General features: G+C 43.2%; 2 protein-coding genes across 3 annotated transcripts; one reads left to right on the top strand and one right to left on the bottom strand.

The window, feature by feature from the left end:
• Positions 1 to 27876: 27876 nt before the first annotated feature.
• Positions 27877 to 31737, bottom strand: LOC149463593 (lysozyme C-1-like). The gene is made up of 4 exons (XM_089675366.1): positions 31491 to 31737; positions 29743 to 29901; positions 28971 to 29049; positions 27877 to 28070 (listed from the first exon to the last, which is right to left on the bottom strand). Exons 1-4 carry the CDS (start codon positions 31735 to 31737, stop codon positions 28004 to 28006), a joined length of 552 nt encoding a protein of 183 aa, XP_089531492.1. The 3' UTR covers positions 27877 to 28003.
• A 13751-nt stretch (positions 31738 to 45488) lies between these two features.
• LOC149463592 (immunoglobulin lambda-1 light chain-like) lies at positions 45489 to 70008 on the top strand. 2 transcript variants are annotated; one of them, XM_089675364.1, is made up of 4 exons: positions 45489 to 45574; positions 49500 to 49608; positions 53102 to 53455; positions 69460 to 70008. In XM_089675364.1, exons 2-4 carry the CDS (start codon positions 49560 to 49562, stop codon positions 69783 to 69785), a joined length of 729 nt encoding a protein of 242 aa, XP_089531490.1. In that variant the 5' UTR covers positions 45489 to 45574; positions 49500 to 49559; the 3' UTR covers positions 69786 to 70008. The 2 variants fall into 2 exon arrangements, with proteins under 2 accessions (XP_089531490.1, XP_089531491.1); XM_089675365.1 differs by having other exon boundaries at positions 45494 to 45574; positions 49490 to 49608.
• The last annotated feature ends 2081 nt before the right edge of the window (positions 70009 to 72089 follow it).

The raw sequence follows: 72089 nt of genomic DNA, 5'->3' as shown, positions 1-72089 counted from the left end.
TTAAACACACCAGCAGTGTGAGGAGACCTGAAAGTGGCACATGTTTGAGGCATGATTCATGGCGGATTTAGTCAGTTGTGTCAGGAACTGGTGGTTTGAAATCCAGACTAATCCACGCCTGATTCATTTTCACAAACGTGAGTCTCTCCACACTTTGGGTGGACAGTCGTGTCCTCCGCGGAGTTACAATACCTCCTGCCGCACTAAACACGCGCTCCGATGCCACGCTACTGGCCGGGCATGACAGCCTTTCAAGGGCAAATTCAGCTAGTTGGGGCCAAAGGTCAAGTTTCGTTGCCCAGTAGTCAAGGGGATTGTCTACCTCGGTTGGCAGGGTGCTGTCCAAGTAGGCCCAAGCCTGTTGTTTGAGCTCCTGCTCCAGGTCCACCTGATGCTGCTGCTGCTGCTGCGGCTGGTTAGTAGTTTCCTCACTGCGCTGGTGAAGAAAGCTACTCATCATCGACTGCAGACTGAGGCAGCCACTGCTGGTGGAGCTGCCACTGCTCCTACCACCCCACCCCTCCCCTGCTGCCATGCCAGCGGAACGCGAGCGCACAGGGCCCACAGTGTCTGAGGATGGACGTTGGCGCACAAAGGCAGAGACCAACTGACTACATAGGTGGTTTTTATAGTACGTAATTTTGGCCTCCCTCTCAGCAGGTGTGAAAAAGGCCACCATTTTGGACCGGTAGCGAGGGTCCAACAAGGTGGACAGCCAAAAGTCATCCCTCTGTCTGATGGTTATTATTCGGCTGTCGCTACGCAAGCAACCGAGCATGCTATGGGCCATTTGTGCCAAGGAATGCGAGGGACTCCCTGCCTCCATCTCCACAGCATACTGCCACGGTGCGTCTGGGTCCTCTGTCTCCTCCTCCTCCTCCTCTACCAGATGCTCCTGCTCCTCCACTCCTGTCCGCTGAGTGGAAAAACCACCCATTTCACTCAATAATTCCTGAGCACAAATGTCCTCCTCTACCTCCTCCTCTTCTTCCTGTCCTGCCCCCACAGGGGTCATGTGGCGTTGAGATCTGTGCGCCACGTCTACCGCACCCTGACCAGCCATTGTTAACAGCATTTGTTCCAGGACGTGCAACAGAGGAATGACGTCGTTCATCCCATAGTCCTGCCGACTCACGAATAGCGTGGCCTCCTCAAAGGGCCTGAGCAAGCGGCAGGTGTCACGCATGAGCTGCCAATGGCTGACATCTAAGTTACACAGGGGAGTACCTTTATCCGCTTGTAACATCAGGAAATCGGTGATGGCCTTTCGCTGCTCGTAAAGGCGGTCTAACATGTGTAGGGTTGAATTCCACCTTGTTGCAACGTCGCAGATCAGGCGATGCTGTGGAATTCCGTTCTGCCGCTGCAGCTCAATGAGGGTGTTCTTTGCGGTGTAGGAATGGCTGAAATGCATGCACAGTTTACGTGACATTTTAAGGATGTCTTGCAGTGGGATGGTGGATTTTAGGAACCGCTTGACAACCAGATTGAACACGTGAGCCATGCATGGCGCATGGCACAACCTTCCTTGACGCAGAGCAGACACCATGTTCTTTCCGTTGTCAGTCAACATGGTTCCGATTTTTAGTTTGCGCGGAGACAGCCATCTGTCGATTTCTCTGTTCATTACACTCAGCAGTTCCTCCCCTGTGTGACTACGTTCGCCAAGGCATACCAGGTGCAGCACAGCGTGACACCGTTGCGCCCTGCACATGTGATATGCCGGTCGGGTAATGGGACTTGGCACGGGGGTGGCGGCTGAGGACACGGCGGAAAAAGAGGTGGTAGAGGCGGACATGCTTGCTGGACCAAGGACGTGCAAACGTGGAGGCAAAAGCGTCGTGACCTGTCCAAGTTGCTGGTGCGGCTGTGCCGGCACCACGTTCACCCAGTGGGCCGTAAATGACATGTACTGTCCCTGACCGTAGTTACAGCTCCACACGTCGGCGCTGCCGTGCACTTTGGCAGAGACCGACATGCTCAAAGACTGGCCCACCATCTCTTCTACATGTGAATGCAGGGCTGGCACTGCCTTTTGGGCAAAGAAATGACGGCTTGGCACTCTCCACCGCGGCGCGGCACAAGCCATCATTTCTCGGAAAGGTGCTGAGTCCACCAGTTGGAAAGGGAGGGACTGCAGCACCAGCAACTTGGACAGGAGGACGTTCAGCTTTTGCACCGTCGGGTGCGTGCTCGCAAACTGTTGTCTCTTGGATACGGATTCCAAGAAAGACTGTTGACGGAATCCGAGAAGAGGAGTAGCAGGAGAAGGAGCATCTGAACGAGCGGAAGATGCCAACGAGCGACAACTCCCCTCAGCAGAGGTGTTGGAGCCTTGACTGGCTGATAGAGGGCGATTGACGACGTCGGGTGACGGAGCAAGTAACGGAGCGGGTGATGGAGCGGGGGCTGGGGCAGGCAGAACCGCCGTATGTTTATCACGGTTTTCCCAGGCCACCGAATGGTGACGCTGCATATGCTGACGCAACGCTGTAGTCCCAACATGGGCCCCCTGGCCACGCTTGCATTTCTGGCCACATAGTCGACATACGGCTACGTTTACTTCCTCGGGCGGCTTGAGGAAAAATTGCCACACCACCGAGTAGGAAACTTTGCCCCCGCTACTCTTCACTGGCTGACTGCTACTTCCTCCGTGCGCACCGGCACCACTACTGGCCGTGGTGGTAGGCTGCAGTGGAGCTGGTGCTCTACTCCGTGGACGTTTGGCTCCACTGACACTGATGCGACCCTGCTGCTGTCTCCTGGGCAACCCACCGACTGTTTTGCTCGCTGCCAAGCTGCCACCCTCTTCTCCTGATGATGCGGAAGAAATTGCCTGATGACGACGAGGCTGCCAAGTGCGATCAACCTCCTCATCATCAAGTAGGGTCTCCGCCTCACTACTAGCCCCCTCGGCTGCGTCTGGGTCAGGAGACAGACCTGTCTCTAGACCGGCTACCGAGCCACTCTCCTCGCCAGTACTTGTTCGCTTGGCTGCTGAAAAGGCCGATGTCTCCCCCCGTTCCTGACCGCCCTCTGTTAGCTCTTCCTCACTGTACAGTGGGGCTGAGCCCACAGCATGCGATACTTCGCTTGGTGAGGGAACAGCAAAGGACAGGGGCAGGTAGAGGACACGTGATTTCTGTGGGCTTGCTCCCGGGCCATGCCAACTAACGGTTGTGTCTGACGTACCCACCGACCGTTGGCTGTAGGTGTCAGAGGTGACCTGGGAAGAGGAAGACGACCGAGCCAACCAATCAATGACGGCAGGGTTGTCGGTGGAGACACGACCGCTGGATGACACCGGGAGCACTGGCCTCTGGCTGCGAATACTGCTGCCTCGACCCCTTCCTCTGCTGCCACGTCTGCTCGCTCCTAAAACATTGCCTCCTCTGCCACTCCTCTGCATGTTGTCTGACATACTATTTAATTCAACGATTAGGTGTCCCTGAGTAACAATTCTCTGGCACTCAGTAACAATTCTGTCTGTCCCTGAGTATGAATTCTGTGGCCCTGAGTAACAATTCTGTGTCTGTGCGAGTAACAATTCTGTGTCTGTGCGAGTAACAATTCTGTGTCTGTGCAAGTAACAATTTTGTGTCTGTGCGAGTAACAATTCTCTGGCACTCAGTAACAATTCTGTCTGTCCCTGAGTAACAATTCTCTGGCACTCAGTAACAATTCTGTCTGTCCCTGAGTAACAATTCTCTGGCACTCAGTAACAATTCTGTCTGTCCCTGAGTATGAATTCTGTGGCCCTGAGTAACAATTCTGTGTCTGTGCGAGTAACAATTCTGTGTCTGTGCAAGTAACAATTTTGTGTCTGTGCGAGTAACAATTCTCTGGCACTCAGTAACAATTCTGTCTGTCCCTGAGTAACAATTCTCTGGCACTCAGTAACAATTCTGTCTGTCCCTGAGTATGAATTCTGTGGCCCTGAGTAACAATTCTGTGTCTGTGCGAGTAACAATTCTGTGTCTGTGCAAGTAACAATTTTGTGTCTGTGCGAGTAACAATTCTCTGGCACTCAGTAACAATTCTGTCTGTCCCTGAGTAACAATTCTCTGGCACTCAGTAACAATTCTGTCTGTCCCTGAGTAACAATTCTCTGGCACTCAGTAACAATTCTGTCTGTCCCTGAGTAACAATTCTCTGGCACTGAGTAACAATTCTGTGTCTGTGCGAGTAACAATTCTGTGTCTGTGCAAGTAACAATTTTGTGTCTGTGCGAGTAACAATTCTCTGGCACTCAGTAACAATTCTGTCTGTCCCTGAGTAACAATTCTCTGGCACTCAGTAACAATTCTGTCTGTCCCTGAGTAACAATTCTCTGGCACTCAGTAACAATTCTGTCTGTCCCTGAGTATGAATTCTGTGGCCCTGAGTAACAATTCTGTGTCTGTGCGAGTAACAATTCTGTGTCTGTGCAAGTAACAATTTTGTGTCTGTGCGAGTAACAATTCTCTGGCACTCAGTAACAATTCTGTCTGTCCCTGAGTAACAATTCTCTGGCACTCAGTAACAATTCTGTCTGTCCCTGAGTAACAATTCTCTGGCACTCAGTAACAATTCTGTCTGTCCCTGAGTAACAATTCTCTGGCACTCAGTAACAATTCTGTCTGTCCCTGAGTAACAATTCTCTGGCACTCAGTAACAATTCTGTCTGTCCCTGAGTATGAATTCTGTGGCCCTGAGTAACAATTCTGTGTCTGTGCGAGTAACAATTCTGTGTCTGTGCAAGTAACAATTTTGTGTCTGTGCGAGTAACAATTCTCTGGCACTCAGTAACAATTCTGTCTGTCCCTGAGTAACAATTCTCTGGCACTCAGTAACAATTCTGTCTGTCCCTGAGTAACAATTCTCTGGCACTCAGTAACAATTCTGTCTGTCCCTGAGTATGAATTCTGTGGCCCTGAGTAACAATTCTGTGTCTGTGCGAGTAACAATTCTGTGTCTGTGCAAGTAACAATTTTGTGTCTGTGCGAGTAACAATTCTCTGGCACTCAGTAACAATTCTGTCTGTCCCTGAGTAACAATTCTCTGGCACTCAGTAACAATTCTGTCTGTCCCTGAGTAACAATTCTCTGGCACTCAGTAACAATTCTGTCTGTCCCTGAGTAACAATTCTCTGGCACTCAGTAACAATTCTGTCTGTCCCTGAGTAACAATTCTCTGGCACTCAGTAACAATTCTGTCTGTCCCTGAGTATGAATTCTGTGGCCCTGAGTAACAATTCTGTGTCTGTGCGAGTAACAATTCTGTGTCTGTGCAAGTAACAATTTTGTGTCTGTGCGAGTAACAATTCTCTGGCACTCAGTAACAATTCTGTCTGTCCCTGAGTAACAATTCTCTGGCACTCAGTAACAATTCTGTCTGTCCCTGAGTAACAATTCTCTGGCACTCAGTAACAATTCTGTCTGTCCCTGAGTATGAATTCTGTGGCCCTGAGTAACAATTCTGTGTCTGTGCGAGTAACAATTCTGTGTCTGTGCAAGTAACAATTTTGTGTCTGTGCGAGTAACAATTCTCTGGCACTCAGTAACAATTCTGTCTGTCCCTGAGTAACAATTCTCTGGCACTCAGTAACAATTCTGTCTGTCCCTGAGTAACAATTCTCTGGCACTCAGTAACAATTCTGTCTGTCCCTGAGTATGAATTCTGTGGCCCTGAGTAACAATTCTGTGTCTGTGCGAGTAACAATTCTGTGTCTGTGCAAGTAACAATTTTGTGTCTGTGCGAGTAACAATTCTCTGGCACTCAGTAACAATTCTGTCTGTCCCTGAGTAACAATTCTCTGGCACTCAGTAACAATTCTGTCTGTCCCTAAGTAACAATTCTCTGGCACTCAGTAACAATTATGTCTGTCCCTGAGTATGAATTCTGTGGCCCTGAGTAACAATTATGTGTCTGTGCGAGTAACAATTCTGTGTCTGTGCAAGTAACAATTTTGTGTCTGTGCGAGTAACAATTCTCTGGCACTCAGTAACAATTCTGTCTGTCCCTGAGTAACAATTCTCTGGCACTCAGTAACAATTCTGTCTGTCCCTGAGTAACAATTCTCTGGCACTCAGTAACAATTCTGTCTGTCCCTGAGTATGAATTCTGTGGCCCTGAGTAATAATTCTGTGTCTGTGCGAGTAACAATTCTGTGTCTGTGCAAGTAACAATTTTGTGTCTGTGCGAGTAACAATTCTCTGGCACTCAGTAACAATTCTGTCTGTCCCTGAGTAACAATTCTCTGGCACTCAGTAACAATTCTGTCTGTCCCTGAGTAACAATTCTCTGGCACTCAGTAACAATTCTGTCTGTCCCTGAGTATGAATTCTGTGGCCCTGAGTAACAATTCTGTGTCTGTGCGAGTAACAATTCTGTGTCTGTGCAAGTAACAATTTTGTGTCTGTGCGAGTAACAATTCTCTGGCACTCAGTAACAATTCTGTCTGTCCCTGAGTAACAATTCTCTGGCACTCAGTAACAATTCTGTCTGTCCCTGAGTAACAATTCTCTGGCACTCAGTAACAATTCTGTCTGTCCCTGAGTAACAATTCTCTGGCACTCAGTAACAATTCTGTCTGTCCCTGAGTATGAATTCTGTGGCCCTGAGTAACAATTCTGTCTGTGCGAGTAACAATTCTGTGTCTGTGCAATAACAATTTTGTGTCTGTGCGAGTAACAATTCTCTGGCACTCAGTAACAATTCTGTCTGTCCCTGAGTAACAATTCTCTGGCACTCAGTAACAATTCTGTCTGTCCCTGAGTAACAATTCTCTGGCACTCAGTAACAATTCTGTCTGTCCCTGAGTAACAATTCTCTGGCACTCAGTAACAATTCTGTCTGTCCCTGAGTAACAATTCTGTCTGTCCCTGAGAATGAATTCTGTGGCCCTGAGTAAGAATTCTCTGGCACTCAGTAACAATTCTGTCTGTCCCTGAGTAACAATTCTCTGGCACTCAGTAACAATTCTGTCTGTCCCTGAGTAAAAATTCTGTGGCCCTAATAACGTTTCTGTGGCCCTAAGTAACAATTCTCTGGCACTGAGTGAAAATTCTGTCTGTCCCTGAGTATGAATTCTGTGGCCCTAACTAGCGTTTCTTTGTCCCTAAATAACGATTCTGTGGCCCTCATTAACAAGTCTGTGTCCCTGAGTAATGGTTCTCTGTCCCTAAGTAACTTCTCTCTGTCCCCAATTCTCGTTTCTGTGGCCCTAACTCTGTCCCTGTCCCTAGTACAGAGCGGTCTGCCTCTGTTCAATGACTGCAGGCAAATGAAGATTTCCAAAATGGCCGCTATATATACCTCGACCATTACACAGTGCTGGCTGGCTGGCTGCTGATTGGCTGATGCGATCACATGTCGTTGAGGAATGCATTATGGGGCAGCGCGCCTTGTCTGCGCGCCTTCCCCGACATCCCCGCTCCGTCGCCGCACATGTCAGCCGCCATTTTCGGAAAAATTTCGATTCGCGCGTCCGAATTAGGCTGTTTTTCGGATTCGGCACGAATCGAAATTTTTCCGATATTCGACTCGAATTCCACTTCGGATACTTCGATTCGCTCATCTCTAGCTGCAACAGCACAGAATACGCCTTCTGGAGTGGCCCAGTCAGAGTCCGGACCTCAACCCGATTGAAATGCTGTGGCATGACCTTAAAAGAGCGATTCACACCAGACATCCCAAGAATATTGCTACACTGAAACAGTTTTGTAAAGAGGAGTGGTCCAAAATTACACCAGATCGTTGTGCAGGTCTGATCTGCAACTACAGGAAACGTTTGGTTGAGGTTATTGCTGCCAAAGGAGGGTCAACCAGTTATTAAATCCAAAGGTTCACATACTTTTTCCTCCCTGTACTGTGAATGTTTACATGTTATGTGCAATTAAACCATGGCAACATCTAATGTTTGTGTAGTATTATGTTCAGCAGACTGTGATCTTCTATTGTTGTGACTTAGATGATGTTCAGAGCACATTTTATGCCCAATTCATGCAAAACTCCACGTAATCCCAAGGGGTTCACATACTTTTTCTTGCAACTGTAGACGAGGTAATCATTCGCCTCTTTTGTTCTGCCAGCATATCCCTTGTCTAATGGCAAATGGTTAATAGACCACACTGTTGAGGAAAAGTGGTAGTTAGAGAGTTGTATTATACCATTTTACACTGCTGGGGTGCTTGTAATTGTCAGCTTTTATTCCTTTATTCAAAACCTTTATCCCATCCAACATAGAGGAAGTATAGAGTCAAAATGTATAGCCGGCAACTCGTCATACAAAGCAAAGGAATTTATTAACCACTTGCCCTCCGGAGGATTTACCCCCCTCCTGACCAGGCCATTTTTTGCGATGGAGCTGCGTTATTTTAACTGAGAAGTGCGCGGTCATGCAACGCTGCACCCAAATTAAATTTATGTCCTTTTTACCACAAATAGAGCTTTTTTTCAGTGGTATTTGATCATCTGTGCATTTTTTAATTGTATGCGCTATAAACAAAAAAACACTGACAATTTTGAGAAAAAAAAACAATATTTTTGACTTTTTGCTATTAAACACATCCTGTAAAAAAATTTTTTAAAAAAAGCTTATTTCGTAAATTTAGGCCAAAATGTATTCTGCTACGTCTTTGCCAAAAAACATCCCAACACGTGTAAATTAATTGGTTTGCATGAAAGTCATAGCGTTTACAAATGGCGGTATAGATACTGGAAATTTTTTGTTTTTCACTAGTAATGGTGGCAATCAGTGACTTATAGTGGGACTGCGGGACTTCGATGGGCATTCTGACACTGGAGGGAACTGGTTTGGTGTCACTGACATCCCCAGTGACACCAATACAGTGATCAGTGCTGATAAAAAGCACTGACACTGAACTAATGGCACTGGGCAGGAAAGGGTTAACATCTGGGGCGATCAAAGCATTAACGATGTGCTGTGTGCTGTTTCACTATGTTGGCTGTGTGTGTACTTCACTGTAAGCACACTGCTTTGCATGGCACTGCTATGCACAGCCATGCAAAGCAGTGTGCAGGAGCTGATAGGGGAGAGATCTGTGTTGTTTATACACAAGTCTCTCCCGCGATCACCGGGTGCTGGTGATTAATCACCGGCCAGGACCCGGTGACTGACAGCTGAGGACGCAAATAGCGGCATGGTTATGGCGCGTGTGACCCCTACCCGGAACGGCAAAATCACATATATATATACACATGATTTTGCGCACCTGGAACCGGTTAATGCAGGTGGAGTACAGATATACAGTGTCTTACATGTTTCAGCTACAAAGCCACAATCATAGTGATGGCTATGACTAGGGATTTTTTTCTCAGAGAAAAGTTGCAGGAACTCACCCTCCCTCCATTAAGCCATGCCTATCTCCACCCCCTGCCCACCCCTAGAACCTCCCCCAGGACCGCCTCTTGGCCCCCTTTGGAGAATAGGTAACCAAGAATAATTTGGGGGGGGCTATAGAAGTTACTTGTATGAAATGTGTTAATAAAAAGCAATTTAGTAAAATGCACAAAACATTAGAAATAACTAGCACCAAAGTAAGCTTAGAGGCACTTTCAGCTGATTTCAACAGACTCATATCCAGCATAGAGACAGGCCCATATCCAGCAAAGAGACAGGCCTATATCCTGCAAGAGATAGCTCCATATGCAGCAAGAGACACTCGTCATATCCAGCAAGAGACAGGCCTATATCAAGCAAAGAGACATCCCCATACCCAGCAAAGAAACAGGCCCATACCCAGCAAAAAGACAACTTCATATCTAGCAAAGAGACAGGCCCATATCCAACAAATAGACAGGTCCATATTTACCAAAGAGACATTCCCATATCCAGTAAAGAAGCCAGGCCCATATCCAGGAAGAGATATCCCCATATTCATCAAAGAGACAGGCCTATGTCCAGCAAAGGGACATCCCCATATCTAGCAAAGAGACAGGCCCAAATTCATCAAAGAGACATCCCCATATCCAGCCAAGAGCCAGGCCCATATCCAGCAAGAGATATCCCCAAATTCAGCAAAAAAATCAGGCTCATATCCAGCAAAGAGACAGGCCTATATCCAGCAAAGAGGCACCCCCCATATCCAGCAAGAGGCACCCCCCATATCCAGCAAGAAACATCCCCGATATCCAGCAAGAGACACCCCCCATATCCAGCAAGAGACATCCCCCATATCTAGCAAAGAGACAGGTCCATATCCAGCAAAGAGACAAACCCATATCCAGCAAAGAGACAAACCCATATCCAGCAAAGAAACAACCCTATATCCAGCAAAGAGATAGGCCCATATCCAGTAAAGAGACAAGCCCATATCCAGCAAGAGACATCCAGCAAATAGATAGCTAGAAAAAGAACAGAAAAAAAAAGCCCTGGCTATGACTCTGGCTTTGTAGCTGAAACGCATAAGCTGCTGTATATCTGTACTCCACCTTCATTGATATACACTGCTCAAACAAATGAAAGGAACACTTTGAAAACACATCACAACTCAATAGGGAAACATTTCATGCTGGATATCTATACTGATATGGACTGGGTAATTTGTTAGGAACATAAGGATGCTCCATCGTTTGATGGAAATGAAAATTATCAATCTACAGAGGACTGAATTCAAGGACACCCTGAAAATAAAAGTGAAAAAATCTGCAGATAAGTGGAGCTGCCACTTTTGAGTGGAACTCAAATGCTTTAAGTCTCTCAGCACAAAGCAGCATCTGATCCACTTCCTGTGCCCTCTCATCTCTGGTTAAATGGACTTTTCTGACAGTCCTGTCAGTGATCCTCTTCCTTCCTGAGTGTCCCCCAGTCCCAGTCTTCTTCTAACTCGCTATCTGGGACCACTCATTACAGTTGGCTTCCAGGGGCATAAACTCCGCCTGCAGTCTGGGTGACCCGGGTTTTCTGTGCACAAACCAGACTGTAGACCCACATTGTAAGTATGCCCAATCGCTGGTTGTCAGCTTTATCAGTGGTTCCCCACAGTGTCCGCACTTGATCCATGCACTGACCATGGCAGTAGGCCTCCTGCAGCCGAGACATATAGGGTACAGCTTCTCCGTACCTTCAATCAACACTAGGGTGAACCCTCCTCAGTGTTCAAAGTGTACTCTGGTGTCCACCAGAGTCACTTCAGGCTTTCACAATAGCATAGGGTACATCTGTACACCATCCTCTATCTTGCACCTCTCTGTCTCACGTGTTGGGTGTGCTGGGTGGGTTTTAAGGTGCAGCCCCGCCCTGCACTGGGACTTGTTGTCACCAGCAGCATTGATGGCAAACCTGTTTCCGCACTAGCTGTAACCCCTTCACAGCCGGATCATATTGCACAAGTTCACAGGGCATTGTTTCCTGACAGTAAAGCACGAACATTTCACATTTGGTGGAATGAACAGAGCTTGTAGAAACATGGCTATTAGCTCCAGCCACTGTTGGGTAACTGATTGATGTAGGTGAAAACAATGGCCCACTATAGTTGCTACGGGCAACGATTTGTAGAATCAAAGACCAGTCCTTAACTTCTGCCGTTGTTGGGTGACTAGGAGGTATTTGTAATCCACATAAAGGTGATGGCCCGATTTGGTTGTTATGAGTGGCAGCACGCATAGCGACAGTACAGTTCTCAGTGAAATTAGAAGGCTGGAGATTAGCACAGACTTTATTTTTTATTATAAATATTTTATTAATTTTCAGTATTTCACTTTACATCAATATCATCATAATATTCAAAAAGAACAATTACCTTACATACCTGTATCCCAGAAACGCTCCCCCTGTTCCCTACTCTCCCACCCTTCACCATATTCACTCCCAGTTCTTTTCCCTTTGGCTACCCGTTCCTGCTCCTTCCTAGGCACTCTCAGAATACCCTTCTTCTTCTTCCTTTCTCATCTACTGTATTCTCTATTTCTCCTACTTCAGCGAATTTATTTGCTCTTTTAATCTCATCCCATTTCTCCCACTTTCCTCTAAATCTCTCCATTCTGTCTTCTTCCATATGGTAGAGTTCCTCCATCCTGTACACATAGTCTACCCTAGTTATCCAATCTGTTATTTTTGGTACCTCCTGTTCCTACTAAAATTTAGGTATAATTCGCTTTGCTGCATTTATTAGATGGAATATCATCAAGTTCTTATATTTTTCTACTGTAGTCTCGGTTTCATGGAATAAGCATGTGCCTGGATCTTTCGGGACATTAAACCCAGTTATCTCCTGTATTTGGTAAATTATTTCTCCCCAATACTCCTGGATTTTGGAACATTCCCACCATATATGTGCTGTTGTACCCTTCGTCCCACATCCCTTCCAACACAAAGGTGATTTATCTATTTGTTGCTTATGTTCCACACTCGGTGTGATATACCACCTAGCTAAACATTTGTAGTTCAGTTCCACCACCTTCATATCTACAGCCCCATGTGCTAATCTAAATATTTTCCTTTTCTGTTGCTAGTCAAATGATATTCCAAGTTCCCTTTCCCATTTCTCCATATACGGAGGGGGAGTAGCTTCTGTTATTACAGTAAGGATTTTATAGATCCGAAAAGTACCATGTTTCCATATTTTGTTTACATTGAACAATTGTTCAAATGGATTCAGATCCATCATTAATCTGGTGGTGGTGGATACAGTATAGACTTTAACTCCAGCCACCTGTTAAGCAGCAGGAAGACATTCAAACTTCACACAGGCCCAGCATGGTTACCATGTGCGACAGCATAAATAACGGCATACTTTTGCAAAATACACAGTTCCAGAAAACAGGAAGCACAACACGTCTCCTCTCTGGCTCGTTTCCACTAATTTTTTTAGGGCTTTGGCAACCACCTTCCGATTCCTTTCTGGAGGTTGCTATGGGCAACTGCCATGCAGGTTGTCTCAAGGGAATCCCGGATGAGAAGTCCCCACATGTGGCGCTCACCCCCGAAAAAGCCGTTGAGTATCTTGTCCCCTTTTTCCTGCACAGCCAGGCAACACACAACTTCCACTCAGTCAGTAACCAGTCCATGACCTTTTTTTTTGCTGTTTTATTAGGGGACAAACAACTTGGATAGGGTTTAGGGGTATATGGGATGCCCAACTTGACTTGCAGTAATAACTCTGAAGACAAACTTCCTAATTCTGTACAAATAGTTAATATCCTGAACTTTCTACTCCAGCCAGAGTGGCACATTCTCTTCATAAATCAATAGCACAATCTTTGTGAGGAGCATCTGATCCCTCTAAGTGAAACCTCTTCAGACTCCAGCTAGGAAATGCCCTTCCACCTGGCGGTTCTTGAAGAGTATCCCGGGGAAGAGATTCCAAATAGACATGCAGCACTGTCCCAGAGAGGAATGGGTAAGTATTGCACCTAGCAGCCCTCTCTCCTGTAGTCCCCAGGGGTGTATAGGTACTCACACTGTCCTTGTATCCTGTAGCCTTGGGTAAACTGAGTTCAGGCCAGAGTCAGTTTCTTTCCTCGCTTGCAGGCTGTCCTTCCCTGATAGACTGTAAGGCAGTAGAGCTCCCTCGGTAAGCTTCCCTTCCTTCCTCCAGCCTGGAGGCCACCCTCCTTCTCCAGGGTCCACTCCTAGGCTACACAGCAGCACCTTCAGAAATCCATCTTCCACCCAACTCTCCAGCTGGCCAGGCTCTCTCTTATTTATGGGCTGGTCTTCCCATGCTGCCAGGACCTCCTGCCTGGGATTGGTCAGATTCCCATGAATATGCAGTTCCAGGTCTCCACCCCTCCACCCACTAGCTTCTAGAAGTTTCCATAGACCTCCAGAACCAAGGGAGGCAATAGAGGACCAAACTGCTGAGTCATTCAACCTAACCTGGACTTGACCCCTGCTCAGACATGCTCACTAAAATTACTGAATGAGCCATTAAATTTTCCTAACTCTCTAGCACCACTAGATAGTACTATATATATCAGAATTAGTGTTCCTGATTGCCACCATTCCAGTTACAATGTCCCTGATTACTGCCGCATCAGCTACAGTGTCCCTGATCACCACCACACCAGTCCCACTGTCCCTAATCACCACCACACCAGTCCCAGTGTTCCTGATCATCGCCACACCAGTCACATTGTCCCTAATCACCACCACAACAGTCCCAGTGTCTCTGATTATTGCCACACCAGTCATATTGTCCCTAATCACTACCACACCAGTTACAGTATCCCCAATCACCACCACACCAGTCCCAGTGTTCCTGATCATCGCCACACCAGTCACATTGTCCCTAATCACCACCACAACAGTCCCAGTGTCTCTGATTATTGCCACACCAGTCATATTGTCCCTAATCACTACCACACCAGTTACAGTATCCCCAATCACCACCACACCAGTTGCAGTATCCCTGATTGCTGCCACACCAGTCATATTGCCCCTAATCACTACCACACCAGTTACAGTATCCCCAATCACCACCACACCAGTGATAGTATCCCTGATCACAGCCACACTTGCCATAGTGTGATTATAATGACTTGTTCACATATACGATGCTCTCTGGAGCGATCTGTGTTTGGATCACTCTTCAGAGGGTATTTGACAGGCACTGGAGAGAATATCACCTCACCACCTGCTTTAACCCCTTGGACCCCATAAAAGCACCCCCATTCACAATGCCTTTTAGAAAGTAGTATGGGCTATTTGTTTTAAAAAGAATTGGTCATTTTGTAGATGTTTCCACTGTCCTGGTTCTCTGGTGCCTCCAAAAATGTGATATGGAGTCAGGAAACTAGATATGTAATTTATGCCCCTGGAACATCTTAAAGTGCTCCTTAAATTTTGGGCCTTTCTCTGTGATTAGGCTGTGAAAAAGTCTCACACATTTGGTATCATCATACTCTGGAGGAGTACCAGAATGTGTTTTGGAGTGTAATTCTAAGTATGCCTATGATGTGTTTTAGAAATATCTTATTTACACAACCCTGTGTAGAAAAATATATTCTCATATGCTTTCCTGCATGTTCCAAAAACTTGTGGCATAAAATTATATTTTCAAAAGACTCACTATGCCTTTCAGAAAACGTCTTGAGGTGTTTGCTTTCCAAACTGGGGTAATTTTGTGGATGCTTCCACTGTTCTGGTGCTCCAGGGCCTCCAAAAATGTGATAAGCAGTCAGGAAATTAGATTTGTACCTTACTATATACTCCTGGAACACCATACTCGGGAGGTATAGCAGAAAGTGTTTTGTGGTGTAATTGCAAGCATTCCTATTTTATGCAAAAACTATTTTTATTTAATTTCTTCATTTTCCCAAAAAATTGTGACCAAAAAATTACAACTTCAAAAACCTCACTATGGCTCATACTATATACCGTAAGCTGTCTACTTTTCATAAAGGGATCATTTGGGGTGTATCTGTGCTGTTCTGGCATTTTAGGTCCTCAAGAAATGAGGCAATCAGTACATCAGGATTGATCCATTTTCAAATATATACCCTATTTTCCGGCGTATAAGATGACTGGGCGTATAAGACGACCCCCTACTTTTCCTGCTAAAATGTAGTGTTTGGGCTATACTTGCCGTATAAGACTACCCCTCTTCCAATGCACACCAGTGGGAGGAATAGTGCCCCATCATCGGTGTCAGTGGGAGGAATAGTGCCCCATCATCGGTGTCAGTGGGAGGAATAGTGCCCCATCATTGGTGTCAGTGGGAGGAATAGTGCCCCATCATTGGTGACAGTGGGAGGAATAGTGCCCCATCATTGTATTAGTGGGAGGAATAGTGCCTCATCATTGGTATTAGTGGGAGGAATAGTGCCCCATCATTGGTATTAGTAGGAGGAATAGTGCCCCATCATTGGTGTAAGAGCGACGAATCGTGCCCCATCATTGGTGTCAGTGGGAGGAATAGCACCCCATCATTGGTGTCAGTGGGAGGAATAGCACCCCATCATTGGTGTCAGTGAGAGGAATCATGCCCCATCATTGGTATCAGTGGCAGGAATAGTGCCCTATCATTAGTATCAGTGGGAGGAATAGTGCCCCATCTTTGGTGTCAGTGGGGGGAATCGTGCCCCATCATTAGTATCAGTGGGAGGAATAGTGCCCCATCTTTGGTGTCAGTTGGAGGAATATTGCCCCAACATTGGTGTCAGTGGGAGGAATAGTGTCCCATCATTGGTGTCAGTGGGGGGTGGAATAGTGCCCCATCATTGGTGTCAGTGGGGGGTGGAATAGTGCCCCATCATTGGTGTCAGTGGGGGGTGGAATAGTGCCCCATCATTGGTGTCAGTGGCCGCCCCCCTAAAAAGTGTCACCACGTCGTATACCGGCGTATAAGACGACCCCCGACTTTTGAGAGGATTTTCAAGGGGTAAAAAGTCGTTTTATACGCCGGAAAATACGGTATACCATACTTTGTAGACTCTATAACTTTCACAGAGATTAAATAATGTATACCAGTTTGGGATTTTTTTAACAAAGTTTTGTAGCAGAATGCATTTTAGCTTAAATTTAGGAAGAAAGATTATTTATTTGTGAACTTTTATAACAAAAACTAAGAAAAACTTGTTTATTTTTTTTTAAATATTTGATATTGAGGTGTTTAATATAAATAAAAACATAAATATTTATTAGTAGCCCCTCTCACACCAGTCTTTTCTTAACTTATTTTGTATTTAGCACACTGTGCTGCAGTGCTCCCTGTGCTCCTAATGGACTTCAGCTGAATGGGATAACACTACCTCGTCTCCATCAACCAGGGGGAGCTGACAAGCAGAGGGAGCTCAAGAGACTTGATGGTTGGCAGCACTGAATCATGGGAGATGAAGTTCAGAAAGAAACTTTACCATGGCAGTTGATGGACCATTGGAGTATAATTCCCAACGCGAGCCGGGTAGATGGTACAGACTCAAGCTGGAATGCAGATGTGCAACAGTGCTCTCTGATGTGCAACAGGCAGTGACTGTTTTGTCCTTAACCCTTTGACGCCAACGTCACACAAATATGCGGCCTCACGGAACTGGGCCACACGGCGCGCTCCCAGCACAAAGACCGCGTTGTCACTGAGAGCCCCAGGTCCTGTTCTAATGATCGGGACCCGGGACTCTCGATTCTGGGTCACATGATCTCTGTGATAGCCTCTGATTGGCTGTCACAGTGATCAGTCACTGTGCAGCCCGCCCCCCTTGTTTTTTTCTCTCTCTATGAATGGAGGAGAGAGATACATTGTATCTCTCTAACTCCTGGCATAGAGAGAAAAAAAAATGTTTGTAAAAAAAAAGAAGATAAATAAATAAGTATTAAAAAATAAAATAAAAAATAAAGAAAAAATACCTAGATCAAGGTTTGATCTAGTTTAGTGCCAGGGTTATTGTTAGGGTCAAAGGTCAAGATCAAAAGGTCAGGGTCAAAGGTCAGGATTTAAAAAAAAAATTGGTATCAGTGCCAGTTAGTGTCAATGTCAGTGTGTTTTAGGTATAAAAAAAAAAGACAAAAACAAAATGCGCACTATTGTTTCTGGGCTGTACTACGGGTACAAACAGCAAATAACATGTACATATATGATATCGCTGCAATCATCAAGAGCTGTAGAATTTATTTTGGGTTGTTCTTTGGTGGTAGGTTATGGTAGTAACAAGAAACACACAGCTAAATAAAAAAAAGTTGTTTTTTTTACTATTTTGGGCCAGTTTTCCTTTGATAATAAAAAAAAATCAGGCGATATCCACTACCATTTACCACCAAATGAAAGCCCAATTTGTCCTGAAAAAAACGCGGTATAATTCACCTGGATATACAAAGTAGTTGTGATGATATGTACGGATTTACTAACACATGTCAACATTGCAACATTGTGCTTAGGCATTTAGACTTTTTTTACCCTTAGGCGTGAAGGGGTTAAGAAAAAAGGAGTCAGGGAAAGCTAAATTGAGTTCCACACCAGCCCCTTCTGGAAAAGATGTCACAGCTGTGGGGAAACCAGACACATCAAAGCACAATAAGCATAAAGAGGAAATCCACCTCATACTACAGAAGATGTCTTGAAATAGCTACAGAATCTTTTAATCTGAAAGTCCTGGGGATGCTACGACGGGGAGAGAGACAAAGCCCAACTCTTGAGATAGCAAGAGATGTTCTCCAAAAATGACTTTGATGTTGGACATGCAAAAAGTGCTGAACACAGAATCCGCCTTCAGGAAGACAGACCCTTTAGATATAGAGCTCTGTGGATTCTTTTATGTGATCTGGTAGACCTTCGTAAACAATTGGCAGTTGCAGCGAACAGGCAACATTCGAGAGTCACAAAGTCCTTATGCCTCTGCCATAGGGGTAACAAGGAAGAATGGCACCCTAAGGATGTTTATCGACTACCGAACACTTAACTAGAGAACTATTCTTGATCAATATACTACCCCACATCTAGAACATGTCTGTTCAAAGTAGTTCAGTGTGCTAGACCTGAGAGTGGGTACTATCAAATTCCCATGCATCCGGAAGACAGAGAATAGATAGCCTTTATCTGCCCACTAGGATTCCATGAGTTTGACAGGATGCCTCAAGGCCTATCAGGAGCTCCAGCAACTTTCCAATGTCTGATGGAATGTACAGTGGGAGACATGAATTTGATTGAACTACCTAGACAAAATAATTGTTTTCAGCAGAACCTTAAAAAAACATGAGGAGTGTCTGCCACTTGCAGACCTCCTAACAAGGAATTTACATCATTAGTTTGACTTTTAATCCTAGGGTATGGCTGCAGCTAGATGCCGTAACCCCGGTATTAAAATTTCCCTCAAGCATCGGTGTTTCTGCTAAAAGTGATCCAAATGGCTGATTAGCTGCTGGATAACTTTTAGAGACATCAAGAGGGGTCCTCTCCCCGCCACATTTCGGTGGCTCTCGGGCTTACCCTGGTGATTGGTGAGCCCGGGAACTGATTTGGTGGGGGCGGTGGTTGGCCACAGAGATAAGTATAGGAAAGATAGCCTCTGGTTTTTTTTTTTTAATTTCTTTTTTTTAAGAATTAGATCAATGGGTTTTTTATCTAACGCTTTCCATTATATAGGAGAGATGTGGGTCTTATTGACCACAGATCTCTCCATAAAGAGGAACTGTAATGCCTTATTTCTATCACAAGGGATGTTTACATTTCTTTGGATAGGAATAAAAGTGATTAAAAAAAATAAAGGGACAGTCTAAGAATAAAAAAAATATTAAAATTTCTGAAAACGTTTTTTTAACGCGCTTTCTTCCCCCCTGCTTGTGCACAATGATGAAGGCAGACATAGGCCACGCCAACATATGTAAACGTTGCTTGCACCACACATGTGAGGTGCGAACTTCAGAGTGAGAACAATAATTCTAGCACTAGACTTCCTCTGTAACTTTAAACTGGTAATCTGTAAAAATGTTTAAAGCATTGCCTATGGAGAAGTACCGTAGTTTGGTGCCATTCCACAAGTATGTACAATTTTAAAGCATGACATATTCATGTATCTATTTACTTGGCACATCATGTTTCATATTTTTCAAACAATTTGAGTTATATATATCGTGTTTTTTTTAAAGTCATTAAAGAGTATTTTTTCCAAAACAATGCATTCTTAATGAATGCCCCTGTCCTAGTCTATGCTGACACAACCAATCCCTGCGAACTACATGTCGATGCCAGTCGAGACAGATTAGGTGGGGTATTGTATCAAGAACACTACAAATACTTGCAACCAGTTGCATACATGACAGAAGTCTTACCCCTGCTTAGAAGAACTATTCCACACAGTGGCAGTGGTGGATAAACTGAAATGAAAAACTGAAAGATTACTTGTATGGTGCAGATTTTGTGGTCTCATTTCAACATTAAAGGCTTTGGATGGTCGAAGTCCAGATCTGCTGCTAACAAGCTCTCCAAAAGAAGCACCTCTGGTTCATAAGGAGTGGGATCAGTTACAGCTACTTGAAGGAGTGGTCTACTGAAGGGGCCCCCCAGATGATCTTGAAGATAAATGGCAACTGCTGGCTGCTTTGCATGATGATCATGGCCATATAGGACCTGAAAACAACTTTCAACTAGTGAGAAATTGCTTCTATTGACCCTGCATGCAGGCTTAAATCAAAGGATGCTGTCACTCCTGCATACAAAGAAATACTTTACCCACCAGAGCTGCCCCTAATAGGCTATCTCCAAAGTCAAGGACTGATGGAGTTGGTGTTCATTGACTTTCTGTGCTTGGAACCTGATTCAAATAGACAAGGGAATGTCTTGGTGGTACGCCCAGGTGTTCTAATTAAAGACCAGCAAGCATCTACAATGTTCAAAGTTCTGGTAGAGAAGTTATTCATCCATTACAGCCTGCTTCAACTAATCCACTCTGACCAAGGGAAAGTCTTTGAGAGTATATTCATTAAGAGACTGCTAGACCTGTTGGATATTAAACGTTCAGAACCACCTCTTATCGCCCACAAGAAGATCCACAACCAGAACAATGCAACCACACCCTATTAGAAATGCTCAGGATGCTCCCTGATGATAAGAAATAAACTAGAGCAGGCATATCTCAGCAGTCATACATGCCTACAACAGCACAGAGAATGATGCCACTGGGTATTCCTTCTGTATGCTCATGTTCGGGAGAAAGGTCACCATGGCCACCTGAAATTCCGCATGTTCCTAGACCAGACATCTGTGACATCCCACAGGGGATCCACAACCAGAACAATGCAACCACACCCTATTAGAAATGCTCAGGATGCTCCCTGATGATAAGAAATAAACTAGAGCAGGCATATCTCATCAGTCATACATGCCTACAACAGCACAGAGAATGATGCCACTGGGTACTCCCTCTGTATGCTCATGTTCGGGAGAAAGGTCACCATGGCCACCTGAAATTCCGCACGTTCCTAGACCAGACATCTGTGACATCCCACAGGGGGTATGTAGATCTACTGAGGAAGAATCTGAAGACAGCGTATAAGAAGGTTGAGGTTGCTTCAGACATCCGAGGTTAGCGTAACAAAGAAATCTTTGATCTGAGAGTAAACATGCAGGATCTGCAACCAGGTGAAAGAGTGTTGCTGAGATATGTGGGTATCCCCAAGAAGAATAAGCTAGCCGATTTAGTTGCCTGGATTGTTGGTAAACTAGATTCACTCAGATCCACCCAGACACCTCAGGCAAGTGTTTTAAAGAAGCCATTTTCAACACTCAAAGGACTCAAGAAATTACATCCCTTCCCACTGCAGATTTAGTGGAGTTATCTCAAACTCAACCTCTGACACATCTAGGTGGGCTATCCCAATATTGGTGGCTTTTGGACAAGGCAACCTTGCTCCTTCTAACAAATTTCAGTAGTGTCCCATGTCAAATTTGTAAGTCAATGGTAATTATCTGTGGTTGAGTACATGTTGACTTAAGTTTTTGTTTAGTTTATCTAGATTAATTTAAGTTATGGACATTATATGTTGTTGGCCTCTGCCCCTTCTCTGGGGACCAAAGATTTATGGTGGGAGTTGAGTTTGTAGCCAGGTGCTTGGCTATAGACAGAGTACAGTTTTTTAACACTTTGCTGCGGTGCTCTCTGTGCTCTTAATGAACTTCAGCTGACTGGGTTAACACTACCTCGCCATCAACCAGGGGGAACTGACAAGCAAAGGGAGCTCAACAGACTTGATGATTTGCAGCACTGAATCATGGAAGATGAAGTTTGGAAAGAAACTTTACTATGCCAGCCTATGGACCATTGCACTACATTTCCCAATGCAATCAGGGGTATAAGGGGAGTGAAAGTTGAATTTTCTCAGGCTGAATACCAAGGAACTTTTTCTTTTCTGTGAGGAGATTGAGGTGTGCACATCGCTGTTCCTGTGTGCTCATGAACCTGCCACAAGCCTGTGGCTGTGTGTTGAGGACCAAATTCACTCCAGGCATATTCAGAAATGAACTGACATCTGAACAATAAAACCTCTGTTGCTGTATTCCTGGGACCAGAAAGAGGACACTGCTTGCATTAACATATTGCTGCTAGCAGAGACTGAGCACATAGGGACTGGCCATCTAACTAGCAGCATTATTTACTGCATACAGACTTTACTGGAATTCTACTCATTTGCACCACCATAAAGACTGGGCCCCAACACTAGGTGGCTGAAGAAATAGAGCTAAAAACTGTTCACTTAGATAGTTGCTTCACAAGAACTTTGCATATTGTCCATAGAAAGGTGTACCTCTTTAGGGAGTGGTAAATATCATAGCTACCATTCATTTACCACACTAAAGTGGTTATAGCCTAATGTTTACATAGGAATTTGTTGCAATAATAAATATCATTGCTGTTACTGTTTTCTAATGCCATTAATTATTGCTGATTTTGAAGATTACCAGAATTACTCTAACTTACCTGCATAGAACTCCATTCTATGCTTACATAGCCTAGTGAACATATTGTCTAGTGAATTGTGATTGACCTAATCCCTTGCTTCCTCATTTATGTGCATATTTCTATTTACTGCAACCCACGACAATATATTGGGTTAATTTACCACTAACCAGTCTGATATTTGCTTTTTGATACTGAAACTTAGTTGTGTGCAGGGTATTTATATTTGTGATCCCAGTAGCAGTGCAGTATCCATTTGCTTAACAACTTGACGTCGACCTCACACAAATATGCTGCATCACTGCACTGGGCTTTATGCTGTGGGGCCGCATATTTGCGTATCTCCATTTGTGTTGGGAGCATGCTGCCCAGAGCAGGATCTCACAGAGACCGGGATCTCACAGTGAGTCCCAGGTCCCGCACTAATAATCGGGACCCGCAACTCCCAATTCCAGATCACCTGATCACTGTGATATCCTCTGATTGGCTATCACAGTGATCTGTCACTGTAAAGCCTGACCCTGTGTTTTCTCTCTCTGAATAGAGGAGAGTGATACCTTGTATCTCTCTCTCTACTTTCAGAGAGAAAAAAAAACAGGGTGTAAAATAATTAAATAAATATTGAAAAAATAAAATAAAAACTAAAGAAAAAATACCTAGCTCAACATTTGATCTAGGTCAGTGCCAGGATTAGTGTTTGGGTCAAGTAAGGGTCAAAGGTCCAGGGCAAAGGTCAGGGTCAGTATATTTTGGGCAGTATTTTCTTTAAATTAGTATCAGTGTCAGTTAGTGTCAGTGTGTTTTAGGTAGGACAAAAAAAATAGCAAAATGCACACTGTTTCTGGGCTGTACTATGCATACAAACAACAAATAACATACACATAATCGTCAGGAGCTGGATAATTTATTTTGGGTTGTTCTTTGGTGGTAGGTTATAGTAGTAAAATAAATATACAGCTAAATTTAAAAAAAAATTTTTTTTTTACTATTATACACCAGTTTTCCTTTGACAATAAAAAGGAGATATCCATTACCACCACCAAATGAAAGCCCAATTCAACTTGTCCTGAAAAAAACAAGCTATAACTCACCTGGATGTACAAAGTAGTTGTGATGATATGTATGGATTTACTAACACATGTCAAAGTTACAAAATTGTGCTTAAGCATTAGGATTTGTTTTACCTTTAGGCGTGAAGGGGTTAAAGTGTAACTTCAGGTACAAATGTAAAAAATGGCAAGCAGGCAGGAATTTTAATGTAGAAGAGACATGTTTCAGGTGCAGGCACAGCTAACTGTACAAATTTGGCAATTTCCCAATCTCAGTTTTCTTACAGCACCTTTTCTGTTGGCCCTGCCAGAACCCTCTACTCAGCGCCCAGAAGAACCTATACAGATAGCAGACATAGAGTCGTCCATGAAAAAAAATGCTGGGAGAAAGGCACAGGGATTCTGTCACTATTGTGGAGGGCAGGGCCACCTCACCATTAGGTGCCCCAACAAGCCAGAAACACCAAAAGTCTAGGGAGACCCAGGCCTACCTTAGACATCCCAGTACCCTGCCCAAACCAAGATAAACTATTTGTTCCTGCTCAGCTTACCTTTAATTCCCTGACTCATCATCTGTTGGCCTCCATATACTTTGGTACTGCCAGTAACTTTATGGAAAGTAATTATGCAGAGCATCTTCTGATTCCTCTTGCCACTCTGCAGAGTTCCTTTTCTTTTATCACTGTGGATAATTCCCCTCTGTCTTCGGTCATGGTCACTTATAGTACTTCCCCTGTCACTGTGACCATTAAAGCACTACATATGGAAACCATCAGCTTCTACTCGATAGCACCCCCTACATAGCCACTCATTCTAGGCTACCCCTGATTAAAACTGCACAACCCACATATCAACTGATCAACAGATGACATCTCCTCTTGGTCCCACTCATGCTTGAAAAATTGTCATTCTAGGATCCTGGCCACTTCTTTCCATTTCTCCACTCCTGTTTTGTTATGTGAATTTCACTGGTGTTTTTGTGAAAGGGCTGCTTTGGAACTTCCTTTCCTTCACCCTAATGACTGTTCTGTTAACCACTTACCAGGAACCTCTCCTCCCAGAGGATAGGTCTTCCCTTTGTCACAACCAGAGACTTTTAGCCATGAAATCCTACCTCAAGGAAAAGCTTGAGAGGAGTTGCCTGTGCCCGTCCACTTCGCGTGCAAGGGTAGGTCTCTTTTTGTAGAAGAGAAAAATACATTGTGTATAGTTTTTGACCTCAAGATCACCACACTGAACAAATACTCACCACAACTTGCCTAACTCTTTAGCCACATTCAGGGTGCATGGGTGTTCTCTAAGTTGGACTTGTGTAGGCCTAAAACCTGATGCGCAGTTGAGATTATGATTATTGAAAGGTGGCCTTTAATGCTTGTAAAGGACATTACGAGTACCTCGCCATGCCATTATTATTAGACGATATTCTGATTTACTCCACCTTCCTTGAGGAACACTATAATCATGTTCATGCTGTCCTGATCAGGAGCTCCCAAAAACTCCACGTATGCTAAAATATCCCAGTGGATGTTCTAAGTTTCCTAGGTTCCTTTCCCTTCCTAGGGTATATAATTTCTGATTTTGGATTGGCCATGGAGCCTGTTAAAGTACAGGCACTCACCTGATGGACCCAGCCATTGAATCTGAAAACAGTCCAGTGCTCCTTGGGATTCACACATTTTTATAGGTTTCCTCCATATTAGCATCTATCACCTACTGCCCTAACTCTAAAAATTACAAAAGCAGATGCTCTGTCCCACAGCTTTGAGCCTTAATATGAGGAGTCCTCTCACCCCCACAACATTCTGCTTCCTATTCAGATCTTGGCCATCCTTTCCCGTGATCTGTTTGCCACAATATCTAAAGCATAGTCCCTTGCTCTTGCTAGCCTACACTATATTGCCAAAAGTATTGGGACACCTGCCTTTACACACACATGAACTTTAATAGCATCCCAGTATTAGTCCGTGGGGCTCAGTATTGAGTTGGCCCACCCTTTGCAGCTATAACATCTTCAACTCTTCTGGGAAGGCTGTCCACTAGGTTTAAGAGCGTGTATGGGAATGTTTGACCATTCTTCCAGAAGCGCATTTGTGAGGTCAGGCACTGATGTCAAACAAGAAGGCCTGGCTCACAATCTCCGCTCTAATTCATCCCAAAAGTATTCTATTGGATTGAGGTTAGGACTCTGTGCAGGCCAGTCAAGTTCCTCCACCCCAAACTTGCTCATCCATGTCTTTATGTACTTTGCTTTGTGCACTGGTGCGCACAGGAAGGGTCCATCCCCAAACTGTTCCCACAAAGTTGGGAGCATAAAATTGACCAAAATGTCTTTGCATTAGGAGTTCCTTTCACTGGAACTAAGGGGCCAAGCCCAACCCCTGAAAAACAACCCCACACCATAATCCCCCCTCCACCAAACTTTATACTTAACACAATGCAGCCAGGCAAGCACTGTTCTCTTGGCAACCGCCAAATACAGACATGCCCATTGATTTACCAGACAGAGAAACATGATCGGTCACATCAGATAACACATCTCCACTGCTCTAGAGTCCAGTGGTGGCATGCTTTACACCACTGCAATTTGCATTGCACTTGGTGATGTAAGACTTGGATGCAGCTGCTTGGCCATGGAAACCCATTCCAAAAAGCTCTCTATGCACAGTTGTTGTGCTAATCTGAAGGCCACATGAAGTTTGGAGGTCTTTAGCTATTGACTCTGCAGACAGTTGCCGACTTCTGCGCACTGTGCAGTTCAGCATGTGCTGACCCCGCTCTGTCACTTCATGGCTGAGTTGCTGTTGTTCCCAGTTTCTTCCACTTTGTTAGAATACCACTAACAGTTGACCATGGAATATTTAGTAGCAAGAAAATTCCACGTATGTACTTATTGCACAGGTGGCAACCTATCACGGTACCACGATTGAATTCACTGAGCTCCTGAGAGCGACCCATTCTTTCACAAATGTTTGTAGAAGCAGTCTGCATGCCTAGGTGCTTGATTTTATACACCTGTGGCAATTGAGATGATTGGAACACCTGAATTTGGAGGGGTGTCCCAATACTTTTGGCAATATAGTGTATGTGTGGAATAGTTATTAGTCCTACTACACCTCTGGCTCATAACTCCCATGTTGGCTGAACATCCTGGTATCACAATCTGTAAAGATATGCATGCCTATGTGAAAGCCAGTGTAACCTATGCTTGCTCAAAACCCTCTAGGTCCAAGCCCAACAAGCTGTCTTTGTACTCAGTTGGCAGTGGACTTCACTGTAGACCTTCCACAGAGTCATTTGGGTCACCATGGATTTCTTTATTAAGATGGCCCACTTTTTGCCATTGCCTAAGATTGTCTCTTCCAAATCACTGGCTACTTTATTTGCTCAGGAGATACTCATGCTCTAGCCCAAGAACATTGTATTGGACAGAGAAATGCAATTCATATCCAAATTGTGGCAAGCATTCTGTTTTCTCATTGGCACCAGTTTGCTGTTCTCATCTGCGTATCACCCTCAGGCTAATTTGCTGATTGAGTGCGCTAACCTGTCCCTAGAGACTTGTCTCCAATGTTTTGTTTCTAACTGTCAACAGCATTGGTCCTCTGCCTTCCCATGGGCCACGTTTACATATAATAACTGTCCCTAACAGTTCCTTTGAGTATCTCTTTTTTTGTGTGTTTATGGTTCTCATCCCATGGCTTTTTTGACATTTCCTCAGATTCCCCTAATGCCACTGATATGGTTCAGAAATTCTCACAAATCTGGTATAAAACCCATGCTTGTCTGTCCTCCATTTCAGACACCAGAAATGCTTTGCAAACCACCTTCATCAAGTGGAGTCTGGCTACACAGCCCCTAGCTGAATTGGCCCTCAACACAGGAAGCGCCTTATTTAAAAATCATCAACGGTGCATCTGTGCTTGTAATAGGGTCAGCTTCCTGGATCCTGGCTTCCTGTCTGTTTTCATGCCTGACCCAGATCTGTAATAATGATCTTGGATTCCCTTGTTGCAACATTTTGTCTTGTACCTAGATTAGTCTTTGGATTGCCACCTACAGTAAACGTGACCTTGGTTTGTTTACTGGACTATGCTTACTCACTACCAGCCCTGGCCATGGAAACATCTATTGGATTATGCTTGTTTGCAACCTGCCCTGATCTCAGAACTGTTTTTGAACTATGCTTGCTTGTTACTTGTACTAACCTTGAACTGTTCCAGGATTCCGCTACCAAGCACTGTCTACTGCCTGACCTCCCTTGGGACTACTGGTACCCTTCCTTGTCTCAGTCACTCAGTCCTGGTACCATCTAGCCAGGAACTATAGAATCATGTCAACACCGGGGGGGAACAATTACCAGTAGGCCTGCTGGCCTTAAGGGAGTGGGTGCTGGTACAGGCAGAAGAAAAACCAGCCCACCATAGTTCCTGACCTAGTTATCGGGCTGTACATTACACCGATAAGGTTATGATACATTCCAAACAGAAAATAGACAATGTTTTAATTGATACGTACAGAATTTATTCCATCAGGTAATTGTCCACACACATTCAAGAGCCATCTGATGTCTTTTTGGCTCTGGGAGTGGAAGGCGAAGGAACATTAATGTGGTCTACATCATCTCCTCACAAAGCACATCCGCTCACGAAGCTACTTACATCCTTGTTCTTACAGTTGTTGTTCCAGGCCACCCTTTAAAGATTAATAAATAAGATAATGTATAATTAGTAAGTGATACTGGTACACAAATCAGAATTTGATATACAGTACTCCTCTGAATATTCATTTTTCAGCTATAATAGTGACACAATAAAAACTGTGTACTACATTTTGATTTCTCTAAAACATATTTCTTTGAAATGCAATTTTATAAACAGAAGACTGACCAATTTTTAGCTTCACATTTCACATGTGCATTATGTAATTTTTGTAGAAGCAAATTATTTATAGATCAAAACTGAACATATTGTGTATAGTCACTTCTGAATCATATAAAGTGTACATCCAAAAGGTTTTTTTTATCTCTTATAGACCTATCAGTTTTTCCCAACTTAGATAACTGAGTCCACATGGCCATAGCCTCTACAGTTCCCATAGATAACACTGTGTACATAAACAGACTCTCAGGCTATCAACTCCATTTCTACATTTGACTTGCTGTTAAACCAGTGACTGGGAATGAGCTTCAAACATGATCAGGCAGACTTTGAAAACAGTGTGGCTGCCAGAAGTGCAGAACGAAACAGCCTTAAAACTATAGGGCTGTGAAGGCTTATAGACATAGCCGTCTGGAAGGTGCTATTATGTCCATAGCACCTTACAGAATGATAAGAACGCAACACACCTCATAAACCTATGTAGCCAATCCTAGTTTACTGGAGAATAGAGAATATTGCATCAGAATACAAAAGGCATGAGCTGCTTACTAAATGTTAGTTTTCGTGCAAAAATAAATATATATATATATATATATATATATAAATCACACTATCCATTAATTGCACCCCCACCAAAATCAAAAGAAAATCTGTATACATATTAGGTGCATGAGTCTTTGACATTGCTTATTATCATCAGTAACAAGGTACATACCAAGCTCCCATGCCATTGGGGTCACGAACAACTCTCTTGGCACAGGTGATGTCATCAGTAATGTCATCATTCATCAAATCTTGAAAGAATAATATGAAAATACTTTATAAAATTGGTTCAAGAGTAATTTCTACAAAAATAGCTCAGGAATAGTAAGGAGGGCTGTGGTATGTATCCATGTAGTTCCCCCTTCTGGCTGCTAGATAACACCACAGTGGGTGAAATGGGTGAGGCCCAAGACCACTTGGATTGATGGGCAGTGTAGATGCCTTAGGGGCTACTAGAGGTAGGATGCCAGTATGGGCAGGTGGCCCTTAAATGTTATGCCAGCCCTGTCCCTGTGGGCACCCTGGATAATAGGCTAGCATATAAATAGTTTAGGAAAGAAGCTGACTCTCTCTTTTGGTCATGGGGTGCACTAAACACCAAGTTACAGCAAGATGTAGGTTTTACTGATTTATTTTAGTGTTCCTCTTTATGGGAGAAGCAGGCAAGGAGGGGAGCAGGACTTTATGTGCTACAGTATGCACATCCCTGTCTATGGTTGCAAGACTCTAGGCAACCCCTGTAAGACTAGGCTATTCCTATACTCACATCCTCTACCAATCAGCTGTTTTGTTTGTAACAGATGCAATGTGCTTTTACATATGGTGCATTGGTTTAAATATTAGTTGGAGTGCTTTCTCAAAATATATATAATGTCAGTTTTTTTACCTTGGGAAAAGGGACAGATAAACACTGGTTACACAAAATATCTCAAGGAGTTACTCACTACTGCAGCTGATGCTACAGGCGGCTACGGCTCCAGACGTATTGCCATCATTGCACCACCAGTAACTGTTGATCTGGAAGACTCCATAGTCACGGCTCCAGCCATTGTCATACATGGCATTGGTAGTGTAGCGGCTCTCATAGTAAGCCATGCACATCCCTAGACGGAAAAAGAAAAATGCAACAGCCTAAGTTATGCCCAACGCAGCAGTGGAAAATCACGCAAAACTTTAACTTCAGCTTTCTGCAAGTAGTCAGAAGCAGTACAAATCTGACTAATATTATTTATGTTAGTTATTTTTGACAATTCAATATAAGCTTACTTGAAAAATCTCCTTTCATGTTTTGAGAACTGCCTGTCTGCTGCTCATCTCTTTTTACAACTTCCAGGATTCCCTGCATGCTTTGCAGCTTCATCTCTGCTGTTTAATTTCCATTTCTAAGGACTACATATCCCATGGTACCTTGCTGTCTGCAAGCAGTGATTCCTGTACTGACTCATAGTTACATAGTTAGTCTGGCTGAAAAAAGACAAAAGTCCATCCAGTTCAACCATTACATAAAAAAAAAAAGTTATAACCTTACACCCACAGTTGATCCAGAGGAAGGCAAAAAAAACCAGCAAAGCATGATCCAATTTGCTTTCAGGGGAAAAATTCCTCCCTGATCCCCCGAGAGGCAATCAGATATTCCCTGGAACAACTTTACCTATAAATGTTAGTATCCAGTTATATTCTGTGTATCCAAGGATCCAGGCCTTTTTTAACCTCTTCCCAACCGCGCTATAGCCAAAAGACTGCTACAGCGCAGTTGTCTAGTTCTGGGAGGACGTCCAGAAATGCCCAGTGTGCATGAGGCCTTAGAATAATTTATGGCTCCATATTCAGATTCACATTCTTCTGTAGCTGGTTCTCTTTAATTTTAGGCCTTCCAGGAAAACAGAGAAGGCAAACCATATGGAAAAAATGTAGGGGAAGGCTTGCAAGTAACTAGAGTGTAAGGTCCGTACAGTAAGAATGAGTGCCTTGTTTTTTAGCTGGAGCTGTCTGGAGCTGTTACTTGCAAGCCTTCTCCTACCTTTATGTCCATACAGGGGTGTATTTACCACAAGGCAAACAAGGCATTTGCCTAGGGCGGCATTTTTCGGGGGGAAGGCAGCACTGCCCCTTGGAAGAAAGGACACACACGGCATGGGGACCTGGCGGGTTCCGAGAGATGCTGTGGGTTTCATGACGGTGTATGCACAGCCCCACTCTTGTTCCTGGGGATGTCCAGAGCTGTGAAGGTGAGTGTCTTTTTCTCTCTCGCCATGGGGGATGGTGGCTGGTGTATATGGGGTAGTGGTAGTGGAAGGCGGGGTGTTCTAGGTCAATGTCAGGCTCTTTGTGTGGGGGGGGCACCAATTTTTCTGTTGCCTAGGTCAGCACAAAACCTAAATACACCAGTGTCCATACACAGCTCCAGCACCTCCAGTCACATAAGCAGTGCACTCATTTACACTGTATGGGCCACAGCAACCATGTGCATAAGGCCTTAGTGTCCAGAAATGACCTCAGCAGCAAGAGATGCTCCAAGCCTGTCAATAATAGAGCCACTCCTAAACTACATGCATGCAATAATGAAGCCTCTTTCTGAGCAAATTTCAGATTTGCTGTAAATATATAGTCTGAAGTCAAAGGGGGAAAACCAAAATTATTCATAAGAAAAGTTGAGGTTGGTTCAGAGAAGTGTTAGCTGGTCCATACGTACAGTTTGCCAGGCTGTAGCCATAGTATCCATCCAAACCACCAGCTTTCAGGGCGCTGGCCAGCTCACATTTTGTGAACACTTTGGCCTCGCTGGCAGCGAAGAGAGCAAGGAAGAGGAGACAAAAGACAGTCTTCATTCTGATGGTTTCTGGACTCGTGTTTGTAGTCTGAACAGGAGCAACATTGACTGGTATGGCCAAGCTATATATGTGTGTGGGCTTGTTTAAACAGATATAATCATCAAACATAATTAACCATTAACCTGCATTATATAAAAACATTGTGGATTCTAACTGGAATCTCTGCTTATGTAAATGTGGCCTTGGGTCAGAAGAAAATGTATCAACTGTTCTTAAGCTGGCCATACTTGGTTCAGTTTTTTTTATTCAGCCAACCTATTGGCTGCAGCACTGATCGAGCAAAAATTTACCAACAAGCCAGTTCTCAAGAATGGAAAAGACCATACATGGATCAAAGTTTGGCCAGTTCCTCCTGAAGTGGCCAAATTCAATCCATGTACTATATGTCTAGCCTTAGGTATGTGTAACATTTCGATAGATCTCTGCTTCCTTACACACTCTTTGGTTGAAACACATATCAAATATAATTACATTTTCTATTTCAATGGTTTTTATTAATTTTAAACAGTATAAAAGAGAGGCAATAAAACACGCCCACGCTGGGGCTATCAATTGCACAGATAAAAAAAATGCAAAAAAAAAAAAAAGGAAAAACGGTGCTCTAATGCCAGCAGGGCAAAAGGTACGCCCACGCAGAGGCTATCAATGGCACATAAGTTACAAAACATTACTGTAACTGACTATAACAACTAAATGCAGCAGTCCAGTCACACCAAAACAGAGAGAGAATGAAAAAAGAAGAAAGAGGGGAAGAAAAAGAAAGAGAGAAAAAAAAAAAAAAAAAAGGGAGGGGCAAGGGGCAGGGGTCCAAGAGCGCCAATACCGATCGCCATTACATCTCCAGACTAGCCGGGGAGAGTGTGGGGAAGGCATATTGCAACCACGGCTCCCATATTTTCAGAAATTTATGTTGGGAGTCGTTGCGGATACTCGACATCTGTTCATTGAGCATCATAGTGGTCATACGATCCCGCACCCCCTGAAGAGGGACAAACGGACTCTTCCAGGCCTGAGCAATTGTTCTAGTGGCCGATAAAAACAGATAGGAAGCCAACTTCTGCTGATGAGCCAAGAGGCCCGGTATGGGGCAATGAAGCAAAGCATACCGAGCATCCCAGCGGATGGAGAGATGGAACAAGGTGAAAAGGAGGCCAAACACACGAGACCAAAAACGAAACAGTCTTGGGCATGACCACCAGATATGCAATACATCTCCACGATGTCCACAACCCCGAAAACACTGATCACTACAGGCAGGGTTAGCCTGGGCAAACCGAGCCGAAACCCAGTACCAACGAAACAATACCTTATAGGCTGCCTCCAGCGTGGTCATATTAAATGAGCATTTAGCTATGAGTGACCAGGCATTATTCCAGTCCTCCGGATCCACGGCCACTCCCAGGTCGCGCTCCCACTGAACGACATATGAAAGAGAAGTATGCGGCGAGCGTCTATTCAAAGCTGCATAAAGAAGGGAAGTAAGGCCTGGGGCGCCCGGCCATTGTTGGCAAAGCAGTTCAAAGGCAGATTTCTGGTACGGGAAGACAGAAGTGCCACACAATGAGATCAGCCAATGCCGCAATTGAAGGTAACGAAAAAACTCCGCCGGAGGGACATCCCGTGACTCCTGAAGAGAATTCCAGGTAGGGAAGGACCGAGAGGTCAAAAAGTGTCGTACCTGGGAAAAACCATTGGTCACCCACCAAGAAAACGCCCTTGGTTGATCTAAACCTGGTGGGAAGAGGGGGTTGTTAGTGATTGGGAGCAAAGGCAAAAAAGGTGACATTAGGCCACTGGAGTAACGTACCGAGTCCCACACTTGCAAGCCATGGAGCAAAATCGGACTCAGTGCCGTGGGACGCAGGGCAGGGGGAAGCCATAGAAGTGTCGATATCGCAATAGGGGCACAATTAGGTAGTTCCAGGAGGACCCAGAGAGGTATGTCTGAGGAAGCATGCAACATAGATAGCGGGGCGATCTGGCTCGCCTGATAATATTTAGTAACATTGGGAACCCCAAGGCCACCCTGAAGTCTATGGACAAAAAGCGTAGTTCTGGAAACTCTGGGGCGTTTATTGGCCCAGATGAAATGCATAATCTTTGCCTGAAGCAACCGAAGGAAATGAGGAGGAACCCGCACTGGGAGGGTGCGAAAATAGTATAGCAGTTTCGGCAAGATGGTCATTTTTACTGAATTAATCCGTCTATATAATTACATTTTAAAACAACAGCGTTTAATTTTGTTTTGGATGGGGTTGGAGAAGGGATAGCAAAAATAGAAAAAGCACTGTGTCCTCTCAAAATAAGGACATCGTCTTGTACTCAGTTCTGTGAGTACTCAGTTCTGTGACTTTCACAAAGGCCTTCTGAATTCAAAGTCCCACACTCTCCAGTACAACCTGCTGCTCCTGGTAAAGACTAGGGAAATCAACACTGAAAAAACAAATACTAGAGCACAATGACCTTGTAAAATCGTTAAAGCTAACTTCCACATATGGATACTTTTCATAGTCACATTGGTCCAGCTCGGAACAATGTGACTATGCATATGCCATACCCAGTGGTGTATTTAGGTTTTGTGCTGCCCTAGGCAACAGAAAAATTGGCGCCCCCCCCAGCAGAAAAAGCCTCACATTGACCAAGAACACCCCTGTCCTCCACCCGAGCCTTCCACTACCACTGACCCCCCATACACCAGCCACCATCCCCCATTGCAAGAGAGAGAAAGACACTCAGCCTTCACAGCTCCAGACATCCCCAGAAACGAAAGTAGGGCTGTGCATACACAGTCATGAAACCCACAGCATCTCTCAGAACCCACCAGGTCCCTATGCCGTGTGTGTCCCTTCTGCCGTCCCTTCTTCCAAGGGGCAGTGCTGCCCCCCCCTGAAAAATGCCGCCCTAGGCAAATGCATTGTTTGCCTTGTGGTAAATACATCCCTAGCCATACCTTGCCAATCCCATTGGAAGTTGAAAATCACTATAGTAGGTACTGCTACTACAATGATCTCCACTAGCTTTCAGGTCCTGTGCTGAGCTGCCTCCATGCCACTTACTTACAGGAAGTCATCTGCTCAGCATGGGTGCCATTCTGAGATTGCTATGCATTTCCCCAATGAATGCAAATTGTTCTTTGATTGGATGAATCAGAGATCATGACATCATCGACCCACTTCTCCACCTTATCCAGTAAAAAAATGCTTTGCATTCATTGATAAATGCAAAGTGATCTCTAAATGGTGCCTTGGCCAAGTGAGTGTCCTCCTGTGCTCACTGAAGCTACTGGAGATCACTGGAGTAGCAGTGCCTTCTACAGCGATTTCCAGCTTCCAGGGGGACTCCACAGGTATAATATATGCATAGTCACATTGATCCAAGCTGGACTAATGTATCTATGTAAAAATATTTAGACCTGGAATTCTTCTCTCTGACGCTTCAAGAAAACAGATAGAAATTCACTCACAAGTGATAGCATATTTAAATCTATCACATTCCAGAAATACATTGGCCAGTGAGACACTAGCCCCTTACAGGTGTTGTGTCGATATGTTAGTTCTAGTCTTCTCATGGCTTTTTTTTGGGTTTATGAAACAGAAGCCATACTTTATTTTTTAATCTACAATCGCTTGCAAGTGAAATGTATCTGATTTACTAAAGTGTTTTAACCATTTCACAAAGGCATTGTGCCTTGGGATTTGTTTGCTTTATGCAGTGAAGGAGGGGTAGGACCTCTGGTAGGGTTTTTATTGCTGCCAGGTCAAGAAATGTTGGGAAATCTCTCCAGTGACATATGCAAGGACAAAAACACTTTTTGCTCAGTAAGAGTGGGTTACCACATCTAAAAATGTTTTTATTTGCTGTCTGTACCTTTTCTGGTGACAATTGAACTCCCCATATATAGTCCTAGTATCACAGGTACAGAAAGTGAGGAAAATGCTCACAGGAGGGAGAAGGAAACCTCCATAAGCTTCTAACTCTTTTCCATTCTTTCCAAAGCTTAAAGCGGAGCTCCACCTAAAAGGGAGTAGGTGTTTTTGCACTCTACCCCTTCCACTGCCACATTTGCCACTTTTGTTTTGGGGGGGGGGACCGGGTACCTGGTTTTGACACTTCACAGATCCCAGAAGACTACGGGGCCAATCACAACTCGGTCATGCACAGTAGCTGGGAACCCGGAGGCTAGTGAAGAACTAGCCCAGATGACAACAGCGCTGGACCCCTGGACAGGTAGGTGTCCTTATATTAAAAGTCAACAGCTACAGTATTTGTAGCTGCTGACTTTTAATTTTTTTTGGGGGGTGGGGGGAGTCTGGAACTCAGCTTCTTCAATACAGGACACTTTAACCCCCATCCTGCTCGGGCCAATTTTCAGTTTTCAGCACTGTCACATTTTGAATGACAATAACTCAGTCATGCAGCACTGTACGCAACTTAAACTTTTATCATTTTGTTCACACAAATACAGATTTCTTTTGGTGGTATTTGATCACCATTGGGTTTTCTATTGCTTGCTAAATAAAAAGCATTTTTCTTCTTTTCTGTTGTAAAATTTTGCAAATACATAATCTTGCTTCATAAACAACCAAAATGTATTCTGCTACATTTCATAAAAAATACTCCATATCAGTGTATATTATTAAGTCTGTGTGAAAGTTATAGTCTACAAACTATGGTACATATATTTAAAAATTTGAAATCCTTATGTACTGACAGCCTATCTCATTTCTTGAGACCTAAACATGCCAGGACAGTACAAATACCCCTGAAATTACCCCTTTTTGGAAAGCAGACAGTCCAGGGTATTTAGTAAGAGTTAGTTTTTTGAAGTTGTAATTTTTTGCCACGATTTTGTGGAAGATTAATTAAATTTTATTTTTATTTTACATACTGTGACCAAGGCAGTACAGTGTTACCATAGGAGGTGGAGGTGGTCAGGATTTTCTTTTTACATGCTATGATCGCTTATAACAATGATAATCACTGTTATAAGAAACCATTTGTTGTGAACAAATCAATTTATCTAGTGTGTATTGTTGTGATTATCTGTGACTGGTCACAGCTAATAGCATAGTACAGATGGGCTATGATTGGCCCTGTCTGTACCATGTGATCACTGTGACCAATCACACTGAGCAACACAATAGCACATAATGAATGGCTATGAATGGGAACCAGGGGCGGACTGACCATTTGGAAACTCGGGCACTGCCCGAGGGCTGGGGTCAGTAGGGGACCCCATGAGATGCCCCTGTTACCTTTTTCATAGGCTTTTTTGAGTTTGGGCAAGGACACAGGGGCCCCATGATCCCCTATTGCCCGGGGGCCCCATGAGTTGTCAGTCCGCCCCTGATGGGAGCCATTCATTGTGTACAATTGCCACGTGACTGGTGGACACAACAGACAGATTGTGCCACAGCGTGGCCCATGGGGCGTGAGCGAGGTGTGATCCTGAGAGGACATCACATCATCACATCCAGCAGTTAAAAATTTCTGAAATTAGGCTTTAAAGATATGCTCCCACTGAACATAAATATTTTACATTCAAATAACTCAGTGGATAGAGTCTACTGCCCTACAAGGTAAGTGTCAGTGGTTTCTGATTTCCTCATTTTCTTAATGACCCTGAATTTGTACAGAAATACATTAGGCGCAACAACAATTACCATATATTATACTGTGGTTAGTAGTTCTGCCACTAGGTGGCAGTATTATGTTTACTGTTTGGTTCTCTCCTTGTGGAACTACATGGTTATGATGTCATTTCCTGTGTCTATGTTGTTTTCCAAAAAAAACAAGAGCCGTTCAGCGATTTGTCTGATAATCTTGACTGATAGGAGTCATACAGTATCTGCAGCAGTTTTCCAGCAGGTTATAGGTCCGGCTAAAGCAAAATAACTAAATACTGCTGCAGAAACGGTTCAACAGTCTCTAAAATGTAAAAGTTTCAGAAATAAAATATGGCTACTAACAGTGTTTCATCAATGTTTTTAGTCACAAACCTGACATACAAGAACTACCAGTCCTCAAGAAGTTTAAACTGAAGATGCTGCTGATAAAAGCATGTTTACCAACCGAACCCGACCTATTCAAGTGAATAGGGCCACACTGCAAATGCCCAATTGTCAAAGATCCTCTGAAAACAAGAGCAATACTAGTGTACAGGAGCCGTTACTGTATTATGGATAATAGAGCTACAAATAAGGTATCGTTTTATGGACAGCTAGTGCAAACCATTGGTAAATTCCATTTTATGGAATTTTGAAGATTTAAGCTGGCCATACAATATTAGTTTTTAGGTTGAATGAAAAAAACAAATAGATTCCTCCGTCCATACAAACAAGGTGGATGGAGGAATCCCCCCCCCCCCTCCCGCCCGGACATTGTATTCTAACAGCTAACCCAGCTGCTGTCAGAATACACTGATCTTCGGCCGCAGATGATTGGCTGCAGCTGCTGGCTGAGAAAATTTTTTCGCGTTTGTCAAAAGCTGATCAAACAACTGACATCTGTCAAAGAGGGTCAACCACAAACTGATTGAACTTCGGCCAGTCCTTGCTGAAACGACTAAATATCAATCAGTGTATAGTCAGCTTTACTTTGGGCACTGACAGAGAGATCAGAAAATTGGAGACATCCATGATCCACCATATACTTTTATAAATGTGATATTTCATGTGTGTGCTGTTTTTATTTTTTTTTAACTCTAATTTAATTAAGGCTAGGTTCACACTGGTGCGGGTGGTGGGGCTCGCATTTTTGCAAGCACACGAGCCCATTTGTTTGAATGGTTTGCTTTACCTGCAAGACAAACAGGGAAAATGTCCCTGACCCTTTTTTAAAAACTCAGCCACAAGAGCTGCGTGGTGCTGAGGTATGGTGCGGTTCCACACACCTGAAAATATGCTGCGTTTTCTGATATGTGGGGGTGCTATTAAGAATTAAATATATAAATTGTGCCGCGCTCCTGTGTATAAATAATTACAATATTCACTATTTCAAATGACAATCCAAAGTAAAAAAAAAAAAAAAAAATTATGAAAAAATGATATATATACTTATATCTAGTGTATAAAATACAATTATCTTCTGCTTATAACATCATAAATAAATACCGCATACTGTGCTGGTGACAATAGTAAATAGTGTCATCACTATCACTATTTACTATTGTCACCAGCACAGTATGCGGTATTTATTTATGATGTTATAAGCAGAAGATAATTGTATTTTATACACTAGATATAAGTATATATATCATTTTTTTATAATTTTTTTTTTTACTTTGGATTGTCATTTGAAATAGTGAATATTGTAATTATTTATACACAGGAGCGCGGCACAATTTATATATTTAATTTTCTCACAGAACACTGTCTAATGAGTAGGTGTGAGTGCCAGCGAACCACAGGTGTATCATATATTGTGTTTTGTTTTGTTTGTCTGGTAATAGTTTAGACAAACACCATAGTAGCTCACAAGTACACTCATTTATTTTTTTTGCTATTAAGAATTAATGGCATTCCTGCATATCTGCAAAAGAGCAGTGTGTTTTGCCTGCGAGTCGCATATGTGTGAACCTAGACTAATGTTTTGGCAATTACACTTTAATGTAAATATGTTTACCAGCAAGTGTTAATGTATAAATAACATTGTTATGTATGCATAGTATACCATTATCTACAGGGCTGAATTTAGATATCAGGCTGTCCTAGACACATTGGAATGATTGATCCATCACTTGAGTTCTACCTTTTTTAACCACTTTCTCTCTGGACATTGTTTTTACAATTTTATATTGGACTTTAAAGTACAGCATTCAGAAGCTTGTTAATGAAACCAACCAAGGTTAAAAAATGTTTGCTTTATTAATACAAAAGATACATAACATTTAAGTTGCTTGGTCCATTGGGTATTTATGACAAATTCTTCCTACATCACATGTATACATCACATTTCCACAATGTAACACTGTCAAGGTCAACGCCTTTTGCATGCTTCTTCAGGGCCGTGGTGAAATAGTCAGTAAGCAATATTGTGTTTCATAATTGGTGTTATGGTAACATAGTCCAAAATAGCAATTGGAAACACATTCAAAAGGACAAATCAAACAAGCAAGTTCCTGAGAGCTGCACTTTAAAATCCTACGTAAAATTGTAAAACAATGGGGATAATTCACTAAAAATGGAATACTCAGAATCTGATGCAGCTGTGTTTGGTAGTCAATCAGCTCCTAACTTCAGCTTGTTCAATTAAAGAAGAATTCCAGGAAACTGTTTATTTTTCCATGCAGTGGGGCTATGCCCTCACTGCAAGGGTTAACTGCTCGTTTTGTCTAGGGGGTGCGAGGAAAAGCTATACTTACCCGATCCTTCGATCCTCCAAAAAATGGTGCTCCCCCATGTTCAGCAGTGGTCTGTTCCTGCAGTCCTCACATTCAAAGCCGGTCTATGTGCATGATGACATCAGGAACATTCCATTCACTAGACCACTAGCCTGCGGGGGGCAGGTCTTGCACTTGGAGGAATGGCTCATCGGAGGAAGTTGGTGGGATAGTCCAGCTGTCCCATGGTGGTATGAGTCTATACAGTATCTCCCTCACTAGGAAGAGCCTGGTGGATATCAGCAGAAGGCAACCGATGATCCTGTGGCTAAGTGAGTAATTGACCCTCAATGCTGAAGGAAAAGTGACTGCGTGTAGCTTTGTTGAAAGAAGGAGTACAGGTCACCTACAACATAAGAGATCCTGTGAAACAGGACCTCAGAAATTGTGCAGTGCCCCCAGAAATTATGCAGTGCAGCCCAGAATTGTGCAGTGCAGCCAGCAGTTTGTGAAGGCAGCCAGAAGCAGAGCAGTCCTCAAATTGTACAGATTTGCAGTTCCAGGGTATGCCATGCTCCCTATCCCTATCCAAGTTCATTGTTCCCAATAAAACCCCCAAAAAGAAACCAATAGACTGTTCTTTTGAGCCACAAGAAGAATGCTTGGCTGTGCTGTGTGCCTGGCTGCATGTGCTCTAAGGGGGAAATAGGACTCAGCTCTCCAGAGGCTCTTTAGGGGGTGTGATACATAGATTTCACATCTGGAGAAATGTTTTTCATTTTTCACATGTATGTTAAAATCTGCACTTTTGGCTAGAAAATAAATTAAAAGCCCCAGAATAATATCTATTTTCTGAAAACAAAGACCCTGTAGAATAAAAAAAATGTTTTCTCTTGTTATTTAATATTTGCGCAACTGTTTATCCCATTAATATTTTCAGGGGGAAATACACTAAAATACAATTTAGTGCACATAGACACAATATAAAGTTTGATTTAGGTAAATATATACCAAATGTGTTAGGCCTCAACACTGCATGACCCGTGAAAATTGATGGCACCCCAATATATCAATATGTGAAGCAGAACTAAACCTCTGAATAAATGGCCTCCCCACCCTACATCCACGTGACCATCTTGAAAAATCCAGCACGTGCGTATATGCTATATAGTATGTAGGACCTGGTAGAGACCTGCATATGCATAGGAATGGCAGGATTTCTGCACCTGTGCACAAATGCTGCCAGCTTCTTGCAGATTGCCACTATACCACTGGGTGGCGTAGTAACACACTGCCTCCTGGTATAGCTATGATGTAGTTATCCCAGGGGGCAGTGGGGCCCAGCCTAGGCAGAAAACCCAGGAGTACTTCTTTAAGCACAAAAAATAAATAAAATGGTAATGAAAATGATTAGCTTTTGTGTTAGAGGGAGGAGGGGTAAAAAAAAAGAGGTTGCTGGAGTAAGTTTAGTTTTTCTTTAAATGCCTTTATGGTTCCTTACTTTAAAGTGAACTGTATATGAAGGAACTAGAATTATTGCTCTCTGATGTGTGCGGCCATACCAAGAATGTGTTGTAATATTTCAGATTTTTCACACTCTTTGTTTTAGCACCTAATGCCTCCCCTGCCTTCTGCTAGAGTCGACATAGCACAGCACTGTGCTTGATCTGTTGTTTACCTGGCTTGCTAGCCAGGGTTCTGATGACTCTGAACCAGAAGTTCTCTGAGTTCATCCCGCCCCCCCACCTTGACATCATTGATTGTGGTCCTGGCATTGGGGAGGAGAACCCAGAAACCAGGGAGGGGGATTGCTGGTGGTGGGGTCTTCAGTCATGATCCATGTAAAACTCTAGTAAACTCTCTTAATGTTCATATACACCACTATTTCATTCATTACATTTAGGAGGGACACACAAAGACTATGTTCCCTCCACCTGTCCAGCATCCTACCTCATTCACAGTAGCGGAATGGACCCTACCCTGCACCCTGCCGGGCTCCATGCATGCACTCACTTAACTCTTGATCCTGCATACCTCTGCATGGAATGGGGACCTCTGCGGTGCTGATTAGCTCCAGTTGCTATAGGGGATGGATCACTCGCAGAAGGAGCGCTGACAATATCTCCTTCACTGCAAGAGGCTATCCCACCCGAAAAAGATACACCCTTACAACAGACTGCTTGGCTGACTGTTAGCTTCCATTACCCCTGGTAACCACTTGTGGTCTTCATACCCCAAAATGCTGTTGACCCAGAGCTGTAAGCTATGTATGGTGCCGGTTACTTGTATTACACTCCTTTAATAACTTCAGACCAGACAAAAAGCAAAGTTTGAAAGTTTTACTGGAAACGTTTTATCATTTACAAAGTACACAGGAACACTTTCTTCCATACTTTCCTAAACCCTATCTCAGGCTTGTGTGCTGGTCCAGCATACCTGCGAAGGCAAAGTCCAAGTGTAGCAGTGTCCATTTCTTGCAGAATCCAGCATCTGACATCTACAGGGTTGATTACAGGTTCCAGCAGTCCCCCTACGTGGCTGAAGGCTCCCAAAGGCAGGCAACTCTGGACATGGACCCCGGCAATGGTGACAACATAGAACCTCAATGGTGACAGTAGCAGAGGATCTCCCTGGGCTACGGACCACTGTCCTTCTATGTCATCACAGGACCAGTGGGTCAAACCCAAAAAGCCCACCAAGGAAAAACCCAGGAACAGAGGTAACCCTGATCCTCCTGTCCTGGACAACACCTATCCAGGCTAAATTATAACCTGCTAACATACAGACCACCAAACAAGACAAGAGAAAATTGTGGAGAGCCTTCTGACTGCTCTAAATATCCCCTGCACTGCCTAAAGTTCTTATGCTAAATTTAGTTACAAATATCCTTGGGTTTCCATAGGGAAACCAAAGAAAACCAAAAATATTGGCACCCCTGCATTTCTGTCAGATAATGCACCACCTCGCTCGAAAAATTGTTGCAATTACAAATGGTTAGGCATTCTTATGTTTATTTCATTTTGTTTGTATTGGTATGACACAAAAAAGGGGAGAAACAAAAAGCCAAACATTCCAAGCATAACACCAAAAATAAACTGGACAAAATTATTGGCATCCTCAATTTAATATTTGGTAACACACCCCTTGGAAAAATTAACTGAAATCAATTGCGTCATGTAACCAGCAATGAGTTTCTTACACCTCTCTACTGGAATTTGGGACCACTCTTCTTTCACCAACTGCTCCAGGTCTCTCAGATTGGAAGGGTTCCTTATCCCAACTGCTGTTTTGAGATCTCTCCACAGGTGCTCTATGAGATTGAGATCTGGACTCATTGCTGGCCAGTTCAGTACTTTTCGGCACTTTTTGACATGTGCTTTGGGTCATTGTCCTGCTGTTAGACCCATGATCTCCAGCGGAGACCCATCTTTCTGTCACTGGGCCCTACATTGCATCCCAGAATTCTTTGGTATTCTTCAGATTTCCTAATTCCATGCACACGGTCAAGATATCCAGTGCCTGAAGCAGCAAAGCAACCCAAAACATCAGTGAACCTCCACCAATCGGCCGATTTTCGACCCATCTATGGCCTGCATAACATCTTCTCATAATTGTAAGAAATAATTACATTCCAAGTTTGTGATGCTCCTGTAATTATGTAATTAAACTCACCTGTATCAATTAACATGTGCTGACAATATAGAAATCACACCGGCATCCAGTGAAATGGTGAAATAGTGATAGGGACTGTATTTTTTTCTTTAACCACTTGCCTACCGGGCACTTATACCCCCTTCCTGCCCAGGCCAATTTTCAGTTTTCAGCAATTGTGCGGTCATGCAACACTATACCCATATGAAATTTTTATAATTTTCTTTCACACAAATAGAGCTTTCTTTTGGTGGTATTAAATCGTCGCTGGGTGTTTTATTTTTTGAGCTATAAACAAAAAAATAGCAAACAATTTGAAAAAAAAAAGTTTTTCTTTGTTTCTATTGAAAAATTTTGCAAACAGGTAATTTTTCTCCTTCACTGATGTGCATTGATGAGGCTGCAATGATAGGCAGCACTGATGGGCACTGATAGGCGGCACTGATGAGGTGGCACGGATAGGTAGCACTGATGGGCACTGATAGGCGGCACTGATGGGCAATGATAGGCAGCACTGATGGGCACTGATAGGCTGCACTGATGGGCACTTATGGGTGGCACTGACTGACGGCACTGCTTAGCATTGACTGGTGGCACTGCTGGGTGGCACTACTGGGCAGCACTGATGGGTGGCACTGATGGTGTCACTGATGGGCACTGGTGGGTGGCACTGCTGGGCACAGGTGGGTGGCACTACTAGGTACTGATGCGCACAGGTAGGTGGCACTGATGGGCACTAATTGCTGGGCACAGGTGGGTTGCACTGCTGGGCACTGATCATCAATGCCCTGATGATCATTGTTGATCCGTCCTCCGCTATGACAGTGGGAGCAAAGTGCAGCCGATAACCAGCAACTGCATTGGACACAGCTGATCACGTGGTAAAAGGCTGCTGTGATTGGCCTTTTACCACATCATGTGATCAGCTGTGCCCGTAGGACACAGCGATCACGGAGATTGCTGGGTGTACGCCTCCAGGGGCACGTGGGAGGACGTCCTATGACTCCCTCCCAGAACTGGACAACCGTGCTGTAGCCGCCATTTGGCTATAGCGCGGTTGGCAAGTAGTTAAAGGCCTCATTGCTTTTCTGCAATTTTTGTTCTCAAATCCTCAGACAGTTCTTTGCTGCTCTCTCTCTTCTCCATGCTCCATGTGGCACACAGAGACACACAACAGAAAGGTTGAGTACATTTTTCACCATTTCACTGGATGCCGGTGTGATTTCTATATTGTCAGCACATGTTAATTGATACAGGTGAGTTTAATTACATAATTACAGGAGCATCACAAACTTGGAATGTAATTATTTCTTACAATTATGAGAAGATATCAATCATTTTGTCCATTCCATTTTTGGGGCTTTGCGGGGAATGTGTCAGGTTTGGCTTTTTGTATCTCCGCTTTTTTGTGTCATAGGAATACAAACAAAAGAAATAAACACGAGAACGCCGAAACATTTGTAGTTGCAACAATTTTCTAGGCATAGTGGTACATTATCTGACAGAAATGCAGGGGTGCCAATATTTTTGGCCATGTCATTTTTGAAGTGTATGGGACATCCCTATTTGCAGGCTGTGTGTCCTGTTTTGTATATTTATTGATTTATTGAAGAAGCCAGGAGTGGACATCCAGCTGTAAATAAAATGTCATTTTTGTTTTCAGGTCTACATTAGGATTTGATTTTAATCACTGTCTGAACTCGCTCTGTAATCCTAATAAAATGAGCATAAAAACTTGTTTTTAGATGTTCTCAACCATCATGTTTTTGGTCTTGTTTGTTATTTTTTGGACTAAATCTCCCATCACAAAAACAAGGAACAAAAACAAGTAACTGTCATCTCAGTGCAGCTGGGTGCGTCCCGCCCCCCTCCTGTCCTACCGTCAGAGCAGCATGAGAATCTGGCATTTGTCTGCCAAGGACAGCCTTGACTGTTTCTATTACTGGGCAAGGTGACGAGTGACGCAACTATCAGGTGAGTCGCCACCATGCACCCTGCTATTTGTGGCGCAAGCTTAACCCCTACCTTGCTGGAATTAAATAGCTGCCAAATAATGAAATAACCTTTTCCATTTAAAAAAAAAACAACAGGTATTTTGTGAAAAGTTTTGAAAAAAGCGTATCTGCTACAGGGCTAAGTTTAGTTTGGCAGAACCTTAAGAAAAAAAATTGGATCCATTTTTAAAAAAAATCATGCTGCCTTTTATGTGTAATCAGCATTCTTTTTTTGCTCTTTATGAATGCAGAAAGCTGCACTTTTTCTCTTTCTGAAGAGATGAATTTTCAAGGATCACCTAAAGGCAGACAGAGTAGGAGATAGACAGATTGGGGTAGGGAGTTCCAGAGGATATGAGAGGTTCCTGGGAAGTCTGGGATGCAAGCATGGAATGGGAAGACAAAGGAGCTAGAGGGCAGGAGGTCTTGGGAGGAGTGAAGAGGATGATTTGGGTGATATATTGAGATACGGTTAGTGATGCAGCTTGGGGCAGACTTGTTGATGGCTCTATATGTTGTTGTTCATTTCTTGAATTCTATATGTAGAGCAAGCAGGGCCAATGGAGGGATTTGCAGAGAAGAGTGGCTTGCAATGAGTGGTTGGTAAGGTGGCTGAGTCTGGCAGCAGCATACTGTATATGATGGACTAAAGAGGGGATAGAATTTGTAAAGGTAAGCCCAGGGGCGGACTGACCATTTGGAAACTCGGGCACTACCCGAGGGCCCGGGGTCAGTAGGGGTGCCCCATGAGATGCCCCTGGTACCTTTTTCATAGGCTTTTTTGAGTTTGGGCAAGGACACAGGGGCCCCATGATTCCCTATTGCCTGGGGGCCCCATGAGTTGTCAGTCCACCCCCGGGTAAGCCAAGAAGGGAGTTGTTGATGGTTAAGAAGAGACATACTTTGGAAATGTTACCAAAGGTGAAGGCAGCAATATTTCAACAGTCATTGAGTTTGGGGCTGAAAGAAGAGCTCAGAGTTAAGCTGGCTATAAACTAGAAGATTAAAAATTAAAATTCGGCCAGTTAAGCAGGAACTGGTCGAATATCATTCCGTGTGTTGTCATGTCCGTTCAACCAAAGTTTATCATTAGACTTTTAGGCAATTTTAACTACTTTGACCATGAACATATGATTGGGGTTAGATTCACACTATTGCGACCTGCGTTTTGCATGTAGGCAGCCTATTCATTCATTGAAATGAATGGGCGGCCCTACCCAAAAGAAATGCTGGGAAAGAAGTCCCTGACACTTTTTTAAAAATTGCACCATGCTGAGCAATAATGCAGCAGCAGCATTTGGAATGGTGCATGTAAATGCATGCCAAATTTGGCAATGCATGGGGGTGCCATTAAGAATTAATGGCACTCCCGCAGCTAATGTTTACCTGTGGGTCGGGAATGCATGACATTTTGCATGCATTCTGGATATGAAGTAATGTGAACCTAGCCTTAGATTGAGCGCATAAAACCAACAGTCTACCACCCATAAGATCAACCTCTGGTATTGGATCGATCAAACTGGGCAAATTGACAGCTTCTATATGGTTATTAAAATTAATCCGAACAAAAAAAATCCTGCAGTTTCGCTGGATGTGATCTGATTTTTTTTCTGGGTTCAGTCATGGCAATATCAATTTCATCTCCTTTCAGTCGAACAAAAGCACTAATTTCCATGTTTTCCCATCTGGGTTTTTGTTTCCAGTTCAGTTGATAGTGGTTAAAATTGCTGGAAAGTTGCCACATGCTTGGCCAAATTAAGAGTGCCCATAGATGAGTAGCCACCAGGGGCGGACTGACCATTTGGAAACTCGGGCACTGCCTGAGGGCCCCGGGTCAGTAGGGGGCCCCATGAGATGCCCCTGGTACCTTTTTTTTCATAGGCTTTTTTGAGTGTGGGCAAGGACACAGAGGCCCCATGATCCCCTATTGCCCGGGGGCCCCATGAGTTGTCAGTCCACCCCTGATAGCCACCATGACTGTTCCTAGCCTGTGACCTAGCAAGTATTGAAGCCAGAGATATTCAAGCAATCAGAATATTTAGAAGGAGGCAGCCAATGGCAGCCTCCATATTTCCATTTACTTCCTCCATATTTTTTTGAAGTGGAACAAATATGTAATAAATTGCAACCTACCAGTCCTCAGATGTGGTGACCTCTTTAGTTTTGTTTTTTTCCCTTTATTTTTTCCACTTGATCCTTCCTGTAACACACATTATGTCCTAGGTTGACAATGCCCACTCTCCTGTATCTATGGAGGAGAAGCATTGTCTTCCTGAGACAGGAATAAGTTTGGGGCTACAAGCAGCTCCCCCTTCTTAAAGTGTATGTAAACCCTCACCTTGTAAAACAGCCCATTCAGTTTAAAATAGACATGAAAGGCAAAACATTTGTATCTATGGAGGAGAAGCATTGTCTTCCTGAGACAGGAATACGTTTGGGGCTACAAAGCACCTCCCCTTCTCAAAGTGTATGTAAACCCTCACCTTGTAAAACAACCCATTCAGTTTAAAATAGACATGAAAGCCAAAACATTTGTGTATACTGTACGTATGAAAAAAATAAAAAATATTTTTTCCTCTTTTTAGTGGGTTACATTCCCTCTGTTTTCAGCTGCACAATAGCTGGTAGAGGAGAAACAGCAGTACACGGATCTTCTTAGTGAATGGCTGTGCCAGGAAGGGGGGGCAGGACAAATCTGACCATTGGTGGAGAGCACACCGAGTTCCCAGCACAGATAGAGAATGGACCATGCTGTGCTCTCCTGCCTAGCGTGGTCAGTATTTAATAGGAAAGAAGAGGGGCTGGCAGGAGCACCATGAAACAATGCAAAGAGAACAGGATACTTTTTCATACAAGTACATAGTACAGCAGTCACATATCAGGAGTATGAAGTGTTGGGTTTACATATTCTTTAATACCATGGTGGGAGGTGTTCTATAGTCCTAGGAAACTTCCTGGTAAGGCTGTTTGAGATTCTGGCAGGACCAGGGGCGGACTGACCATTTGGAAACTCGGGCACTGCCCGAGGGCCCGGGTTCAGTAGGGGGTCAAAATATGATCCAAACAACATACGAGTCCATACGGTGGAACCCTGGATGACCATTGGTTGGTCATCCAGGGTTCCATCATATGGACTCAGATGTTGTTTGGATCATACATCTTGTTCAGTTTGACATGCCTGTGATATTATGTCCATTGTGAGTATGATACCTATTTTGTTTCTTCAATAAATTATTTTAAACGATAATGCACTAGGTCGGTGCGCCCTTTTTCTGTTTCTCCATTTGTATCCAGTGTATTTGGACCACCCCGGTCTGTTGAGGGCAGCAAGCAGTGCATATTCCAGAAAATTCCAGAACATTCCTATTGGGTCTACTGAGTCCTTTCCTAGCGCAGGAGTAAAGTGTTTGTTGTGTTCAGTAGGGGGCCCCATGAGATGCCCCTGGTACCTTTTTCATAGGCTCTTTTGAGTTTGGGCAAGGACACAGGGGACCTATGATCTCTTATTGCCTGGGGGCCCCATGAGTTGAGCAGGATCAATGGGTATTTTTTGGCACTGAAGATATAACAAAGCACGTCAAATTATATATTTAACAGACCAAAGAGAGAAAATAAGAACAGTTGATTGTTAGGGTTTGCTAACACTTTAAAATGAAGATGTAAATATCACTGTCTTCTGCAAAGCATTCATGTTGTACACATAGGGGTCTAGTTATAAGTGTTTTCACCCAAAAAATCTACAGTGTCACCCATTTTTTAACTGAAAGATATCTTAAATGGGTGAATCTTGGGTGATAAGGGTTGTGTGAATCATGGGTGAAAACATTGATACATAGAACCTAGTGTAATCCTTCAGCTATGGTAAAGTCCTGATTGTAATTGTATTAACTGACAGTTATTTACAGGAAACCAGAATAATTCAGAGCTGACAAGCACAGCTGTCATTTCCAAGACATCCTCCAGCCATGGCGATCCCATCTGTCACTTGCTTCCTGCTGATCATATCATTTTCTAGTAAGTAGACTAAAATGTACTGAACATATGGTACACATCCATTTTATGAAGCCTGAAATATCTTTTTTTTAAAGCGTCACACTACCCCAAACATTTAATTTTTGTTTTGAGTGGAGGCCAGCTTTGATCCCCTACTAGTTCTTCAGTGAATTGTCCCCAAACCCATATCATGACTCTAACAACCAAATTCCTGCTCCCCCTCTGCATTTGTTAATGGGTTACGCCGACCATACACAAGTCGAATTCCGAAATAATTTTCTTTCAAAAACCTTTTCTAAAAATTTTCGTTCAAATTTAACACTGTTAGTGGGTCACATAAACGAACAATTTTTGTGTGACCATCGAATGTGTGTGATCGGGCATGTTGGAAATTTTTTAAAAAACGAACAAATTTCGAATCAATGATAGGAGAATCGTGCGGGAAATATAAACGAAAAAGAAATTAGCATAAAATAGTGACCTGGAAAGAAAAGAAAATTCTTGGTCGTGAACTTTCTTTTCTGTAGCAAGATGAGGTGAAATTGAAGGCTTGGTTGGTTGAATTTTGAAATCAATGGTGGCACCATCAGGGTACAAAATGCACAAAATTTCAGATTTTCTAAAGAAAAATTTGTTTGGAATTCGACCCATGTATGGCCTGCATTGGTTCAGCTTTTTAAGAAAATTGCCTATGCAGTTGAGGGCCACAGGTGCATAAAAATAATTGTGCAACTTTGAAAAATGTTGATTAACCGCCTCCCGCCCGCCATATAAGGAAATGACAGGCGCAAGGTGGTTCTCTCGTTTTGGGACATCATCGTATGACGTCCTCCCACTCTAACCACGCATGCGGAGCTCCGGGGGCATGCAGCATGGCGATCGGTGGTGTGCTGTGTCCCTTGCAATCAACGGAAAGAGCCGAAGATGTTGGTTCGGTCATGTGATCAGCTGTGTCCAATCACAGCTGATCACATGTAAATAAGGAAATGTCGGTTATCGGCATTTCTCTCCTCACGAGCTGTCACGCTGACAGCTTGAGAGGAGAGGAGAGCCAGTAATCGGCATCCCTCAGAGGGGACATGTACACTGATCATCAGGGCACTGATGATCAGTATAGCCCCAGCAGTGCCACCTATCAGTGTCCATCAATGCCAGCTGTTAGTGCCCATCAATGCCACCTGCCAGTGCCCAACAATGCCACATATTAGTGCCTACCAGTGTACATCAATGCCACATATCAGTGCCCATCTGAGCTGCATTTCAGTGCCACCTATCAGTGCCAGTCAGTGCCACCTATCAGTGCTGCCAGTGTCGCCTATCAGTCCCAGTCAGTGCCGCCTATCAGTGCCACCTAACAGTGCCAGTCAGTGCCACCTATCAGTGCCATATATGAGTGTTGCCTTTCAGTGCCCATCAGTGATGGCTGTCAGGGCCCATCAGTGCCACCTACCAGTGCCTCCTCATCAGTGCCCATCAGTGCCGCCTATCAGTGCTCATCAGTGCCTCCTCATCAGTGCCCATCAGTGCCACCTATCAGTGCCCATCAGTGCAGCCTCATTAGCGCACATCAGTGGAGAAAAATCACTTATTTACTAAATTTTATAATAAAAACTAAGGAAAACGTTTTTTTTTTCAAAATTTTCAGTTGTTTTTGGTTTGTTTAACAAAAAATAAAAAACCCAGAGGTGATTAAATACTACCAAAAGAAAGCTCTGTCTCCAAAAAATTATGAAAATGTCATAGGAGTACAGTGCTGCATGACCGCACAATTGTCATTCAAAGTGCAACAGCGCTGAAAGCTGAAAACTGACCTGGGCAGGAAGGGGGTATAAGTGCCAAGTAGGCTAGCGGTTAAACACGTGCTATTGGGGGCATTTTATATATTATCACACACATGTTAAAATCATCATTTTGTTTACTAGAAAAAATACTTAGAACCTTTAAGCATTATATAAATTCTATAAGTAGAGGCCCTGGAGAATAAAATGGTGGCTGCTGGGATTTTTTTATGCCATACAATATTTGCACAATGTTCAGTAAAAATACACTAAAATGAATTTTAGAGCACAGAAACACAACATAATACTTATTTTGGTAAAATATGAAAGATGATGTTGCATGGAGTAAATAGACACCAAACGTGTCAAGACCAGGGGCGGACTGACCATTTGGGAACTCGGGCACTGCCCGAGAGCCCGGGGTCAGGAGGGGGCCCCATGAGATACTCCTGGTACATTTCATTAGCATTAGAGTACCCTTTAAATAAGGGGGCATCCTGATGCTGCCCCCCCCCTCGTGAATAAGTAAGGCATACTTGTACCCCTACCCATTCACTAAAGGGTTACTTTGAGTAAAAAATAAAGAGACCAGTCTTTTGAAAAAATCCTTTATTGAACAAAAAAGCAAAATAAGGCCGAAATGTGAACTCCGCGATCAGCAAATGTTGTCTTGAATCTTGAAACCTTTTGTATTTCTTCCAGATCTGTGCAGTAATTCAGTGCTAAACTTTACTTCTGTGCAGGCACTTCCTGTAATAAAGACTGGCCACTGCTGCTCTCTCTTTGTGTACGGTGACTGGTCTTGTATCCACCCCCTCCTATAGTTTTCTGCAGGCAGAATTTGACAGTCACACTCAGGGGTGGACTGACAACTCATGGGGCCCCACACTCATGCCCACACTCAAAAAAGCCTATAAAAAGGTACCAGGGGCATTTCATGGGGCTCCCTACTGACCCCAGGCCCTCGGGCAGTGCCCGTGTGCTGGAATGGTCAGTCCGCCCCTGGTCACACTCAGAACAAGCATGAAAATGAGTGTCAGAATTCCTTGCTTTTATACATATTCTAAAGAATTTTTTAACATGTCTGACTGTTCTGCCCCACTTTTACATAATTTTTCTGTGTTGTATTGAAACTGCATCAGGTTATTATTGCTTTGATGTAGCAATCATGTTTACTGCTAGTTAGTTCAGTTCTTCTATACTCCTTCAATCAGTGTTTGCAATTTGCAGACACGGGGCTTAGGAAAGTCATTGTCTTCTTACACTTCAAAAGACTAAAAAGACATCCTCTGTACTGTAATTAGCTGAAGTAAAATTGTGTTGGATTCAACTTCTGTGGCTTATTGAAGAGTTAAGCTGCCTGTGGATGATGCCAAGTCAGCAGGTGACCAGACGATCCTTAGAGACTGGGTCTAAGGTGGTATGTCAATGTATTTGGCAGAGGCATTTGAAACAGAACAATGACCTCCAATAACCAGTTTTAACTTTTCCCTTATTCTCTTTCCTCTTCTGGCCACTTCTGGGTATATGTGGCTGAATCCAGGAAGAGAACTATAGGGGCAGCAGGGGATGTTGATAGAAGTCAGAAGACTCTTTACAGCTCAAGGAAACCATCAATTATTATGCAGAAAAATAGCCAGAAATAGTTTTTTCTGTAAAATTGGGTATTTTATTGTTTGGTGTTGTTCTTAATTAACATTCTATATATAATAAATCTAAATTTTTTTGCATTAAAGGCTCCTCTCAGTTGACAGTTAACCAACATAAACATATTTCAGTTGCTGAAGGAAATTCAGCCACTCTGGGCTGCTTTGTGGAAGGCGAAGAGATTTGGCATTTAAGCATTCAGTGGTTTAAACAGCTGCCTGGGACTCCACCCACTTATATCCTCCACCATGCCAATGACACCACCATCCACTGGGGTGACACCACCTTTAATCGCTACCAGCCAATCAGAAACAACAGCAACATTCACTTTCTGCACATCGCTAACGTCTCCACAAATGACAGTGCTCTGTACTGGTGCTTGCTGACTAAGAGTTCCTATTATCACGTCTGGGGAGATGGGACGCACCTCAGCGTTTATGGTGGTAAGTCAAAAGAAATTGTTAAAATTTTCTTACAAGGCTGCTCCACCAAAAATTATTTCAGCAATGACTTGCTTCAATGTGTTGAATGTCCTTCAGATATATTATGTCGTTGGAAGAGTCCAGTGATAGGAACTCCCATAATGCTTTGTGTTTAGCTCCCTATCAAAAGGCCCTACTGATTGTTTATTCTGCCGAAAATGACCCCCCCCCCCCAAAAGGAATTTTTATTGTTTAACTGTTTCTGCGCTGCCCTATAGCACGAGTGTGCAAAATCACACACATATACAGTATATATATATAATTTTTTTTATTAGGCCATTCATGGCCTCTTCTGTCAATCACCAGGTCCCGGCCAGTGATTTCTCACCGGCACCTGGTGATTGCCGAGTATCTCTGACGGGGGAGAGACCTGTGTATAAACAACACAGATCTCTCCCCATCAGCTCAAGCACACTGCTTTATATGGCTCTGTATAGCAGAGCCATAAAAAGCAGTGTGCTTACAGTGGAAAGCATAAACACAGCATACCGTGAAACAGCACACAGTTAACCCTTTGATCACCCCATATTTAACCCCTTCCTGCCCAGTGCCATTAGTACAGTGTCAATGTTTTTTATTAGCACTGATCACTGTATTGGTGTCACTGGGGATGTCAGTGACACCAAGTCAGTTCCCCCCAGTGTCAGAATGCCCACCGCAGTCCCACAGTCCTGCTATAAGTCGCTGATTGTGCCATTTATAGTTACAAAATAATTCCAGTATATATACCGCCATTTGTAAACGCTATAGCTTTCACGTAAACAAATTCATTTACACGTATTGTGATTTTATTTAGCAGAGACATGTAGCAGAATATATTTTGGCCTAAATTTATGACACAATTTGATTTTTAAAATTCTTTACTGGACATGTTTAATAGCAAAAAGTCAAAAATATTGTTTTTTTCTCAAAATTCTCAGTATTTGTTTGTTTATAACACAAAAAAATAAAAAATGCACTGGCGATCAAATACCACTGAAGGAAAGCTCTATTTGTGGGAAAAAAAGGACGTAAATTTCATTTGGGTGCAGCGTTGCATGACCACGCAATTGTCAGTTAAAGTAGCACAGCTCTGTATCACAAAAAATGGCCTGGCCAGGAAGGGGGGGGTAAATCCTCAGAATGGCAAGTGGTTAAAATGGACAGTACAGTAAATTTTTCTTACATTTTCTTTATTATGTTATGGACTAAAAATTATTACAAAAGAGTTTAAATTTCTTTTTACTCAGGTAAACATTTAATGCATTTGCATAATAAATGCAATATTCGATGTGGCCCATCTGTGGCTAACATGGGACATATTGTAATGAAGAGCAGATGTGACCAGATATCTGCTCAGAAAACACCTGACTGAAAACTAAGTGACAATCAATGTGATTTGTTAGGGAAACAGCACAAGTGGCAAGTAATATAAACACAGCAATCAATACAACCATCCGCATACACCAAAAAATGCAAAAACCCAGTGAGCCTATTTAAAAGTGAACCTAACCAGTGAAAGTGAACCAGCTAAAGTGCACTTCCCTCTTAGGAGAGCTGAGTTTTTTGAGCCCTCCTATAGTCCTGCACAGCCAGGCAACACGCATTTTCTTCAGACCTTGCACACAGGACACAGTAAACAGGCCTTGAGCTTGTTGCTAGGGTTTTTATTAGGGGTATTGAACTTAGATAATGTTGAGGAGTGCATGGGATGCCCAAGGGAACTGTAACTGAGGGCAACTCCTGAATAACTATGTACAAGTCTCTATAACAGATCTCTTCTTGGAGAGCTCTCCAGCCTCTCCTGATGTACCAACCCAGACCTTTGATGAATCCTCTTCTCATCCAGCGGCACTGAGGGAATCCTTCAGCAAGGGGTCCCAGATGCACTTTAAATGCACAGTCCCGGAAGGGGGCTATTCAGGTTTTCCATCAGAATGCTCTCTCCTCTTATCTGGCCCAAGAGGTGTAGGATTACACACTCTTCCTCACCTTCAGGTCTCCTGCTGGGCTGGCTCCTTCCCTGACTGTACACCGGTCTCTCTGGAGATTGGTGAAGTCAAGTGATCCTACTTTCCAGCTCCTGCCTGGAGGTAGGTCCCTTCCCACTGGGCCCCCTCCCAGGCTCCGACATCCAGCCTCTCACTCCATCTTCTACCCATAGTCTCCTTCTGCTGAGCAGGCTCAGTCATACTTAAGGGCTGTCCCGACCCCGTGCCAAACCTCCTGCCTGGGGGTTTATCAGGATCCCTTAAGTATGAAGATCAGCCCCTTCTCACCCCCACCCACTTCCTTCTAGAAACTTCTCAAGTCTCTAGAGCAGGGGAAGTATCAGGGAACTGACCTGCAGAGTCCTCAGCCCTGATCTAAGATGACCTGGCTGACTCATGCCCAGGCAGAGTAGTCAGCCTTCCTCTCTAGAAAACCTAGCTAGCTCCTCCTAGCTAACTAGAGGAGCACTACGAAAGCAAACATGAGCACACCTACCTAAACTAATTAACTTAGCTATGTACATACAGCAGGATAAATAGGGCAGAGCAGGATCAGACTGGGGAGAAAGGAATAGCAAGGTCAGGAAAGAGAAGGAACTGGGAGAAGGTACATGGGAACAAGTATAAGCAGGCAGGATCATGATCGCCATAAGGCTCTCACCTGGCTACTCTCGAACATATGACAAAGTACACCGAAAATGCGCTGCAAGTGCACATCACGGGCCTTTCATTTGTTAATGACACCCCAAGCAGCAGCAGGTGCACATTTGCCACGTGTTTTATCATAAATGAGTCAAAACACACAGTGAAAAAAATGTGATAATGCTCCACTCCAAAAAGGTTTTGGAGCATCTTTGGGTCATTTGTCATGTGTAGGACAACAAATTCAAACTAGAAAAGCTACAATTTCTGGGGAAATTGTGTGAAGTGTTCTTGCCTCCACCAGTAGTATACAACTGGAGTGGGCGGAGTAACTGGGTGGAGTGGCAAGGTCAGAGAAGAGCGGTTAAAAACAAACTGCTCCAACTTGCTCACTTCACTGGCGGTTGCCATCTTCAAACGGTTGTAGTTTAAAAATTGTAAATCCTACACCGAAGAGCTTTATATTGTGAGAATCACAAGACCCAGAGATACATTTTGATGCATAGTATGTCTCTGAAATATTAAACATGAAGGCACAGTCTCAGTTTAGAAATTGCCCTTCAAATTTGAGGTGGCTAGAATGGAGTTTCAATTAATGTCAATGGGCGGAGTGAGTTACAAACAAATGGTCATATTGTGAAAACTATCAGAACTATGGCTTAGCCGTGGCAGCAGGGATAGCTGAACGTTTTGATATAAGATTTGTGTAGGTGGGCTTGAAAATGAGGGAGTGAGGGCAGTTTAGAAATCATGTCCTGATTTTTCAGCTCACACTCTAGCTTTTGTCAGCTCCCGCTCTAGTCTTGAACACTCCACCATTCATTCCTATGGGACCAATTTCACCACAAAAACATCGATATTTCGTGAACCATTCGGAGAAACGTTCCACAAAGTAATAGCACACCAATCGGGAACAATCCGCACGTTTCGGTATATTACTGTCTATGTAGTGTAAAAACTGTGGGAGGAGTTAGGGTGGTAAATTTAGCTATAATAATAAGAATATATATGTGAGATAACAGTAAGTGGTCTTGCCATGCAAGAACACGTAATGAATGGGCTGCTCTATGAATGGGGAGCAGAAATGCTCTAAAACGCACAAAAAAAAAACAACGCAACTGGGAATGCTAGATCCAGCTATACTCAGGTGTGAACCCAGCCTAAGAGATCACATGTGCACACTGGAAGAAACCTCAAGTACGGTACTATGGAATGCTGGAGGAGGGGCTAAATACCATCCTAGCAGCTAGCATCAAGTGGGGACTAATTGCTGTGGTCTGATAGCTACTGGGAGACACCAGCTGGTGAACACCGGGACTACACTGTTCAGAGAACAACAGTGCCAGCAGCGGGTGTCAGTTCCTGGCACAGTGGGGGAGATTTACTAAAGCTGGTTCACGCAGAATCTTGTGCACCTGTGCATGGTAGCCAATCAGCTTCTAACCTCAGCTTGTTCATTTAAGCTTTAGTAATAAAACCTGGAAGCTGATTGGTTTCCATGCAGACGTGCAGGAGATTCTGACTGAAGCAGCTTTAGTAAATCCCACTGACTCAGAAAGCACTCAGCTTGAGAAGATTTCCTGTATGCATGCTTGCCATGCTCTGCACTTCCCTGTGCTGTGTGCTGCGTGTTTTACTTTGAGTGCTATACTGTACACTTGCTACTTGACATTATCCCTCTCTATGAACTTTATCTACTTAAAGTGTTACTAAACTCCAGACCCTGCATTCACTATATCTGGTCGCCCACAGTACACAGAACATGGAAATGCAATTATTTTAGTAAATATAAACTGTTAAATACCTTTTCTCATCAGCAGTTAGAGCAGTCTTGTGACTTCTATCAGTGTTCAGCCGAGCACTGGTTAAAGCTTGTAGTAGGAGTTTTTTTTCTGCTCTAGGAGGATGCAATACCTGAGCTCTGTCTGGACAGTGCTGATTAACCCTGTGCTAATCACATGCACTCTGCCAAGGAAAAAAAAAAAACTTTCTAGCAGTACACTAAACTGAGCATGTGCAGAGTGACTCCACACAATATGTCTTATCAGGAGATAAGAGGGGGACATTGGAAGAAGGGAAGGATCAGAGAAGGCAGAATCAAACAGCATTTTTTTTTAAAATGCAAAGGATTAACCCTTTAGGTTCCACAGTGAGTATAACAAACATGCTTTACTGCATATACAGACTGATTTTATTGTTGTGGGTTTAGTAACACTTTAAGGCCACCTCACTCTGACGGCTATACTGTATATTCTTCACTTGATGCTGCCCCTCTCTGTATTCTAGGCTGTACATTCTATATCCCTCAAAACCCTACTCTATATGTTGAACTGTAAATTCTTTATTTCACACCGCCCCTTTATTTTTGCAGGATTGTTCATTATTTCTTCCACCCCACCCCACTGTGTATGCTGTGTTGTACATTGCCAATTACACATGATCCCACTCTGTTGCGCTATACATTCCATAATCCATGCCACCCAACTTTAATATGCAGTGGTTCATATTCCATGCTCCTCACCAAATTACCCTGTATGTTGCACTTTATTCTGTACAGACCTACCCTGTATTGCATATCACTATAATACCCTACATGACTTCTCCATCAAGATCAATAATACAACCATCAGTCCCTCTCCTCATGCCAGTATACTAGGTGTAATCCTAGACTCCCATCTGTCCTTTCAGCCCCAAATCCAATCACTGTCCGAATCTTGTAGACTTCATCTCCGCAATATCTCCAAGATACACCCATTCCTAACCTCGGAAACTACTAAGCAACTTATTCACTCTCTTGTTATCTCTCGCCTTGATTATTGTAACTCCCTCCCAGGGGCGGACTGACCATTTGGGAACTCGGGCACTGCCCGAGGGCCCGGGGTCAGTAGGGGGCCCCATGAGATGCCCCTGGTACCTTTCATAGGCTTTTTTGGGTGTGGTTTGAGTGTGGGTGAGGACACAGGGGCCCCATGATCCCCTATTGCCCGGGGGCCCCATGAGTTGTCAGTCCGCCCCTGCTCCCTCCTCATTGGTCTACCTCATCGCAGGCTATCCCCTCTTCAGTCTATCATGAATGCTGCTGCCAGACTCATCCACCTTACTAGCCGTTCTGTATCTGCCACCCCTCTCTGCCAATCCCTCCACTGGCTTCCAATTGCCCAATGGATAAAATTCAAAACATTAACATAGAAAGTCATTTACAGTATAACTCTGCCCTAAATTACATCTCCAATCTTGTCTCCAAATATCACCCAAACCGTACTCTCCGCTCCTCCCACGACCTCCTACTCTCTAGCTCCCTTGTCTCCTCCTCCCATGCTCATCTCCAGGACTTCTCCAGAGCGTCCCCCATCCTCTGGAACGCTCTACCCCAATCTATCAGGCTATCACCTACGCTGCCCACTTTTAGGTGATCTCTGAAAACCTATCTCTTCAGGAAAGCCTATCCTGCCCTCAGCTAATAATGGAATCTTCTATTCCTTCTACCAGTCCATCCCCCACAGTTATTACCTTTTGTACTACTAGCCCCTCCCTCTTAGATTGTAAGCTCCAAGGAACAGGGGCCTCCTAACCCTCTTGTATTGAACTGTATTGTTGCTGTATTGTCTCCCTTTATATTGTAAAGCATTGTCCATACTGTTGGTGATATATAAATCCTGTATAATAATAATAATAATAATAATAATGCATTACTTGTGACTCTGTGTTGTACAATTCATGATCCATGCCCCTTTACTTTGAATGCTGTGCTGTACATTCTATAGCTAGCACTGCCCCAGTCGGTATGTTGCATTGTGTGTTCTATACTTCACACTGTTCCATTGTATACATTCTGCTATATAGGATATACCCTTCTCTTTCTTCTGTCTTTCCTTAGAAGCTTCAAAACTGGATTATATTCATCATCAATATTCATCATCATTGTCCTGCTAGTTTATCATTGTAAATGAACCTAATGAAACTACACAATATTTACCACTAGATGGCACCAAATATTGGTACAATTCAGAAATTTTCATTGAAAGTGTTTCTACACTTAAAGTGGAGTTCCAGTTGAATAAGAAAAAGCAAGTCATCAGCTACAAAAAACTGTAACTGCTGACTTTTAAAATACAGAAACTTACCTGTCCCTCGATTCAGTGGTGTCATACACGGGTCAAATTTCAAAAGAATTTTCTTTCTAAAATCTTTTCTAAGATTTTTCACCACCATTAGTGGGCCACAGCAATGACCGATTTTCAAATGACCGTTGAATTTGAGTGATCGGGCACGTTGGAACTTTTTTGAAAAACAAACGAATTTCTAATCAATGATAGATTTGTGCAAGAAATGTAATTGAGAAAGAAATGAGTATGAGCTGTGACATGGAAAGAAAATTATTTTCTGTAGCAACATGAAGTGAATTTAAAGGCTTGCTTGGTCGAATTTTGAAATCAATGGTGGCACCATCGGATTACAAAATGCACGGAATTTCCAATTTTCTAAAGAAAATTTGCTCGGAATCAGGGGCAGACTGACCATTTGGAAACTCGGGCACTGCCCGAGGGCCCGGGGCAGTAGGGGGCCCCATGAGATGCCCCTGGTACCTTTTTCATAGCCTTTTTTGAGTTTGGGCAAGGACACAGGGGCCCCATGATCCCCTATTGCCCGTGGGCCCCATGAGTTGTCAGTCCGCTCCTGCTCGGAATTCGACCCATGTATGGCCTGCATTAGGCCGAATTCACACTTGAGAGTTTTGAAGCTTGAAGCTACAAAAACGTAAAAAATCAATTGTTCTCTATGGTGCCTGTTGGCGTGATCAGGTGTGAACAGGCACCATAGAGAACAATTGATTTTTTAAGTTTGAGCTTTTTTGGAGTTTCAAGCTTTAAGCTACAAAACGCTCAAGTGTGAATGAAGCCTTAGGGGTTTATTTATAAATGTTTTCACAGAAGATTCGTACAACCTTCACCAAAGATTTATACATTTTCTCAATGGAATGCAATAATGTATGAATCCTGGGTGAAATTTGGGCAAATATTCTGTGAAAACATTTATAATAACACAAAAAAGCCACCTCACTTTTACTTGGTTAGTGTTCTAATAGGTACAGTAAGACAATTACATGGTGCATAGAGAAAAATAATAGTTTACACATTTGAGAGCTAACAGTTTACCGTATATATCATTTAGAATATTTTACAATAGAGAGGTCTGTTGGTGTACTTGTATATCCAATGCCAAAATGCAGCTATTAAGAGTAAAAAAAAAATGTATTATTATTTATTTCAGGTACTTGTATAGCGCCGTCAATTTACGCAACACTTTTACATATATATTGTGCATTCACATCAGTCCCTAACCCTCAAGGGGTGTACAATCTAAGATCCCTAACTCACATTCATATACAAGGGCCAATTTAGACAGGATCCAATTAACCTACCAGCATGTCTTTGGAGTGTGGGAGGAAACTGGAGGAAACCCATGCAAGCACAGGGAGAACCTGCAAACTCCAGGCAGGAGGTGCCGTGGCTGGGATTCGAACCAATGACCCTAGTACTGCCAGGTGGAAGTGCTAACCATTTAGCCACTGTGCTGCCCATTATTATTTATTTATTATTTTCCTATAGGCCCAGTTATACATCATAGCAAGACTAAAACTGCAATGTGCATGTACAAATGTGAAATTCATTCCTATATTATAATAATATAGAACCTTTGTCCCCACTTAAAGTGGTAATAAAACCAAAAGCAAACATTTATTATATTGCAGCTTACCAATTCTCAAATGTTTTCTGTTTTAGGCTTTCTTTCCTTTATTTTCACCTGGTGATCCTGCCAGCTAGACTGTTGTTTTTCAACAGAACAAGCTGTCCTGCAGATGTAGTAGTTAGAGGGTTGGGACAAACCATTTACCACTGACAAGGGTGTTTCCAATGAGCAGCTTTTATTTATTTGTGTAAAATCTTTATCCCAAAAGGAAAAACTGTTGCTGTAACTACTTATAAAGTGTTAGATGGACTAGCAGATTTAGATACACTAAACAAATTGAAGTCAAACTCCAGCTAATGCTCCCCTCTTCCCAGAGTGACAATGCTGCTGTCTAAAGGTGTCTCTGGAATGGAATGTAAGCTCACTGCTTGACTACAGATGATAGGGGCTGCCTTGGCGCTGGGGTACGGATGCTGCAGCTGCCTCTGCCACTCTGATCCAGGACATGACAAAGGCAACGTGGGCCAGCTGTCTGAAAAGCGGGTCTGTCCCTGCAAATTCAGGACAGTTGGTAAGTATGCAAGACTGTAATAATAAATTAATTACTTCAAAATATAAAACTATTTCCAAGTAAACCAATTGTTGAAATTCTTACCCCAGCACCTGCATTTTACAACTTTCAATGCTGCTTGCAATGCTGAATGAAAAGTGCTATATGAATTGGGGAGGCAAACCTTTCATTCATCCAGTGCTGAGACAAGGTCATCCAGTGCCCAGGGAAAAGATCTTCTATGAATGGAGGAAGTGGGTGGAAAGGACAGGCATAGTCGTCACTCTTGATGAGTGCCAGTCACAGGTCCAGGGCTGGTAATAACCCCCACAGCAGTGGACAATTACAGCTGCGGAGTATGGGAGGTGGACAGAATACATAGGATTTCCACTATTACACCAGACACCAACAAAAGGGACACTTCATCCCTTGTGCTGATTTTTAAAAAATATTTTTCCTAAAAGTGGGCTATAAAAACAAGTCAAATGTAAATCCTTCATTAAAAAAATGCACAATGATTTAATACTGAATATTCATATTCTTGCACACACCAGTTGTGACTGGTTCTCATTGGGAAAATATATGAGATCATGCAAAGTTGCTACTTCTACTAGGGATACACCGATACCAAGTATTTTCATGAGTAATCATATTTGTGAAACTACTCCCGATACCTTAACCAATACTTTGCGGTGTGATTTGAGTTAATGGACGCAAATTGCACCACAAAGATTAGCATACGATTTGAGTAGGGTCCAAATCCCATGCGGTTTCCCCACTGCTCCTATGTGAACCCGATTGCCTCTCGGGGGATCAGGAAGGAATTTTTTCCCCTGTAGGAGCAAATTGGATCATGCTTTGCTGGGTTTTTTGCCTTCCTCTGGATCAATGGTGAGTATAGGATTATAACTTTTTTTTCTTTTTTTATGGTTGAACTGGATGGACTTTTGTCTTTTTTCAGCCAGACTAACTATGTAACTATATGTAACCCAAGCTTATCATAGCATGAGTTGCAGCAATGACAGTTCAGGCTAAATGGCAACTGATTGGTCAACAGCTGAACAAATAAATAAAATAAGTGTTTATTTATTTAAGGTAATTATATGGCGCTGTCAATTTACACAGTGCTTTACATATATATCGTACATTCACATCAGTCCCTAACCCTCAAGGGGTGTACAATCTAAGGTCCCTAACTTACATACACATACAAGGGCCAATTTAGACAGGATCCAATGAACCTACCAGCATGTCTTTGGAGTGTGAAAGGAAACCGGAGTACCCAGAGGAAAGCCACACAGGCACAGGGAGAACATGCAAATGTCAGGCAGGTGGTGCTGTGGTTGGGATTCGAAACAACGACCTTAGTACTACCAGGCAGAAGTGTTAACCATTTAGCCACTGTGCTGCCGTTTTTACTGATTTATTCCTTCATTCCAGTTTGAAGGGTTCAGACCTGTCTATACTGGTTTTTGTATTAGGGTTTCTAACAGTACAGTGATGTAATGTATTATCCATAGATAGTAGCTGAAATGATTTCAACAAGCAGGTATCTCTTTACCCTGCCTCTGAAAAAAAAAACAGATAACAACCCAGCAAACTAAACTTACAGACCGGTGTACCCAGAGCTAAAGGGTCAGGAATGCATATAATTTAGGATAATTGTTTTTCTGCGATATTTATGTTGGGTTTTTAAAAATTAAAAATGGTAACAAAAAAGCAGTCCAGGTCAATTGGCTTATGAATTCCAAATCCGTTTAATCTGATCTGGATCTGAATTCATCCCCACCAACCTTCCCATCTCTAGCTTTTAACTACATGCCGCCCAGCCACTGTACATATATAGCGGCAGGGCGGCACTCGCAGGCAAAACCACGTTTTAAAACGTGTGTTTTGTAAACAAATAGGGGGCGCGCACGAGGCACGCCGCCGCCCTATCTGTCCCGCAGATGTCAGTCGCCGGGTCCTTAGCGGCTATGTCCCGGCGATCGGCGGCAAACAGTGACAGACAGCACAGCTGCAGTAGCTGTACTGTCTGTCACTTCCCTGTCAGCTCGAGGATGAGCTGTTCGAGAAAGAACAGTTTCTCTTTCTCGATCAGCCTTGTCCCGTCCAGCACACACCCCCGCCCCCTAGTAAAACACGCCCCTCACTCCTATAACCCTTCCCTGCAAAATAAAGTTAACCCCTTCCTCCCCATTGCCATTAGTACAGTGTCATTTTTTTTTTTTTGCACTGATCACTGTATTAGTGTTTTTGGGAATGTCAGTGACCCCAAGTCAGTAACCCCCAATGTCAGAATGTCCGCCGCAGTCCCGCCATAAGTCGCTGGTCGCTGCCATAAGTCACTGATCGCCGCCATAACTCGCTGATCGCCGCCATTATTAGTATTAAAAAAAAACTAAAAATCCCAGTATCTTTCCCGCCATTTGTAAATGCTATAACTTTCACGTAAACCAATTAATTTACACGTATTGGGTTTTTGTTTAGCAAAGACATGTCGCAGAATGCATTTTGGCAGAAATTTATGACTAAATTTGATTTTTGCATTTTTTTTTACTGGACATGTTTTATAGCAAAAAGTCCAAAATATTTTTTTTTTCCTCAAAATTGTCAGCCTTTTTTTTATAGTGCAAAAAATAAAAACCGCACAGGCGATCAAATACCACTGAAAGAAAGCTCAATTTGTGGGGGAAAAAAAGGATGTAAATTTAATTTATGTACCATATTGCATGACCGCGCAATTGTCCATTAAACTAGCGCAGCGCTGTATAGCAGAAAAAATGGCGTAAATTGCAGTATCTATACCATAGTTTGTAGACGCTATAACTTCCACAAAAAGCAATCAATATGCACTTATTGGGATTTTTTTTACCAAAAACAAGTAGCAGAACACATTTTGGCCTAAATTTATAACCAACTTTGAGTTTACTATATATTTTTTATAGCTGAAAGTAAAAAATATTGTTTTTCTTCAAAATTTTTGGCCTTTTTTTGTTTATAGCGTGAAAAATAAAAAACGCAAAAGTGATCAAATTACACCGAAAGAAAGCTCTATTTGTGTGAAAAAAAGTACGTAAATTTCGTTTGGGTGCAGCATTGCATGACCGCGCAGTTATCAGTTGAATTAGTGCAGCTCTGAGTAGCAAAAAGAGGCCTTGTCATTAAGGGGGGTAAATCCTCTGGAGCTCAAGTGGTTAATACTACACATACTTAATTTTTGTACGTTAGGTATCAAACAGAATGTGGAGTGGTAAACTGTTTTACAGCCAACTTTATGCTCAGTTATCAATACAAAGGATACTGCTGGGTGCCACTGATAAGCCTCTAGTAGCCTAATCTGGAAGCTAACATAGGAGTGAATAAGCAACGCAGCAACACTATATAAGTGGCAGATATTTAAAGTGTATGTAAAAGCTAAACTTGTGCAACTAGCTCCATTTTTGCTTTGTAAATGTAAATGAGAAAAGCTTCATCATGTTGGTGTGAGTAAATGTTTCATGAATCCATGCTGATTCTGCCAGCTTCTGCTCTCTCTGAGGACCTAATTTAAAAGTATGTCCATCAGCTTCCAATTCCGCAGGATAGTGGTCACCCTGTGCTTTCATCCAGTCAGCTGCAGTTAAAGCCTCTTTCACATTAATATCTAAAATCCCATAGTGTTTAGACATACCTATGTTTTTTTACTGATGTAATTGCAGACCATTGCTTTCAATGCGCCTCTCACTTTTAGGTGTCAGGCTTGGAGACCAGTAGCTATAGCAATAAAGAGACCAGCAGGAAAAGTAGACGGGGCAGGTCACCTTGGTGGATGACGCAGCATCACCGTAGGTGCAGGGTCTAAGAACTAACCAGTATCCACCAGAGCTCCTGATGGTGGAGATGGGTTCTTCTGCGTGTTAGCACCAGGTCATGGTCCTTAGGATTGCCACACCAGGAGGAGAGCAAGCTGGTGTCCAGTAGCAGATGAAGCAGGTAGGGATCAAGCAGAAGTGTAGTCCGTAAACAAGCCAAGATCAGTATCAAGTGGTTGCAGGTTGGGATCAAGTGGAAGTGTAATCAAGTGTAGCATTACCCCCTGCAGGAGCCGGTGGATTTGATGGGGTCCCTCCTAAGCTCTGCATGGCCAGGCAACACGCATTTCTCACACTTCCACACTTGAAGTCAGTAAAACAGTCCTTGAGTTGGTTTTAGTTGTTTTTTATTGAGGGGTTAACAACTTAGATGGGGTCTAGGGATATATGGAACTGTAAACTTGAGGACAAAAGTTCTTAGCAACCTGTAAACTGTACAAAAAATATGGATTAACAAAAAAATATAGCACTGTCTCTTTTAAGAAGCACTGAAGTCCGCTTGATGTACCTCCTGAGACCCCAGATGATTCCTTCCTCTTCACCTGGCTGCCCTGAGTGTATCCCAGGGCAAGAGATTCCAAGATCTAGCAATTAAGTAATCCCAGAGGAGAACTAGTTGAGTCTTGCTCCTGGCCACCCTCTTCCTTTATATGGCCCAGTGGGTGTAGAAGTACTCACACTGTCCTGTATTGTCAGTGCGGTAGGTTGGTAGCTGCTTTCAGGCCTTTCTCTGGGATGGCTCCTTCCCTGCTGCACAGCATCTTCCCTAAGAGACCTTGGCCAATGGAGATCCCTCTTGCCAGCATCCTGCCTGTAGGTAGCCTGCCCTCCCTGGGGCCCCCTCCCAGGCTCCACATTACAGCATTCTCTTAATTCATCTTCCCCTCGACTCCCATGCTGCTCAGTCGCTGCCACATTTATGTTCTTGACCACCATGCCCAGGCTCCTGCCTGGGGATTGGCAAAGTTCCTTCCCCTGCCCCCCTTCCAGAAAGTTCTCTGAATTTCTGGAAGGGTGGTAGGGCTCGAGAAGCCTGACCTGTAGAGCCTCCCAGCCTGTCCTGAGGTGAACTCCTGCTTCACTGCCAAGCTGATTTATCCCAGGCTTCTACCCAGCCTCTGAATAGCAAAAATAACAAAGATCTAGGCCCTGACAGTGCCTGTACACACAGACATGTAAACATGCGCTGTGTTTATCAGTAAAAAAAATTAAAATACAGAAATCTATTGTCTGTCAGTATTTTACGTGCACTTGCTCTTCGATTGTGTACGTGCACTTGCTCGTCGATTGACCAGGTGCTCTGATCATTTGGAAGCTGAGACTGGGACCTTCTGTTATTGTAACTACTAATTTTGTTGGACAGTTTGGCTTGTAACAGCAATAGTAAAAATTATAGATGTAATGCAGGATCAGCAGGTGATAAAACTGTTACGAGGGACTCAAAAACCAAAATACTGCTGTGTTAATGCTCTTCAGAGACTGTATAATACATGTCATTTTTTTATTTACTTATAGTCACACACATATATATATGTGGTCCTCTTGACCATTCACATGCAACACACTGCACCTGGGTTAACGCCCTTTCACAGCACTCCTGCTTCTCCAGATCACATGCTTGGGCCCTGTCTACTTCTCTGTGCCACCATGCACACTTGTGAAAGGGAAATTTGTGTACGAGCGCACCTGTAAAATAGCCGCTGAACATCAGGTAACCATACACCCTAAAAACAATATAAATCATAAGATGCAGCGCTACAGAACCGAAATGTTTAAGTAAAGGCGAATAAATAAATCAAATGAATAAATAAATCAATACATAGATGACTGAACAGATGCAACAGTTCATAGAATAAGGTGACTTTTAGTGCTCTCCTCTATTTCATATCCTCCTGATGCTCAGGCGTTGTGCGAAATAGTGCTGAAGAAATGCACACTCACCAGAACGCACAGGAAAATGAGCGTTTGTCAATATAAATTCCCCTTAGAGTCATCAGCTGGTTAGGATAAGGTAGTATGATAGCCTCCCTCCAGAGCTCCTGGATATTCCTGTGCAATCCCTTGGTAGGTGGCCTATGGACTTCTCCTTAAAGCTTACATGCGTTCCTTACCCAGCAGAGAGATGAGTAACTGCAAATGGATACTCCCCAAGGGAGTCAAGACAAAGACGTATCCATAGTGTAGTAGGTAATTAAAAGAGGATTTATTAACACATCAAGTATCCGTGATACACAGCAGTGTATATAAAAGTGTGGACTGACCGTCCAATGGTAAAGATGGCCGCCGGAGCTCCACGATGCTCCGGCGGCGTGACGTCACGGCGTTCCTGGCTCCAGGAACGCCGTGACGTCACGCCGCTGGAGCATCGTGGAGCTCCGGCGGCCATCTTTACCATTGGACGGTCAGTCCACACTTTTATATACACTGCTGTGTATCACGGATACTTGATCTGTTAATAAATCCTCTTTTAATTACCTACTACACTATGGATACGTCTTTGTCTTGACTCCCTTGGGGAGTATCCATTTGCAGTTACTCATCTCTCTGCTGGGTAAGGAACGCATGTAAGCTTTAAGGAGAAGTCCATAGGCCACCTACCAAGGGATTGCACAGGAATATCCAGGAGCTCTGGAGGGAGGCTATCATACTACCTTATCCTAACCAGCTGATGACTCTAAGGGGAATTTATATTGACAAACGCTCATTTTCCTGTGCGTTCTGGTGAGTGTGCATTTCTTCAGCACTATTTCGCACAACGCCTGAGCATCAGGAGGATATGAAATAGAGGAGAGCACTAAAAGTCACCTTATACCATGCACACTTGTGGCTGCTCCCTTGAACCCACATGGACTCCTCGGGAGGGTGGAGCAGAGAAACCTGGTCCTGACTCTAGAATAGACCTACACACACCTGACCAATCAGTCTCCTGGCCATTCCCAAAACCTGGTCCAAGGATTGGAGATTTCATCCCTCCCAAATGACTTTGAAATCTCCAGGCTCCAGGTCCCAAAACTGACTTTACAACCAAATGAGGAAAGTGAAAAGCCAGTTTCCTCTGCATTAAACAAGTACCCTGGAGGCCCTCAACCTGCCTTGTTGAGAATCCCAAGACAGGTCGCCACACTGTCACAATATGTATATATATATATATATATATATATATATATATATATATAGTGAATGCTATTATTATATCTTTATTATAAGTTCTTGGTTGCTTTGGTTTATTATTTAATTTATATTTTACATATTTTTCAGGTGAAGATGTCCAGGCACCTTCTATATCCATTATGACCAGCTGGGTGTCTCCAATAAGCTCCCATCCACTCTATCTTGCATGTTCTGTAAGCGGTTTTTATCCACCAGTCATTGAAGTTACATGGAAGTTAGATGGTCAGTCTATTCCAGGAATAATGTTGCCAGAACCCTTCCTGTCAGAAGAAGACAATTCTTATGCATTGATTAGCATTCTGGAGCTTTCAGTGAACCACAGAAGAAATGTCTCCTCAGTTTCATGTGAGGTGCGTCACGATTCCTCAAGAACTCTGATCACAAAAGACTTCCTTGACTGTTACAGGCATTAATAGAAACTACCATGGAAAACACTCTAAGAGATAAGATTTTTATTCTGAAGCTGATTTTGTCACACATGGAGTATTGAAAATTCTAATCTCTAGGATGAAAAAGTTAATAATTCAAAGAAAAAAGAAAGGTTGTGTGTGTTTTAGTTACCGTAAAGGGCATGTCCATATCTCAAATACATTAAGGGACTAATCTCAGTGAATAAACTGTTACATAGGAAAAGAAGAGTATGTACATTTTGGGTCCAGTAAATGGCATGTCCAAATCTTAATCAAATGTAAAGGAATGATCTATAGGATTAAAGACCTACCTAATCAAGGAATATAATATGAACATTGGGTGCTTTAATGGGATTGTCTAATAAACGAGGTATCTCCTGCGCCTCCAAATATGCTACTAAAATACAGCAGCCAGCACTACGGATGCCACAATCAGAGCACCCACAATAAACAGGGAATAGAAATAGAAAAACAGTGCGGCGCTTCTATATCCTTACAACCCTAGATGTAATACAGATAACTTATCACATATAGCTAATAGGTGATAAATAAGTGATACCACACAGTAAAAGTGACTATTGCACAATAACATGAATAGTGTCCATGTGGAAAAATGAAGTCATGCAGGTGTGCACTACAAGTGCCAATCCTCAGACAGGTGGAGTGCCCCCCTCCTCACATAGATGGAGTGTCAATCTGCAGACACTACAAGTGCCAATCCTCAGACAGGTGGAGTGCCCCCTCACCTTCCTGCCCAGGCCCCACAGGACCAACGAGCCTTGGGTATATAATCGCTCTATACCCCTGAGCGTGGATGGATCCCTCTGCTGATGGGTTCCCCGGATGACAGTATTGGGCTTCTCCTCTTCTTAGCTCCTATGCAAATCGTTGGTGGTAGCGATAGGTCTCCCTCCCTCACGATAACAAATGAGGAAAGAGAGCTTGCATAGTGTAAAACCGCTTTATTCCAACAGTAAGAAGTAAAAAAACGTACTCACATGCTTCTAAAACAAAATCAGGCCTTATCACCACTCAGAGGGTGTACTGTATTCAAGACCAGGTGCACCAAGATGGCGCCCGCGCCGGATGTGACGTCAGAACGTTCAATCGTATAGGCTCCTCCCCTTGGCGTGTCTACGCGTTACGTCACTCACACACGTGACTTCATCAGGATAACGCCCATCCCGGGTGGAGCTTTATTTATCTCAATAGCTGGCCAATCAGCGATACAAGTGGGCTGAGCTTCACCGCCATAATAGTGGAGCTCACCTAGTATGTATAATCATCGAGGACATCTAGTGACCAAACGGGCCCGTCCCTCTCAGGTATACAGATACCTATTAGGTCTACTTGGGATAATACCTTGTCTCACATATAATAAGATCATAAGCAGGCAAAAACCTGACATATATAGAACGATAAGGGTAAAAATGATTATAGGGGAGATATTTAGGAGGAACTAAAGACTTAAAAGGTTCCTTTATAAAGCCATTCTATACCATCAGATAGAATATATGGAATGACACCTGCCACTGTCAAAAATATGAAAAAATATATAAAAAATATATAAAAAATGTATTACTAAGGAGAATACATATATAAAAGGTAGGGGTATCTATACCACACTTATAATAATAAAACCTTCAATCTACATAATAATATATATATAATGAAAAACCCGAAGGGTCATATGTATACGGTACACCATCATCATGATAGCTTAATTGGGCAGCATCCTAAGCCCATACCCGCCACATATCTAGGCCATGTTACGTACATAGGCTAATAGTGTCCAAACCTACATCAATAAATCCAAAAGAACATGGATGAAGAATACACTAGTCATCACTTTAGAAATTACTAATGAAGCAGTTTAAGTCAAATTCTACATTCAAACCTCTCGGGTATTGGGACCTCATCAAAAAGATCCATTTCGACTCTGCTTGACTAATGGCTCTAATCTTGTTACTTCCTCTCCAGTGATTGTTAAATTTTTCTATACCCCAGAACTTTAATTTCGTTGGGTCGCTTTTATGATGTATAGCAAAATGTTTGGAAACGCTATGTTTGGTGTGCCCTTTTTTAATATTCTGCACGTGTTCACGGATCCTTTTCCACATAGGTCTCTTGGTTCTGCCAATATATTGAAGCCCACACTCACACTGGAGGCCATATACTACACCTACTGTCTGACAGGATATAAAGTCCTTGATAGTATATGTCACTCCTGTTGTTGTTGCCTGGAATTGTTTTCTTCTTATATTTAAACCCTTTGTCTCCCTACACGCATAGCAGGTCTTACAGGGG

The sequence above is a fragment of the Staurois parvus genome, unplaced genomic scaffold (genome assembly GCF_062004578.1).
Source record: "Staurois parvus isolate SC_StPar_1 unplaced genomic scaffold, SC_StPar_1.0 ptg000154l, whole genome shotgun sequence".
NCBI lineage: Eukaryota > Metazoa > Chordata > Amphibia > Anura > Ranidae > Staurois > Staurois parvus.
Note: the sequence above shows the minus strand (reverse complement) of the source record. Positions and strands in the feature narration are given on the sequence as shown.

Coding starts and splice junctions, on each gene's coding strand:
- LOC149463593 (XM_089675366.1), bottom strand. CDS start 31,737: ATGTTTGATGATTATATCTGTTTAAACAAGCCCACACACATATATAGC. Junction 29,050..29,742: donor CTGTAGCATCAGCTGCAGTA/GTGAGTAACTCC, acceptor TATTCTTTCAAG/ATTTGATGAATGATGACATT. Junction 28,071..28,970: donor CCCAATGGCATGGGAGCTTG/GTATGTACCTTG, acceptor TAATCTTTAAAG/GGTGGCCTGGAACAACAACT.
- LOC149463592 (XM_089675364.1), top strand. CDS start 49,560: ATGGCGATCCCATCTGTCACTTGCTTCCTGCTGATCATATCATTTTCT. Junction 49,609..53,101: donor GCTGATCATATCATTTTCTA/GTAAGTAGACTA, acceptor TTTGCATTAAAG/GCTCCTCTCAGTTGACAGTT. Junction 53,456..69,459: donor GCACCTCAGCGTTTATGGTG/GTAAGTCAAAAG, acceptor CATATTTTTCAG/GTGAAGATGTCCAGGCACCT.